Source organism: Lolium perenne, chromosome 6 (genome assembly GCF_019359855.2).
Source record: "Lolium perenne isolate Kyuss_39 chromosome 6, Kyuss_2.0, whole genome shotgun sequence".
Classification (NCBI taxonomy): Eukaryota; Viridiplantae; Streptophyta; class Magnoliopsida; order Poales; family Poaceae; genus Lolium; species Lolium perenne.
In genome coordinates, this window is record NC_067249.2 from 138,345,045 (window position 1) to 138,405,992 (window position 60,948).

General features: G+C 42.3%; 3 protein-coding genes and 2 long non-coding RNA genes across 6 annotated transcripts; 4 read left to right on the plus strand and 1 right to left on the minus strand.

The window, feature by feature from the left end:
• The first annotated feature begins 4,581 nt into the window (after positions 1–4,581).
• On the plus strand, positions 4,582–8,729 carry LOC127326444 (uncharacterized). 2 transcript variants are annotated; one of them, XM_051353297.2, is made up of 9 exons: positions 4,582–4,876; positions 5,190–5,240; positions 6,033–6,200; positions 7,149–7,451; positions 7,542–7,585; positions 7,691–7,753; positions 7,881–8,013; positions 8,089–8,231; positions 8,309–8,729. In XM_051353297.2, the coding sequence occupies exons 3-8, from the start codon at positions 6,071–6,073 to the stop codon at positions 8,187–8,189; spliced, it is 774 nt and encodes a 257-aa protein (XP_051209257.1). In that variant the 5' UTR covers positions 4,582–4,876; positions 5,190–5,240; positions 6,033–6,070; the 3' UTR covers positions 8,190–8,231; positions 8,309–8,729. The 2 variants fall into 2 exon arrangements, with proteins under 2 accessions (XP_051209257.1, XP_051209258.1); XM_051353298.2 differs by having other exon boundaries at positions 4,599–4,876; positions 8,171–8,231.
• A 17,548-nt stretch (positions 8,730–26,277) lies between these two features.
• LOC139832056 (uncharacterized) lies at positions 26,278–28,292 on the minus strand. Its single transcript, XR_011746555.1, has 3 exons — positions 27,661–28,292; positions 27,269–27,575; positions 26,278–26,486 (listed from the first exon to the last, which is right to left on the minus strand). It is a non-coding gene; the product is annotated as an uncharacterized lncRNA (long non-coding RNA).
• Positions 28,293–35,170: 6,878 nt separating this feature from the next.
• LOC127326519 (uncharacterized) lies at positions 35,171–36,024 on the plus strand. Its single transcript, XR_007867951.2, has 3 exons — positions 35,171–35,323; positions 35,480–35,647; positions 35,775–36,024. It is a non-coding gene; the product is annotated as an uncharacterized lncRNA (long non-coding RNA).
• A 7,237-nt stretch (positions 36,025–43,261) lies between these two features.
• Positions 43,262–43,879, plus strand: LOC127326522 (uncharacterized). Its single transcript, XM_051353368.2, has one exon. It carries the CDS (start codon positions 43,262–43,264, stop codon positions 43,877–43,879), a length of 618 nt encoding a protein of 205 aa, XP_051209328.2.
• Positions 43,880–44,635: 756 nt separating this feature from the next.
• On the plus strand, positions 44,636–45,253 carry LOC127326523 (uncharacterized). The gene has a single exon (XM_051353369.1). It carries the CDS (start codon positions 44,636–44,638, stop codon positions 45,251–45,253), a length of 618 nt encoding a protein of 205 aa, XP_051209329.1.
• Positions 45,254–60,948: the final 15,695 nt, after the last annotated feature.

The window sequence follows — 60,948 nt, forward strand, 5'->3', positions numbered from 1 at the left end:
TAAGCAAGATTCAGGATCAGATCCATGAAATACAGATGCAACCTATCCAGGTACGGAATCATGCTCTGGAAGCTAACCTTGTGGCCCAGTATGATCAGAACTTGACCAAATTAACCGAATTCCATAGACAAAGGGCAAAAAAACATTGGGCAACACATGGAGATAGAAACACTTCTTTTTTCCATCATGCTGTGCTTAAACGTAGACGTCGGAACCGTATCTCCTCTGTTAACGATACTCAAGGCAACACTTTACATGATCCAGATGAGATTGCTTCGGAATTTGTTTCTTACTTCCGCAGTATCTTCCGTTCCTCTACCACTAACACTGACAGGCCATTCTTAAGCACTACAATAGCAAGGGAAGCTGGAGATTACACAAACTCGATCCCAGATAAAGAAGAAATTTGGGGAATCCTGAAAGCAATGAGAGGAAATGCATCTCCAGGACCGGATGGATTCAACGTGGCTTTCTACAAGTCGGCTTGGAGTTGGATTGCGGATGATGTTGTGGCGGTAGTCCAAAACTTCTACATGACAGGTGTGCTCCCTCCCCACATCAATGATACAAATATTGCTCTTATTCCTAAAAAGCTTGTTTGTGTTATGCCCGCTGATTTTCGGCCTATTAGTCTTTGCAACGTCATTTACAAAATCATTTCAAAATCTCTTGCAAATAGGCTTAAACAACATCTTCCTGACTACATCCATCCTTCCCAACAAGCTTTTATAGAAGGTCGACGGATTAGCAACAATATCATCATAGCTCAGGAAATTACACATTCTTTTTCTTTGAACTCTTGGAATAACCATGCGTTTATGCTTAAAATTGATCTTGCTAAGGCATTTGATAGACTTGAATGGAATTTCATTTCGGCAGCTCTGGCTCGTAAAGGGCTTCATGCTCACTTTATAAATTTAGTCCATGCTTGCATTTCCTCGCCAACTTTTTCTGTTATTATCAATGGTCAATCTTATGCTCGCTTTACAAGCAGTCGAGGAGTGCGGCAGGGTTGCCCCTTGTCTCCGTATCTGTTTGTGCTTGCAGTCAACGAACTCTCTTTGGCTCTTGAAGAGGCCATGCAGAACAACAACTTGACAGGTATTTCACTTGGACCAGACTGTCCCCCGATCCACTCACTCTTATTTGCCGATGATCTATTAGTTTGTGGCAATGCTAACATCCAGGAAGCTGCAGCCATGTCTCGCGTTATTAGTCAATTCTGTCGTGCTTCTGGTCAAGTGCTAAATTGGAACAAATCTGCTATTCTTTTCAGCAAAAGGGTCAATCACCAGGTTATGCAGGACATTAGGCAAATTTTCCATGTGCCAGATATTGACACAAACACCATTCATCTTGGCCATCCCTTAATTTTGCTTGCGAAGGATAGAGCTGTGGCTTACAACTTCATTTACGGAAAATTTAAATCTAAACTAACTAACTATGTTGCTAATAAGTTGTCTCACGCTGCCCGTTTGGAGCTAATAAAATCTGTTTTCTCTTCTATTCCTGTCTATTACATGTCCAACATCCTTTTTTCAAAGAAGTTTCTTAACAAACTCACGGCTATTATCAGACGATTTTGGTGGACAGGAGTTAAGGAAGAAGACAATGCCAGAAGCCTTTGCCTTAGGGCTTGGGCTGATATATGTACCCCTAAGAAAGAGGGGGGCCTTGGTATCAAAAACTTGCAGGCAACAAACCAAGGACTCATATTATCGGCAGCTTGGAGACTAGCCAAAGATCCTGAAACTCAGCTTGCTCTCATTCTCAAATCAAAGTATCATCCAGACACTTCAATTTGGAGGGCCAAATCCAATGTGCCCAAGTCTGCATTCTGGTCAGCAATTCTAAAGGTAAAGCATCTCTTGATATCTGCTTCTTTTTACCAGCTTTTAGAATGCAATATTTCTGTTTGGAGCTCACCCTGGTTTTATGGTTGGGAAACAATTTATGACAACCTGATAATTCATCCCCAACCTTTTGCTTACCCAGCTGTAGTTAAAGATTTATGGATGCCTAATCAAAAAACTTGGAATGTTCCCCTTATAAATGCTCTGTTTACTCCTCAAACTGCAAACTCGATTATACAAACCCCTATAATTGATGCGTCCGGGCCAGATTTACTGTGTTGGAAGTTAACCCCTACAGGAGAATTCTCTTGCAAAAGTGCTTACAGACATTGCTTCAGCAACTTGTTGTTGCTGCAGAATCGAGAGGCCAAAAGAAGTTCATCTTCAGGTTAAAGCACTTCTCATGCAGGTCTGGAAAGACAAAAGCCTTGCTCCTCGAGTCCAGACCTTTGCTTGGAGACTTCTTCGAAAAGCTCTACCAACTGGGAAAAGAGCAGGTAGGTTCTCTACTCACATTGAAAAAGATTGCTCTAGGTGTGGGCAGGAAGAAGATGACATGCACCTGTTCTTCCTCTGTCCCTTTGCGAAGGCGGTTTGGTTTGCCGCTCCCTGGCACCTTAGGTCAGAAGTGATTGTGAATACTTATCCTTCTATGCATGATACCATTCAGGCAATCCTTTCTTCAGGTCACCCACATGCATCTATTTCAAATATTTACACTTTTCTTTGGTGCATATGGAAAGCTCGGAACGACTTTGTCTTTGGCAGGAAGGTGAACTCTCCCTTGCAGGTGTTTGCGGCAGTGGAAGCGATCTTGAGGTGTGCAACATTGACAGATAAAGACCAAGAACATATGTCAACTTTACCCTCTCTGCAAGCTCCAAGTTCTCATCACCAGGCACTAGCCTCGGGTGCTCCTTCTATTTCTGATCTATCTACGATTGTTGGGCCTAAAATATTCACAGATGCAGCTTGGAAGGCTCCTCATGATCACTTGCAGTGCAAGGTGAATTGGAATCTACATCAAGCTTGGTGAGAACACGCAACAGCATGGCGTCTTTGTTTCAGCGGTCTCCCCGCCAGCAGCTTCACCTCTACAGGCAGAAGCGCTCGCATTGCAACTTGCTGTTGTTGTAGCTTCGATCCTTCAGGTTCAGGAACCAAGTTACTTCACAGATTGTGCTACTCTGGCCAAAGCTGTGACTGCAAACAACATTCTCGCTGCACCAGGACATTGGCAAATCAGGCCTCAGCTTGCGTCAATATTTGCTTCAGATTCCTTCAGTCCGGCAAGCTTCTTTCAGGTCTCTAGAAGTCTGAATTTCATTGCTCACCACTTCGCTAGGCTAGCCACGAGAATTACTACTAGTCAGCCTTTACTTCTTAGATGCTGCTGTAGCTCTCATGTTCCTGGGACATGTCCAGTACGTGAGAAGTTCATTAATCATAGCGTGTCTCCCTTCACGCTACGTTCTGTAATATGCCACTGATGATTGATCGTTGTGAATACACTATCTGAATTTCCAAAAAAAAAAAAAAAAAAAAAAAAAAGGTAGAAGTATAGAGTTCTAAAGCACGGTAGCAACAAGGTAAAACTATTTATGCTCTCAAACTAGAGTGCCACAACTCTACGTTTCTATGCACTAAAGCAATTACATCTCTAGTGATTTTTTTTGCTTTTATTTTAAAACACAATGGCGTGTACATCTAAAGGTACCGTAGTACTTTTCGCTTAGAACAGGGTAGATTTAGGAATTATGCATGCATCTGAAATCGTGGTGGATTTCTTTTGCTTTTGTTTTAAAAGACAAAGTGATTGAAATCACTACGCACTCTTGATGATCTAGGTGTTATCGTTTGAACGTGTTTTGGATTTTGAAATAACCTTTATTGATATTTGCAGAAAAGGGAAACATGGAAAAGAGAATTACAAATACAACATTTGAATATAAAAATGAAATTTGAATCTTACAATCAAATTTTAATTCATATTTCACTCAACTACAAATAATAGTTGAATATCCATGCGTTGCTACAGAGAACCAAACCATTTTATTTAAAATTTTAGTGTCAAACATAATACACAAGCATTGTTGAATTGCATAATGCTACAATCACGTATTTCCTCTACCCCTTGTAACTAAATTCATTAATGGCTTGAAAAAAGATATCCATGAGAGCCCCCATGAGAACTATCAGATTGCATAGTCCACAAACAGTTGATGTTGTGTTAGTTTTTGCTGAAAAAGAGGAAGAACTGCTGGAGGAGGTGTGGCCCTTTTGAACTCAGCGCTATAAAAATGGATACAAGCACTCTTACTCCAAGTCTGGATATCCTGGTAAAGGAATTCTATAACCTGCGGTTGCTGATCATGTAAGGCACTTTGAAGAGAAAACAAAACCAAGAAATCAGTGTGATGATCGATACAAAACTCTCGTAGACCAGTGTAGGGCAAGAGGAGAGTATTTCACCTGTGGAAAAAAATAGCAACCTAGAGACAAGTGAATTAAGAATGTGTGTTGAATGTTGTGGAAGAACTACTTCAGGTGCCGCAGGTCAATTCTTCTGGCATATCCTGGTGGCTCTAGTGAAGAAGAAACCCTAATGCGCTGCAAAAAACAGATACTGCTATTGATCGATTCAGGGAGTGTTGGTAATTTTATCACTGAAACAGCAGTAGCTCCAACTAGGGCAAAATGGCTGTTGGAGGTTTGTCTAGCGTCAATCGTGCAGCTCTGGATGTTAAATGGTAAAATGGAGGTAGGTAGTGAATTTCACTCCGTTTAGATGTACGATTTCATCAACCCAAAAATTGAAGAATTGGAATCGTACCGACCGAATTCGACGCGTTTGGACGCCAACCGAATCATCGCTCGGAAACCTCGCCAAATTCCAAGCGGCGCGCGCGGTCTGCTCCATTTTCGCTAGTCCAGGAGCTCCGCGCGGCACGGAGACGAGCAGCTGCGAGGCGGCAGCGGAGAAATCTTGGGCGGACCGTGGCGGCGACGGCGGCGGCGAGCAGGTACTCCATTATCATCTAGCAGACCTCGATCTCTCTTCCCATGGCTCCCCTCTCCTCCCATGCCTGCACCCGTCCCATCTCCTTCCATGGCCGCCCCCTCCAATATCCTTCCATGCCCGACCCTCCCATATCCTTCCATGGCTTCTCCCTTCTCTTCCCTTTAACACCCCATCCATCTTCTCCATTCTCGACCTCTTCACATGGAGCCCCATTCGCTCCTCCTCACAGAGCGCCCTGCACTATCTCCCCATGTTATTTAACCCTAGAACATCAAAAGAATCTTAAAATCTTAATCACTCTCTCCCTTTTGCAGGTCAATTCCAGTTAGTTGTAGCAGAATCCGCAGGAATCAATTCAACAAAAGGTAACAACAGTGCTCAGTGCTCACGTTCTTTTATTTCCTGTGTTAAATTGTTAGTGATTAGGAGCAGATAATATACTCTGTACAGTATGATTACATACATATGCCCCTTAATGATGTGCTACTAGTACTGTGTGATACATGATGTGTTTATTTTACATGTAGCTATTTAATTATTGTATATGCAGATGGTTTAATATGGCATGATTAGCACGATGACATGCTGTCTCTTTACTTTGAATTAATTTTTTTTTGTTTGTTCTGTTTGCAATTGTGTGTACCTGGACAATGTCGAAACGACCATTAGATTTGCTATCTTGCATACTTGAAGAAAACAAAAGGAGAAAGAAGAGACGGATGTTATTTTCAGAACTATACTTTGCAATGATTGTTGTGGTGGTAGATTATGTCAGTAAGGAGACGATACCAAGAGATTATGTCAGTAAGGAGAGGGTACCAAGAAGAGTCTATCAGTAATCTGTATGGAACTTGCTCGACAGCGACATCAGATGCCATTTTCTATCGTCGCTTGCCCAGATTTGGCTCAAATTTGAACTGTAGGCTCATTTTAGCATGCTTGTTGTTTTTTCTGTATTTTGTTCATATTTGTCTGGGCGGTTCAAAATTTCTGGACTTGTTGTTTTTTCTGTATTTTGTTCATATTTGTCTGGGCGGTTCAAAATTTCTGGACATCAACTTGATATGTCATTTTACCATTTCAGAATTGCTCAGATTTGGATAGAATTTGAACAGTAGGCTCATATTAGTATGTTTGTTTTTCTCTTCTTTCCCCAGATTTCTCTTCCCAGGATCTTCCCTTGAAGCACTAGGCGATGCCGCCAAGGAAGCGGGGGAAAAAGGGGGCTACCACCGCCACCAAGCAGCAGCAAACGCCACCGCCCGAGCCGCCTGGCCCTGACGCTCCCGTGCAGGAGAAGCTGCGGTGGCTTGCTGACCAAGAGAGTAAGTGTCTCAGAGCCCTAACTCCCTCCCTGCTCCTTGGCCATCTGTCCTGCCCAACATTTTTGAAATACAATCTAGGTTTGATAGTTTGCAGCTATCAGTCAGACCTGTGAGTTGCAGGATACATCAGTTGCTGCCCTGATGGAATGATGCTTTGCAATGTAAACGGTTAAAAATACTTCAGTTCTTGCGTAGGTTCGTAGGAACAGCTTGTCAAGCTGTGTCTTGTGGGGTTAAGTGGTGTGTATCTGGGCTTGGCGTGACGTGATTGCATGAATCCGTGTGTCAACAGTACATTGTGGACCTGTTTTATCGGTTTCATTGTTATGGTATGAAATCGGGAGCGGGGAGCTCCTTAATCGAAAAGAGAAACTATCTGGGAGATTATATAACTACCTATATTCACCAGCTGGATCGAGTCCCCAATCATGACTGCTTTAGTACAAGTTTTTCTTCTTTGCATAAATCAGATATCAAACTGTAGAAAGCAACTGTTCAAATTATCTGCAGGAATCAGTTAAAAATTGTCTCGAGGAGGCAAGAAACATTTCTTAATGTTGACTTTGGTTTGAAGGATGCAGCATCCACAATTTTACAAAGATGTAACGACACCATTATTGTTGTACTCGCAGTTCGTAGGCTGCAGTCTGGAACCGATCTTGAACTCGAAATTTAATGTTAATGGCAAGGTTCTAGTGCAAATTAAATATGGTACCGAAGGCTAATATTAAAATCTTATTGTCTTGACAGATGGCTTCAATATGTCTTATCTAACGCTGACTAGCATTTAGTAAAGGGTGCAGTAAATTTAAGAACTTAAATTTACTTGTTATCTTGCTCAGTACTCCTAGTTCAATACATTAAGGATGCATTTCATAGAAGCACTGCCCACTTCACTTAATGTAATGATCATGACTTCAATGCTAATCCAGTCTCATCAATAAATAGTTGAACGTCGGAAAGCTGCCATCAGAGCTATTCAAGCAGCAGAGGTTGAGGGTGTACTTTCTGGGATACACTTAGTGCGAACCTACATTTCCAAGGAGCAAGAAGAAACATGTGCCTTGCAATATTTCCAGGAGAACTTGCCCAACGTGTCAGTTGTCCCGAATGAAAAACAGGACGAGCTTGAGTTGAAGTGGAATGAGTGGGATAATCACATATATGGAGACCAGAGGGATGACAAGGTTTCACGAGCTTCGATCACGTCATTGGCAACTGCTGCTGGTTTTCATTTCTCGGGAGATTCAGGTTTGAGTTCCATCTGCTTGTTGATTATTTACTCTTATAGGCACCAAAGCAGCTAGCTTGAATGATTTTGTCACCTTATATAATGTGCAGTGCAGAAGAACTTCATTGAGAGCACCTTTGATTTTAACAACTGTGTAAGTATTTCTTTTTGCGGGTATGTAAGTATTTCTTTGTATAGTGGTACCAGATATTTTTGCTGTACCCTTCACAACTCTTAACCATTCCCTGCTGCTTTGAAGACTTGGAGTGAGCTACCCGAAGGTCAGATGACAGGGGCAGGGGATTCTCTACAGACACCCGGGGTTTGTGCTTTTCCCTCTACACACGAAATGTCGTCTTATTATTTTAAATCTGGATGATCACAATCAATAGTTTGGTCTTGAATCGCCTTATAAGCTTTCCTGTTGGTTGTAACATAACCCTTAACAGGCTACGAGTAGCCGACTCTCTTTTGGCATGACACCGAAAACTGTAAGAGTACCCAAGAATGGCGAGATGCTCTTATCTGTGCATGGGTCACCTCTTGGAGTGTACAAAGAAGAAAATCTGGCAGCCATTACTGGTATTTGCTTGCTCCTAATACAACACCCATCTCTTATGGCTATTCATTTTCTAATATAAAAAAAACATGTTACAGAATCTGGAAATGGAAGTGAAGATAATACAACACCCATCTCTTATGGCTATTCATTTACTAATATAAAAAAAACATGTTACAGAATCTGGAAATGGAAGTGAAGAGCTGCCTCGTGATGCCACTGGCCCTCTGTAATAGCAGTAGTAAGAATGCTTAAAGCTCAAGTCCCTGTCTTCTTTTATGCATCTAGTTGGTGGTTAATCCTTTATTTTCATTGCAGGAGTAAGCTGTGGGAGATACTAATCAGAACTTCAACCACTAATTCAGGGTATTCGTAGAGTCTCAACCCTCATTGCCTGACGAGGTTCGGTGTGTTTAGGTTATCCTTTTGTGTAGTTTGATGAAGCATGTTGTGGGGCGCCAGTTTTAGTCAGCTGAAACCATTTGTCAGGTGCTTTAGCACAGTGTTGTCTGTTGTTAACTTCGCCACCAGGAAGCTGGTGGGATTAGATGAATCTTTGGTGCGGCATTCGTTATTCACCCAGTTATTAAGACTTCTGTAATGAGATGAGATGAGACGTGGTGTACTGTCCATGCTGTAAACGGAACTGTGATGTCCCATTTAGCTATGTGCCATGTTGTGCCGTGTACATCAGGGGGAACTGCAATTTGACAAGATCTCATATCTTTCTGATTTGAAAGTTGCAATTTGCAAAGCATCTTACTCTTGACTTCGTTTCTGAGATCAATACCATGAGAATGATGGTGAATTAGCAGTGTTAAAATGATTTATATCAAATACTATTCTAGAGAAAAAATAATTCTGTTGAACTGCGGTACATTTTTTTTTTTTAATGACAGCTGCGGTACATATTGGTTTGTCAGATCCACCGTTTTCAGTTATTCTCTCCACGGCTCCACCACGCCCCTGTCGCCTAGTTTTTTTTTAAACAAGACCCAACGAACCCAGCTTTATATTGAAAACTAATAGAGTGTCTTACAACTGGAAACTGCGCGGTAGAGACAAACACGACTTCCTCAGCCAATCCCAGCACGATCGCGTCTCCCATTGCTCACTCAGCTCTTGCAGTTTGCCACCAAACCTGTTCATGACATCTTCAGTCACAGCCAGGCGGTTAAGAGCAATCAGCAGCTTCCACTGCAACATGAAAGATAAAGCTTTGTGAAGTGTGTGAATAGGATCATACAACACTTTATTTTGAAAGATACTATCGTTTCGAACGAGCCATAATGCCCAGGCAACGGAAGCAAACCAAAACCATGTAATGGTATGTACAACGAGGGATGCTTAAAAAGGTGCTTAGTAGAATAACCCTTTTTTCTTTAAGCACTGGTGCTTAATTATATAGACAGACGTCTAACTAGACACCCCTCCTTTACAAAAAAAAAAAAGATCTGATTGTACCTAAGAACTCTGACACAGAGATGGACAAGGCACGATTGGCGTCGAAGCCGGCACTAGGGCTGGTGAAGCCGATGCAGATGCGGAAAGCACCGAACGGGATTGGCTGAAGCCCAAACCAAGGTCGCGTATCAAAAGTTTGCCTTAGTATATGATACGACCAATGACGATGGTGTCGTTGGTTTAGCCTGAAGCTTCCAACCGAATGCAAACTCCAGATAGCACCCGCCCCACGGCGGGCACCAACTGACATGGGATTGTCGAAAAGTATGCCACAAAGGGTACCTCACGATGATGATGAGAGAGAGAAGGCATGAGATATGGTGTATGAGATGGTGATTCGCATAGTTTACCCATTTACGAGATCCATATTGGTAGAGGATCTATACTCCTGCTATAAATCACTACAGAGCAACAAGTGTGTAGGGTTACAGTGATGTTATTGTTCGTGTCCTTAGGCTACCAGGGGACCGACTTATATACTATGTTGGACCTAGGTTTTACACGGTGAGCCCTAACCGACTACGTCTTAGAGTCCGTCTATATAGACAGACGTCTAACTAGACACCCCTCCTTTACAAAATGAAACGGAAACGGACGGAAACATGCTTTATCGTTTTTGTTTTCCTCTATCCTATCGAAATCGAAAATGGAATCGAAAACCCCGGAAACGAATATGAAAACGGAAATCATCGGATATGAATACAAAACAGATACGTTACGAATACGGATATTTGCCACAACACAATGCGACATAATATCTTGATTTGTAGACCGAAAGACACACATAAAAATGACAATAAAACTGAAGGAGATATGCCCTAGAGGCAATAATAAAGTGGTTATTATTTATATCTTTATGTTTATGATAAATGTTTATATATCATGCTAGAATTGTATTAACCGAAACATTAGTACATGTGTGATATGTAGACAAACAAGAAGTCCCTAGTATGCCTCTTAAACTAGCTTGTTGATTAATGGATGATTAGTTTCATAATCATGAACATTGGATGTTATTAATAACAAGGTTATGTCATTGTGTGAATGATATAATGGACACACCCAATTAAGCGTAGCATAAGATCTCGTCATTAAGTTATTTGCTATAAGCTTTCGATACATAGTTACCTAGTCCTTATGACCATGAGATCATGTAAATCACTTATACCGGAAAGGTACTTTGATTACACCAAACACCACTGCGTAAATGGGTGGCTATAAAGGTGGGATTAAGTATCCGGAAAGTATGAGTTGAGGCATATGGATCAACAGTGGGATTTGTCCATCCCGATGACGGATAGATATACTCTGGGCCCTCTCGGTGGAATGTCGTCTAATGTCTTGCAAGCATATGAATGAGTTCATAAGAGACCACATACCACGGTACGAGTAAAGAGTACTTGTCAGGAGACGAGGTTGAACAAGGTATAGAGTGATACCGAAGATCAAACCTCGGACAAGTAAAATATCGCGAGACAAAGGGAATTGGTAATATATGTGAATGGTTCATTCGATCACTAAAGTCATCGTTGAATATGTGGGAGCCATTATGGATCTCCAGATCCCGCTATTGGTTATTGGTCGGAGTGAGTACTCAACCATGTCCGCATAGTTCTCGAACCGTAGGGTGACACACTTAAAGTTGGATGTTGAAATGGTAGCACTTGAAATATGGAATGGAGTTCGAATATTTGTTCGGAGTCCCGGATGAGATCCCGGACATCACGAGGAGTTCCGGAATGGTCCGGAGAATAAGATTCATATATAGGATGTCATTTTATGTGAAATAAAATGTCGCGGAAGGTTCTATGGAAGGTTCTAGAAGGTTCTAGAAAAGTCCGGAAGAAACCACCAAGGAAGGTGGAGTCCACAAGGGACTCCACCTCCATGGCCAGCCAGCCCTAGATGGGGTGGAGTCCCAAGTGGACTCCACCATAGGGGCCGGCCACCCCCACATGGGAGGTGGGAATCCCACCTTTGGGTGGGAGTCCTAGTTGGGCTAGGTTTCCCCTCCTATGGAAGGTTTTGGTTTCGGGTCTTATTCGAAGACTTGGACACCAACACTTGGGATCCACCTATATAATGAGGGGCCAAGGGAGGGGGCCGGCCACCCCAAGACCATAAGCTGGCCGCCCCCCATAGAGTGGCCGGCCACCCCCTCCCAAACCCTAGCTTTGCTCCTCCACTCCATATTGCCCGCGTAGCTTAGCGAAGCTCCGCCGGACTTCTACACCGCCACCGACACCACGCCGTCGTGCTGTCGGATTCAAGAGGAGCTACTACTTCCGCTGCCCGCTGGAACGGGGAGGTGGACGTCGTCTTCATCAACAACCGAACGTGTGACCGAGGACGGAGGTGCTGCCCGTTCGTGGCGCCGGAACCGATCGTGATCAAGATCTTCTACGCGCTTTTGCAAGCGGCAAGTGATCGTCTACCGCAGCAACAAGAGCCTCATCTTGTAGGCTTTGGAATCTCTTCAAGGGTGAGACTCGATACCCCCTCGTTGCTACCGTCTTCTAGATTGCATCTTGGCTTGGATTGCGTGTTCGCCGTAGGAAAATTTTTGTTTTCTATGCAACGTTATCCTACAGTGGTATCACAGCCGTGTCTATGCATAGATGGTTGCACGAGTAGAACACAATGGTTTGTGGGCGTTGATGCTCTTGTTATCTTTAGTTTGAGTACTTTGCATCTTTATGGCATAGTGGGATGAAGCGGCTCGGACTAACTTTACATGACCGCGTTCATGAGACTTGTTCCTCGTTCGACATGCAACTTGTATTGCATAAGAGGCTTTATGGTGTCCTGTCTCTCCTACTATAGTTAATATTCAATTTAATCTTCTATTTAAAACTTTATTATAAACTTTGTGGTTCATTTTCTTTGTTATATTAGATATCGCTCTAAACCCTAAACCACGTAAAATATGCAAACCAAATTAGAGACGTCTAACTTGTTTTTGCAGGGTTTGGTGATGTGATATGGCCATAATGTGATGATGAATATGTATGAGATGATCATTATTGTATTGTGGCAACCGGCAGGAGCCTTATGGTTGTCTTTAAATTTCATGTTGAGTAGTATTTCAAAGTAGTTGTAATAGTTGCTACATGGAGGACAATCATGAAGACGGCGCCATTGACCTTGACGCTACGCCGACGATGATGGAGATCATGCCCGAAGATGATGGAGATCATATCCGTGCTTTGGAGATGAAGATCAAAGGCGCAAGAACAAAAGGGCCATATCATATCACATATGAACCGCATGTGATGTTAATCCTTTTTATGCATCTTATTTTGCTTAGATCGCGACGGTAGCATTATAAGATGATCCCTCACTAAAATCTCAAGATAATAAAGTGTTCATCCTTAGTAGCACCGTTGCCAAGTCTTGTCGTTTGAAGCACCTCGTGATGATCGGGTGTGATAGATTCAATAAGTACATATGACGGGTGCAAGACAGTTTTGCACATGCGGATACTAAGGTGGCCTTGACGAGCCTAGCATGTACGGTACATGGTCTCGGAACACGTGATACCGAAAGGTAGAGCATGAATCATATGGTTGATATGATGAACACTTTGAGTGTTCGCCATTGAAATCACACCTTTTCTCGTGATGATCGGGTTTAGGTGCGGTGGATTTGGTTCGTGTGATCACTAAGACAATGCGAGGGATATTGTTTTGAGTGGGAGTTCACTTAGGTTTTTAATTATGTTGAATTAAAATTTGAACTCAATTTGTCATAAACTTAGTCTAAACTATTGCAAATATATGTTGTAGAGATGGCGTCCCCAATCAATTTTAATCAGCTCCTAGAGAAAGAGAAACTTAAGAGCAACGGTAGCAACTTCACCGATCGGTTCCGTCATGTGAGGATCTTCCTCTCGGCGGAAATCGCAATTTGTGCTTGATGCACCGCTAGGTGACCCTCCCGTAAGATGAATCCGATGAAGTAAAAGCTGTTTACGCGACTCGGAAAACTCGGTACTCTCAAGTTCGGTGTGCCATCCCGTGCACTGGAATCCGATCTTCAAAAACGTTTTGAGCACCATGATCCTCATGAGTTGATGAATGAGCTGAAAGCTATATTCGAGACTCATGCGGCGATTGAATGCTATGAAGCATCGAAACATTTCTTCAAAATTCGTATGATGGAAGAAGGCAGCTCCGTTAGTGAGCACATGCTCGCCATGACCGGCATGCGAAGAAACTCGGTGACTTGGGAATAGTGATTCCTAACAGATCGGGATTAATCGTGTCCTTCAATCATCGCCACCAAGTTACAAGAACTTTGTGATGAACTACAATATGCAGAACATGAACAAGGAGTTACCTGAACTTTTTGGCATGCTAAAAGCTGCTGAGATTGAGATCAAGAAAGAGCACCAAGTGTTGATGGTCAACAAGACCACCAGTTTCAAGAAACAGGGCAAGTCTAAGGGAAAATTCAAGAAGGGTGGCAAGAAAGCTGCCACGCCTCCTATGAAACCTAAGAACGGCCCTAAGCCTGATGCTGAGTGCTATTATCGCAAGGAGAAGGGACACCGGAAGCGTAATTGCTCCAAGTATCTGGCTGATCTCAAGAGCGGCCTTGTCAAGAAGAAGAAATAAGGTATATTTGATATACATGTTATAGATGTTCATTTCATCGGTTCTCGTTCTAGTACCTGGTATTTGATACTGGTTCGGTTGCTCATATTTGTAACTCGAAACAGGAACTAAAGAATAAACGACAACCGCTGAAAGATGAAGTGACGATGCGCGTTGGAAACGGATCCAAGGTCAATGTGATCGCAATGGCACACTTCCTCTACATCTACCTTCGGGATTAGTTTTAAGCCTAAATAATTGCTATTATGTACTGCGTTGAGCATGAACATTATATCCTGGATCTTGTTTAATGCAAGACGGTTATTCATTCAAGTCTGAGAATAATGGTTGTTCTATTTTTATGAATAATATCTTTTATGGTCGAGCACCACAAAAGAATGGCTTATTTCTATTAGATCTCGATAGTAGTGATACGCATATACATAACATTGATGCTAAGCGAATTAAACTTAATGATAATTCTACTTATATGTGGCAATCGCTGCCTTGGTCATATTGGAGTGAAACGCATGAAGAAACTCCATACCGATGGATTACTTGAATCACTTGACTTTGAGTCACTTGATAGATGCGAAGCATGTCTAATGGGTAAAATGACAAAGACTCCATTTTCTCAGTATGATGGAGCGAGCTATCGACTTATTGGAAATCATACATACAGATGTATGTGGACCAATGAGCGTAGCATCGCGCGGTGGTTATCGTTATGTTCTAACCTTCACAGATGATCCGAGTAGATATGGGTATATCTATTTCATGAAACATAAATCCGAAACTTTTGAGAAGTTTAAGGAATTTCAAAGTGAAGTAGAAAATCAACGTAACAAGAAGATCAAATTTCTACGATCTGATCGTGGAGGTGAATATCTGAGTTATGAGTTTGGCATGCATTTAAAGAAATGCGGAATACTTTCACAATTGACACCGCCGGGAACACCTCAACGAAACGGTGTGTCCGAACGTCGTAATCGAACTCTCTTAGATATGGTTCGTAGTATGATGTCTCTTACTGATTTGCCGTTATCATTTTGGAGTTATGCATTAGAGACAGCCGCATTCACTTTAAATAGAGCACCATCAAAATCCGTAGAAACGACACCGTATGAATTATGGTTTAATAAGAAACCTAAGCTGTCGTTCTGAAAGTTTGGGGTTGCGAAGCCTATGTAAAGAAGTTACAACCGGACAAGCTAGAACCCAAAGCGGAGAAATGCGTCTTCATAGGATACCCTAAGGAAACTATAGGGTACACTTTCTATCACAGATCCGAAGGCAAAATCTTTGTTGCTAAGAACGGAACCTTTCTTGAGAAAGAATTTCTCACTAAAGAAGTGACTCGAAGAAAAGTAGAACTCGATGAGATTGATGAATCTATACTCGTTGATCGAGTAGCGCGAAGATCGAAAGTTGTACCTGCACCGCCTACACCGGCAACAGAGGAAGCTAATGATAATGATCATGAAACTTCGAACGAGGAAACTACGAACCTCGCAGATCGACAAGGGAACGTGCCACTCCCGATTGGTATGATCCTTGTCTAAATGTCATGATTGTAGATAACAATGATGAGGACCTGCGACGTATGAAGAAGCGATGATGAGCCCAGATTCCAACAAATGGCAAGAAGCCATGAAATCCGAAATGGGATCCATGTATGATAACAAAGTATGGACTTTGGTAGACTTACCGATAGCCGAAAGGCTGTTGAGAATAAATGGATCTTCAAGAGAAAAACAGATGTCGATGGTAATATTATCGTTTATAAAGCTCGAATTCTCGCCAAGGGTTTCCGACCAATTCAAGGAGTTGACTACGATGAGACTTTCTCACCTGGAGCGAAGCTAAAATCTGTGAGGATTTTGTTAGCAATCGCTGCCGTTGTCGCTTATGAGATTTGGCGTATGGATGTCAAAACGGCGTTCCTTAATGGAGACATTGAGGAAGAGTTGTATATGGTACAACCCAAAGGTTTTGTCGATCCTAAAAATGTCGACAAAGTATGCAAACTTCAGCGTTCAATCTATGGACTGAAGCAAGCATCAAGAAGTTGGAACCGACGCTTTGATAAGGTGATCAAAGACTTCGGGTTTATACAAGGTCATGGAGAGGCCTGTATTTACAAGAAAGTGAGTGGAGCTCCGTAGCATTCCCGATATTATAGGTAGATGACCTATTCTTGATCGGGAATGATATAGAACTATTAAGCAGTGTTAAAGGTTATTTGAATAATAGTTTTTCAATGAAAGACCTTGGTGAAGCATCATATATATTAGGCATCAAGATTTATAGAGATAGATCAAGACGCCTAATAGGGCTATCACAGAGTACATATCTGGACAAGATTCTAAAGAAGTTTAGAATGGACGAAAGTAAGAAAGGGTTCTTACCTATGTTACTGTGCAAGGTATTGAGTAAAACTCAAGGACCGGCTACGCAGAAGAAAGAGAAAGGATGAATAACATCCCCTATGCCTCGGCAGTAGGATCTATCATGTATGCCATGCTATGTACTAGACCGGATATAGCACATGCCGTTAGTTTGACTAGCAGATATCAAAGTGATCCAGAATGGAACACTGGACAGCGGTCAAGAATATCCTAAAGTACTTGAAAAGAACTAAGGATATGTTTCTTTGTTATGGAGGTGACCAAGAGCTCGTTGTAAACGGTTACACCGATGCAAGTTGGAACACTGATCCTGATGACTCTAAGTCACAATCTGGGTACGTGTTTATATTGAATGGTGCTGCAGTAAGCTGGGCAAGCTCGAAGCGAGGCACGGTGGCGAAGTCTTCAACAGAATCAGAGTACATAGCGGCTTCAGAGGCTTCATCGAAGCGGTATGGATGAAGAGGTTCATTGTAGAGCTTGGTGTGGTTCCTAGTGCATTGGACCCATTAATCATTTATCGTGATAACATGGGTGCCATCGCCAATGCACACGAGCCAAGGTCACACAAGACGCGGAAGCATATCAACCCGCGTGACCATTCGATTCGCGAGTACATCGCAGAAGGAGAAGTAAAGATTTGCAAAGTACACACGGATCTGAATGTAGCAGATCCGTTGACTAAAGCTCTCCCTAGGGCAAAGCATGACCAACACCAGAATGCCATGGGTGTTAGGTATATTACAATGTAATCTAGATTATTGACTCTAGTGCAAGTGGGAGACTGAAGGAGATATGCCCTAGAGGCAATAATAAAGTGGTTATTATTTATATCTTTATGTTTATGATAAATGTTTATATATCATGCTAGAATTGTATTAACCGAAACATTAGTACATGTGTGATATGTAGACAAACAAGAAGTCCCTAGTATGCCTCTTAAACTAGCTTGTTGATTAATGGATGATTAGTTTCATAATCATGAACATTGGATGTTATTAATAACAAGGTTATGTCATTGTGTGAATGATATAATGGACACACCCAATTAAGCGTAGCATAAGATCTCGTCATTAAGTTATTTGCTATAAGCTTTCGATACATAGTTACCTAGTCCTTATGACCATGAGATCATGTAAATCACTTATACCGGAAAGGTACTTTGATTACACCAAACACCACTGTGTAAATGGGTGGCTATAAAGGTGGGATTAAGTATCCGGAAAGTATGAGTTGAGGCATATGGATCAACAGTGGGATTTGTCCATCCCGATGACGGATAGATATACTCTGGGCCCTCTCGGTGGAATGTCGTCTAATGTCTTGCAAGCATATGAATAAGTTCATAAGAGACCACATACCACGGTACGAGTAAAGAGTACTTGTCAGAGACGAGGTTGAACAAGGTATAGAGTGATACCGAAGATCAAACCCTCGGACAAGTAAAATATCGCGAGACAAAGGGAATTGGTAATATATGTGAATGGTTCATTCGATCACTAAAGTCATCGTTGAATATGTGGGAGCCATTATGGATCTCCAGATCCCGCTATTGGTTATTGGTCGGAGTGAGTACTCAACCATGTCCGCATAGTTCTCGAACCGTAGGGTGACACACTTAAAGTTGGATGTTGAAATGGTAGCACTTGAAATATGGAATGGAGTTCGAATATTTGTTCGGAGTCCGTGTGAGATCCCGGACATCACGAGGAGTTCCGGAATGGTCCGGAGAATAAGATTCATATATAGGATGTCATTTTATGTGAAATAAAATGTCGCGGAAGGTTCTATGGAAGGTTCTAGAAGGTTCTAGAAAAGTCCGGAAGAAACCACCAAGGAAGGTGGAGTCCACAAGGGACTCCACCTCCATGGCCAGCCAGCCCTAGATGGGGTGGAGTCCCAAGTGGACTCCACCATAGGGGGCCGGCCACCCCCCACATGGGAGGTGGGAATCCCACCTTTGGGTGGGAGTCCTAGTTGGGCTAGGTTTCCCCCTCCTATGGAAGGTTTTGGTTTCGGGTCTTATTCGAAGACTTGGACACCAACACTTGGGATCCACCTATATAATGAGGGGCCAAGGGAGGGGGCCGGCCACCCCAAGACCATAAGCTGGCCGCCCCCCATAGAGTGGCCGGCCACCCCCTCCCAAACCCTAGCTTTGCTCCTCCACTCCATATTGCCCGCGTAGCTTAGCGAAGCTCCGCCGGACTTCTACACCGCCACCGACACCACGCCGTCGTGCTGTCGGATTCAAGAGGAGCTACTACTTCCGCTGCCCGCTGGAACGGGGAGGTGGACGTCGTCTTCATCAACAACCGAACGTGTGACCGAGTACGGAGGTGCTGCCCGTTCGTGGCGCCGGAACCGATCGTGATCAAGATCTTCTACGCGCTTTTGCAAGCGGCAAGTGATCGTCTACCGCAGCAACAAGAGCCTCATCTTGTAGGCTTTGGAATCTCTTCAAGGGTGAGACTCGATACCCCCTCGTTGCTACCGTCTTCTAGATTGCATCTTGGCTTGGATTGCGTGTTCGCCGTAGGAAAATTTTTGTTTTCTATGCAACGTTATCCTACAAAAACAAGATATATCACTTAACTTCGACAAACGGTAATTCAACATAAAGTAACACACATAGTTTAACAGTTGCATGTACACACAATTATACAAAGTGATTAGGGTTAGAGTAATTAGTGCACTTGATATGTGCCCAAGCCCTGTTTCATGTGTAAGTGTAGACCTACTAAATACACGGGCCTCTATAGGTTATATTTCCGGAAACTTTCCGTATTTATTTTTCCGGAATTTCCTCTGCCATTTCCCTTTCCATCGGAAAAGGCTCCCTCGTTTTCTTTTATGTTTCCTTTTATGATTTTGCCGTTTCCATTTCTTTTCCTCCAAATGCTGTTTCCTTTTCCGTATTTGGCCCTTCATTTCCTTTTTCTTCGGAAATGGATGGAAAGTTTCCCTTTCATTTTCAACCCTAACATGTGGTATGTGTCTCCAAGTCTCTGTCTTGGACTCCTAGCTGGATTCGTCTTGGGCCGTGCCTACCAGGTTGGGTCTTCGTCTTAATTCTTGGTAGATGGGCACCCGGTGGGCCTCATGGCTCTACCACTCGTGGGCCACCTGGTCCACTAGTATATGTCCAACCCATTCTGTATATCCAAAACAACGAGAGGGATGAATGCATAGATATCATAAAAAAAATCTCAATAGAAGATATGTGCTTTGATCATAGGATTTCCTCCAGAACATTAGTTAGCATTAATCCTATTGGTTGCATCCACATAGCGACTAGATTGAGTCCAAGTGGTCTCAATTAAAATCTATAAACCTTTACAACATAACCATTAATTTCCAAATCAAAGAATATCTGATTTTGGACAAGATATCAATATAGATAATACATGGGACATGCAGAAGTAGTCATGACCAAAGGAGTGGCAAGTGTGTTTTGGGTTAAACAATGGTCCAGAAGGTGGAGAAGGGAGATGTGAAGAACCAATCTGATCTTTGGAGAAGGTGGACACTTTGCATATTACTCCATGTATTATTCTATTTTCTAGATGGATCTCGGCTGAACCCAAATTGATGATAGCCTCATTGGAAGTAACATCTCATTTGCGCGGCCCCAAAGGTCGTTTCCACTCCGGGGGGAATCTAATTAGGTTGAAATATATACACCTACTAATAAAGGAAGTAACGTTTCTTCCCTAATTTTTCGTCCGTTTTTTAATTATCCATGTTTTTCTGTGAAATTTACAAGCATTGACACCGCTTAATTAATCAGTAACATTGACTTTGGTTCCGTTGTCCGCTGTGTCTCGGCCTGCGCCAACGAAGTGGGCCTATACAAACAATATGGGCCTAGGGCGAGCGAGTTTTATGCGTCTCCGAGCGATGAAACCGTGTCAGTCGTCCTCTTTCCCGTCCCGCAAGTGGGTACTCTTCTGTCCCGCATCGGTCCGGTTCTGGTGCAGATCGAGACCTCAATGAGCTCTCCTCGACAGCCTGTACATTGGGGAAGGCACGGACGATCAAACAAGAAACAGAGCGATATTCTCATCCTGCCACGATGTAGATCTTTGTCAAGACCCTGACGTGGATCGCATCTCATGCGTATTTTCGAAATCGATACCGACGCCGATGAACTCCAGCGCCGCTGCCGCTCCAGCATCGCCACATGTCCTAACATGTGTGCGGCATCTCTAGAGAGACAGAGGACGAGGGGAGGGCCGAGCTATGAGAGCAGCGCGGGCGACATTTGCATCAGGTAGCCAGCCAGCGACAAGATCTGGATGGGCTTCTCCTAGCGGCGTGGGCGGGGCAGGTCCGGGTCGGGGCGGGTCGGGCTTCTCCCCAGGGGTGCTGCCGTGTTGGTCCGCCGCGGACGGCGGGGCGCGCACGGGAGTGTGGCGGGGGCGCGCAAGGAATTTATTTGCAGTCCACGCAGACGTGCAGGAATCCTGCCGGCGGGGATTCTGGCGTCGGCAGCAGTCGGAAGCTGGGCAGAACACGGCAGTAGGCATCAACTTGACGGTGTGGAACCAATGGTGAAGCTTCTGCATCCGATGGACAACAAGGGTGGCCGTCACATTGACAGAACGGGGCGGATCAGCGGCGCCCATGCGCATTGCGTGCTGCTGTCGTATCCTGGCTGGTCGCAACTCCCAACTAAACTCTGTTCCAAGATGGACTAGGAAACTCTGCTCCATAGAACTCTGCAACTCTTTCCTATATAGCGCCTCAGCTCGACATTGCCAGGCCCGAAGATCTGCTACATCTTGACATTGCTCCCGTAGCTGAAGCTGAAGCAACAGAAGCAGCTCAACAGCATGCACGTGATTCAGGTATAGTAAATTCTCAATTGAAATTGACGCAATGCTATGTACGATGACAGGATATTTCTATTTTTGGGATGAGATTGCTAAATTCATGTGGCTTGTTATTTCCTATTCCTATTCCTATTCCAGGTAGTTTCTGCAGGTTCTACATAGGTTGCTTCAAGCCTATATAAGAAAGCAAGAATAACTATAGGAAAGAATTGCAGAATTGCAATACGGTAGGTTCAGTTGGTATAGGTTTTCAGTTAGGATCACCACAGTTAACTCCGGTGCATTGATGCATCTATTTAGGTTGACGACTAACTTCACTTATATATTTTAGTACAATTAATAGTTTTACAACGATTTTCTCCCTCTTTTCATGCCAAAGTTTTTCAATATCTCGCTATTTGTTTGCCCACAGGCACAAAACTGAATCTGCAGTGTTTCTGAAGCAAGGGAGTAGAAGGAGCAGGACAGGAGATGGTAGGCCGTAGGAAAACCAGTTCATTTGTTTCTATGTACGGGGAGGTAAATTTTCAATAGCTATTGGGTGGTGTTTTCTGCCAGTGAAACAATCTATTAAAATCATAAGAGAAACAGTGCTACGGGCAACTTGCAATCTAATCTTGTTAGGTATGCTTATGTTGATCATGAATAGGAGAAACGTGAGCACCATCAATAATTGTGACAAAGACAAGAAGCGTCAAACACAGATGGTTTCTGAAACGTTTGAGTAATTGTTCTCTTCCGGTGCAACACACGTTTTTTTTGCTAGTTTCTACTAATATCCAATCTTCATCATCATGGATTCAAATTTCATGGAGCCATGATATGAATCCAACTTCTTGACGTATTAACAAGGATCATAGATGTTAGAGATCTACCTTAGTGGATTGATGTTCAACTGATAAGATTTTTTGCATATGAGTGGCACACTAGGTCCTTGCACATGCTCTTTTTTTTAGACCAAAAAGTCCTCGCTCCTCTACTGATTTTGTGTTACCTTTTCGAGATTATTCCACGTTGAGCTATCTAAGTTGACTATCTATAGAATATATATATATATATATACATATATATATATACACCAGCACTATTCTGCAACCGGTTGCAGAATAATATTCTGAGCACCGACTTGTACTTCCCTGGACACAAGGTTGTACTTCCCGGATAACAGGGTTCAACTTTCTGTCGAACTTACCTGAACTTCCCATTTTCTTCAGAGCTACTGATTCTACTTCGTGTTTCCCAACCATTTGTCGGAACTATGAAAATGATATACCGTTGGATAGATAATGAAAAACCGCAACTTTTTCACGTTCACACTTTTCACAGATTTTGCACGGTTTAAATTTAATTTTTAAAATACGAAAACGCTTCTATATGGCCAGAAAACGAACTTTTAGTTCGGTTTTTGAATCGCTTATCGAAACTGTGCAAATGATATACCGTTGGAAAGATAATGAAATTGCGCAACTTTTTCATGTTTTATGTTTTTTCAAAATCCTCACAGTTTTTGAACAGTTTTGAAAATACCGAAATTCGGACGTACTCAAAAAACGAGCGGACAGTAATTTGGATGATTTGTTTCAACCGTATATCGGAATGATGCAAATGATATGGCGTTGGAAAGCTATGGACTAGGCGCAACTTTCTTATTCCAATTGTTTTCTCTAATTCCTTACAGTTTAATAGAATAACACGAATTACTGTCCGCCTATTTTATGTGACGGGCACCAAATGATTTTCCCCGCGATTTCCATGCGGTATATTTAAACAATGCAAATGATATACTGTTGTAAAGGTCTCAAAATGACGCATCTTTTTCGTATCTACCATTTTTGCTAACTCCAAACGATTTGAAAGTAATTTTAGAAGTTTTGAAATCATGTTTCCCGTATATTTTGTGGGATAACAATTTGAATTTAATAGATTAGATCCATTTATTTGTTGTAAAATGTTGTAGGTAATGAAATTAGACATATACTCTTCCACATAAAGCTTTTGGTGACAATGATTGAAGTGGTTAGTGATCAAATCGATGAGATTTGAACAATAGATTTCCGCCCCGTAAAAACAGAGCATTGAACTTCCTTCGACACGAACTTGCACTTCTAGGGAAATGCGGTTGTACTTCTCGGCGCTGTTTCAAGAAAGTGTTCAGTAAAATGACTATAAGTTTCTCATACGGTGTTCGTTTGAGGTCCATGACCACACAAAATGCTCAGCACAACCACGCGCATCTGAACTTCCCACGACATGTCTTTGTACTGCTTGGCCTTCGTGGTTGTACTTCCTGGAAATGTTTTGATACTAGTGTGTTTTACAAAAACTAGCATGTGTGCTTCAAAATGATAATGTTAGATTGTACCTATATTCTACTTTAAGAGATTATGCACTTCCCGGATCTTAATATTTGAACTTCACAATGTTGCTATGTGAACTTATGTGGGGGTATTTTCTTCATGTAATTACCGCTTGTACTTACTGTTGTCTTCATCTGTACTTCTCAGAATCACTGCTCGTACTTCCTTGGAGATGACGGGATTATTTTGTTTTTTCTACATTTGGACTTTGTCGGGTTTCTTATACTTCCTATATTAAGTGGGTGTATTGCTCGTGTTGAATGGTTGTACTTCTCATTGTCAAGTATATGAACTTCTTTACGGGTGATGGGATTATTATTGTTTTTTCCTATGTGAACTTAGGTGGGAGTATTTTTCTTTGAACACTTTTAATTCATGTAATTACCGCTTGTACTTCCTGTTCTGGATGAGAGTGGCTGCAGGCTTCCGCAGGCCCGCAAAGCCGCGCCGCGGAAAAAAGGCCTTGTGGCGTTGTGGAAAACCTGCTATCTCAAAGCGGGCTTTGTGGCCCAGTCCTGCCTTGCCCTCTTGGCCCACCCCCGCACCGCATATTCCCCACTGCAGCTGTCAGATCGCGAGCGCCGCCGCCGCCGCTCGCCGACCTGCTGCTCAGCCGGAGCGGCTCACCGACGGCCGGCTCTCGGCAGCCCTCCCCTCCTCTCTCTGCCGGTATGACCCAAGCGCCTGCCCGCCCCTGCCACCTCCTCTCCATCCCCGTCCCCGGCACTGCGCCATCTCGATTTGGACGCTCGCCCCCGCCGCGCGCACCAGACCTGGCCGGCCAACGTCGTGCGCTCCTCCTTTCCGCCGGCCACCGTCGTCGCGCTGATGTCCCGTTGACGCGCTCGAACTCGCACCCCTTCTGTCACCAGCCCGCCGATGCCGCCGCCCGCCACCAGAACGCGCGCTTCCTGCCGCTCGTTCCCGACGGCGCCGACGCGGTCTCCGCTACGGCGCAGCGTTCGCGCCACCAGCCTCGCGCTGCGGGGCCGCATGGTGTAGGCCGCTCTGGTGAATCGTGGTAGAAGAGGCGTGTCTTCGCGGCAGAGAGGAGCGCCATGGGCATGGACCCGAGCTCGCGCGCGCGGACGCAGGAACCTGTCAAACTTGCGTCTGTCCGCGTACACGCGTCCGCAGGCACCTGCTTATCCTGCATTTTGCACTTGCGGCTAACGCGGATAAAGCAGGCTCTTCCGTGGACGCGTCCACTTACATCCAGACTTCCTATTGTCTCCGCCTGTACTTCTCGGAATCACTTCACGTACTTCCTCGCCGATGATGGGATTATTTTGTTTTTTCTACATTTGAACTTTGTCGAGTTTCTTGTACTTTTCTATATTAAGTGGGTGTACTGCTCGTGCGAAATCCCTTGAGGTGGTCGGTGATCCCTTGATTTGTTGTGAAATGTAGTAGGTAATTAAATTAAACTCATACTCTATCATATAAATCTTTTGGTGCCAACGATTGAGGTGGTCGGTGATCAAAACGATGAGATTTGCACAATAGATTTTCACCCACCAAAAACTAGAGCATTGATCTGCCTGGTGACATGAGCTTGCACTGCTCATGCAGTGAGCTTAAACTGTCCGACGCGGTTTTTCGAAATGTTAAAGTGCCTACTTGCAAGGTTGACCTGCGCGCCTGTCAAAGTTGAAATGTCCGCTCTATGAAGGTTGAACTGCATGCTTTATCAATCTATCATGCTCTATCAATCTATCAAGGATACCGACAGAATAATTTTTATTGATGAGTTTATTTATTTTTATGCACTGCAAGGCGGACTGTGATGTTTGTTTGTACTTCCCGTAGTCACTACTTGTACTTATCGGAATCGCGGCTCGCATTTTCCACGAGATAATTTTTATGAAGAATACCAATAGGACAATACTGAAAACAATGTAACAACCGCCCCGCCACCGTGCTCAAACTTTTTCGGAAGTGGAAAACATCAATTTTAGGAATTACAGTAAGGGCCAATAAAAAAGAAATAATAACAAAATTATCCGCAAGAATAAAAATTTGGGAAATACTACAAAATAATCAATTAACAAAATGCTACAAAATAATAATACAATTAACAAAATGCTACAAAATAATCAACCGGAAAGTACAAGCTGGTGGCATCGGGCAGTACACAAGAGTAACAATGGGAAATACGATACAAACTTCTCTAGTAGTCACTATGTGATACTTAAAAAACATACGGTAAACGATGAACGAGTACAACTTTTTTCCTCTCGACAGAATAACCTTTTAGTTCACAGCAGTACATATAATAAAATTTCTGAACTAGATTTTGCATAGCTGCAGCCGCAGTTCAATGTAACAACATAGAAAAAATAATTATGCAAGATCGAGGAGACAGTGAACTGCACCAGAGCGTCATTGTTATCTAAAAAGGAAGCAATACACTCTGCAAAACTTCCAGATTCACTTCCAGATTCAGAAAATTTTACAATTCCAAAATCATAAACTTGCACTTCCTACTACTATACGATTGGACTTATGCGCTAGCATCTATTAGCCTGCACATATGCATAGAGATACAGAGAGAATATGTATGAGAGAATTAGAAACGCACACGTACATAGATGCTTTAGCTAGCACGCGCAAGCTGCAGTAGAGAATAAAGAGAGCAGAACAGCTGCTGCACTAACAAGTTCAGAGAGAGAATCAACACAAATTTCAGACCAGAAAGTCAATTGTAGCTCTCATAAAAAAGATCAGTTGCGGCCCCTCCAAACATGACATAGCATCGGTCTGCACTTGTGCTATCACAGGAAAGCCCAAATTGATGCTTATTCTAAGTTCAAGTGGATGTCATTCAGAAGTTCAACCTAAAATGAACAAGAAATGTACACTGCAACAGGAACTAAATCAAAATCGCAGAAGAGGAAGTGCGTCGGCCCGATGCTGATGGCAACAAGGATAAGCTCCGGTAGTAGGGACGCGCGTGGTCTGGGCGCGGGGGTCCGCCATCGACGGGGAAGGAGCTTGGCTCGCTTGGCAGGGAGCGGCGGATGGCGTCGGTCAGAGCACTCGCCGGGGGACGGGAGGCGGCGGTTGAGGTTCCAAGCAGCGTTGCGGGGACGGACGGGGATGGGAGGCCGAGGCTGCCGGCGGGATTCTGCGCACGACGAATGGAGGTCCGGGCGGCTCGGGTGGGACTGGCGGCAGGGGATCCGGGCCAGCACATGTGTTACCGGCGCGGGGGCTTCTGGTCGCCGGCGCGGGGGTTGGGTTGGGGCAGCACATGTGTTACCTGAGAACAATCCTTGTTTGGGAGTACATCAGACCTAAGATAAAAACTACACAGCTCCCGAATAAGGACAGTAGAGAAGTGTCAATACATTTCAGGAACATCTCACATCTAATACAAGTGCATAGGGTGAATGAATTAATTTACGGACTCCACGACATATTTCTAGCATTTGACATAACAGACAAATGTCATTACATTCTCATATATTAGAAAGAGTTGTAAACATTAATCTCAAGTCAGCATGATCTTCCATCTACATACTGATAAATGATAGGAGAGTATATTAAATGTTTGCAAGAGGTGGCTCTGTTAAGTGGCCATCATAGGACATAAGACAACCTTACAATACATTATTACCATATTATAGTCAGGCAAAAATAGGTGCAATATCTTGGAAGTTAAAATCATCAAGTTCCTATCAGAGAAGATGACAATTCAATCATATTAAGTGCAAAAGTACTGAGGCAAAATACATGTTCTTACCATTAATTGCTTCCCACTGTTCCGTTCCCCTTCCGCCGCTAGGTTGTCCGGGCGCCAATGCCTAGAGGTCCCCCGCCGCCGCATGGTATGTCACAAAACATTTGTATTTCCAATCGGCTGACCATTATTTCGAGCTTTTTATTCTATAAAAGCATTTTTTGCACTTTTGGTTATATAATTACTGCAGCAAAAAAATAGATTTTCTAAGATCTCCAATTTTTTAGGTGGATTTGCTGGAAACAATACAATTTTTTTCTTGAACTTACCATGTCATTGCCTTGTACTTTCGCGAATCGAAGACTGTGCTTCGCTGAACTGAAAAATCTTACCTCCAGGGCGCCAGCGGCAGCTGGGTAGGAGGGAGAGCGGCACCTCAGTGGAATGGGGGACGGCAGACCGTGGCCGCGCTCGAGGACAGGGGCCCTACGACGCGTGGGGATGGGGGCGTGGAAGCGCGGGGGAGGTGGCCAGCGGCGCGTGGGGGAGGTCTCCGGCCGGCGGCGTGGGGATTTGGCCGGCGGCGCGAGGTGGAGGTGGACGGCGGCGCGGGGTGGAGGTCTTCGGCGGCGCGCGGGGAGAAGTCCCGCGGCGCGCAAGGAGGTGGCCGGCGACGCGATCGCGGAGCACCCAGCAGATGGCGTCGGCCGGCATCGGGCGGGCAGGGGAACAGAGCGCGGCGGCCGCAGCGGTGGGCAGAGCAGCGAAGCCCTCGACGCAGCGGCACGATAGCCCTCGAGTCGGCGGCACGGCGGTCCTCGACGCGGTGGCGCGCGGGCCGTCAGTGGCGGAGCGGTGGGCATCCAGGCGGTGGCGCGGGGCGTCCAGGCAGGCGGCGGGGTTGGCTGGCGGTGGCGGGGGTGGACAGCGGCCGGGGGTGGCGCAGCGGCGGGGCCAGCTGGCGGCGCCGGGGGATGGCCGGCGGAGGCGGGGTTGCTGGCGTAGGACGGTGGGGGCTCGGGGGATTTCCAGATCGAAGTGGGGTGCGTGGGCTTTTTTTCCCTCTTTTCATCGGGTCTGTGTCCTATATAGGGCAGGTGGTGCTCAGAATATTATTCTGAGCACCGGTTGCAAAATAGTGCTACCCTATATATATATATATATATATATATATATATATATATATATATGATAAATACTTCCTACTCCTGGGTGTAACTCACCCACGTCTCATATACTACCATACGGAAGTATATAACATACTTTATTGGTTTGAGTATGTTCGTACACTATATCTAAGATACTCCATACCAACTTTGGTGAAAAAAATTAAATACACCCATAGTTTGCACTATATATACAAAGTACATGCATATTTATACGTAAATAAATAGTGTACGTAAATAAATGTACATACTACCTACAAAGTAGTATATATACTACCAAAATATTCTTATATACTTCATACTACATGTATATACTCTTCGATATGGTAGATACTACCTAGATTATGTGAAACACACGTGGGAGTAACTACACCCGGGTGTAGCATGAATATGTCCTATATATATATATATGATAAATACTTCCTACTCCTGGGTGTAACTACACCCACGTCTCATATACTACCATATGGAAGTATATACCATACTTTATCGGTTTGAGTATGTTCACACACTATATCTAAGATACTCCAAACCTAATTTGGTGAAAATAATGCATGTGAACACGTAGTTTGCACTATATATCCGAAATACATACATTATATATATATATAGGATAAATACTTCCTACTCCTGGGTGTAACTACACCCACGTCTCATATACTACCATATGGAAGTATATACCATACTTTATCGGTTTGAGTATGTTCACACACTATATCTAAGATACTCCAAACCAAATTTGGTGAAAATAATGCATGTGAACACGTAGTTTGCACTATATATCCGAAATACATACATTTATATACGTAAACAATGAGTGTACGTAAAAAATTGTACATACTTCCTATAAAGTAGTATATATACTACCAAAATAATATTATATACTCCATACTACATGTACATATTCTCCGGTATGATAGATACTCTCTATATCATGAGAAACACGCGTGGGTGTAACTACACCCGGGTGTAGTATGAATATGTCCTATATATATATATATATATATATATATATGTGTGTGTGTGTGTGTGTGTGTGTGTGTGTGTGTGTGTGTGTGTGTGTGTGTATAGGTCTGCTATTCTCGAACCGGTTCGAGAATAACTATTCTCGAACCCTTTCTGAACTTCCTAACTTATCGCATGCGGACTTCCCGTGAGTCTTCATATTTTCGCGTCCCACGTCCCGCTCCCGCGCGCGTGTGAACTTCCTACGAGACAGCGAACCGTTACGTGTCCCACCTCCCGCTCGCTACCCACCTCCTCCGTGCTCGCTCCCCACCCCTCCCTGCTCGCTCCCGAGCTCTTCCATGGCGATTTCCTCCCTGCTCGCTCCCGAGCTCCTCCCTGGCGTTTTCCTCCCTGCTCGCTCCCGAGCTCCTCCCTGGCGATTTCCTCCCTTGCTCGCTCCCGAGCTCCTCGCTTTTGCTCGATGCGTTTCTTAGAACTTCGGCGACGGTGGCGGCTCATCTCCGTGCTCGTGTCCGACGCTCCATCGACGAATTTTTTCTCCACTGGTGCATCGCAGATCGTCGATGTCTGCGGCACAGTTTCTTCTATGCTATCCGGACACTGCTCTTATCTTTTTTATCTTGATCTGCAGATTTGTTTTTTCCGATGGCCGTCGCACAGCTTCTGCGTTCTTCTACGTGAAATCCTCGAGGTTGATGGCTCCGCCGTTATATTCTCGCGCATTGTTTGTCTTCGGTAATGGTATTGGGTCTCTCTCCCCTGTAGGATTTTTGTTTTGATAGGTTTGCTTGATCCTTATCCACGAATTTTGTTTTCACAGATCTATGTTCTTTGCTTAGTTTGGTATTTGCCTATGCTTGTGTAGTTATGTTTTCCTCAGTTGATGCAGTGATGACGCGGTGGTGTTCATGCTTACACTTTGATGTAGTAACAGAATCCAGATAATGCTTGTTATCTGTGGGTTTTTTCGTAGCTTAGAAGTCTCTGCTCTGTTTTTCATTACCAGCAGTGCATGTTTTTTGGTGTTATAACAAATGAACTTCTTTAATTTTATGATGTGAACTACCGGAATGCATGAACTTTGTCAATTGCATGTTTGATTTTCATCTTCCAGATAAGTTGTGGCCTCTATTTCACATGTAAATCCACATTGAGCATGTATGTATCTCTCTGTTTGTAAGTTGTGAACTTCCCTTTAATGTACTATCCAATTTTGTTGTATTATTGTTTTTCCATTCATACGCATGTTTTTATCTTTTTTTATCTGAAAATGAACTGCTGTTACTTTATTACGTGAACTACTGTCAGTTTACTTCTGGTATTCTTTTTCTTTAACTCCATGTATAAATTAACCAGTGTTAATTTTTTTTTATTCTTGTACCATTAAAGGGGGGGTTGGGGGGGGGGACCCCCCCATACTAGGAAATGAATAAAAGGTTTTTTAATAAATGTTTAAAATAGAGTATAATACCTTTTTTAAGATTAGTGAACTCCTTGTGTTTACAGAAGTGCACTTCGTAATTGTGGTGTGGAACTCCTACCCGCTATATTAGGAAATCAATTAATGTTTTTAAAACATACTCAAATACCTTTTTTCAAGATGAGTGAACCCCTGACGTGTTTTTCAAGTGAACTTCGTAATGGTTGTGGGGACAGTGCGGGTGTGACCCTCCCATCCTATATTTTTTCTTTTTTTAGACAAAGTGAATCGCAGTCGCAGTTAAATGTGAACTTCCTGTTGTTTCTATCTGACTGACAAAGGTAACGTTTTAGTGTTTTTTTTTTATTGTTGCCTCCTTTTTTTTTAATATAAATTTGGTGCAGTTATTTCCCAACTCCTCTTTTTACTCCTCTTGTATGCGCCTTCGCCTTCGCACTCCCCACTTCCCCCACTCGCAGGCGGACATCCCGAAACTGCTACATCCTCTCTGCAATGGCGGCGGCGCTCTAGGTAACTGCTGCCTCCCGCATCGTTTGCTATCCCCCGTCCCCTGTTGTTATTCCTTCGTTCTACTCGAAATCCACCATTTCCCCTTTGGTCTAAACCCTAGGTTCGCTGCAGTTTGCTCGTCCTCGCCGTCTTCGGTGTTTGCCGGTGATATTTCCCCGTTCGGCCGGCGGTTGGAACTCCGGCGCTACTCTGATTCTTCTTCGCGGTGGTTCTAGTTCGTCCCAGACGGGCTGGTCGGCTTCAATTTTTGGTTTGGGAGTCCGTTCCTCTTTTTTATTTCTCTGTGAGTGACGGATAAGGATGCTTCGACTGGTGGTGGAGGTTTGTTTTTCGGATTTGTATTTTTACTACCCATAAATTCATGCTTATTCTTGCGTTGTCAAAAATGAAATATCCATTATTTTGTTCTGTCCTATGACTGGCCCATTTATTTTTGTTCTAGGGTTTGCTTTTCTGTAGGCTTTTTTTCTGTGTTATAATTCCCCGTGGTCACCATTTAGGGTTCTATCTATTTATCTGTGTTTCTGTATAGCACATGTTATGAACTACTTGTCATTTAATTGAACTCACTGTATTAATTATGTTCATTCTTCATATGTATAATTTTTATTTTCATGTACAGGCTGTTTTTTTATAAAGTGAATCATGAAATTAACATTTTGCTGCACATAGGAAGTATAAGTCTGAACATGAATTTTTTTCCTATGTTTCTGACATTGAATTTTTTTGTTTTTTGTATTTTTCAGGGAAGTTATTTGATCATGTTGATGATTCTGTTGATGCTGTATTTTCTGGTTTGGGGAATCTATCTTCTAATATGACAGATGATGCTGATGAGTCAGGTTAGGAACATACATATGTGAACCTCACTAACATTTTCTAGTGAACTTCCTTTTCCTGCAATCCATACAAGCTTTCTTGATTACATTTTACTCTTTTTTGTGTTTTTTGTTTGTGTTATGCAGTTGACAAGACTATAAGAGAATCTCTGGATTTGCTGAACCAGGATTTTGCTGCATATTCTGCTGACAGTTTACCGCGTTTCTTAGATCCCCCTGTATTTGACAGGACTCCTGCTGTTGAGAAGGGTAACATGGGCAGCCCTGTTTTTGATTATACTCCTTTGCGGCAAGTTCTTGAATCTGAAACAGTTGAAGCTACACCTGTGATGGAAGAAACCCAATCTCAGTCTGTGGCTGGTACTCAAATAGTTACTCAGGATTATATGGTGGAAGAACAGCTTGCGAAAGAAAAGGAGAGACAAGCTGCTAAATTAGCTCAGTACCAGGAGAGAATTACTACATATTACCGGAAATATCCTGCGAAAGCAAAGTCTGCTAAGGGTACTGCCGTTGTCCATGATGTTGCATGTGATGGCGAGGCTGCTGAACCCACATGTGATGAATGTGGTGCTGAAACTGTTTCTCCTAAAGTTAGGAAAGAAAGGGGTGTTTGCAGGAAGATAAAAGAGAATTCACCTCTGGGGAAAGCTGCTGCTGCTGCTGCTGCTGCCCAGGCCAGAGATCCTTTGCAGCAGACATACGCCCCAGGTGCCACTCAAGAAGATGTTGCTGCTGACAAGGTTATTTATTTTATGTTCTTATTTGTTTATTCTGTTAAATTCCTTTTTTTGTTCACTTTTACATAGGTGTACCATTGTGAACTTCTCTATTTTTTTTAAAAAAAAATCTGCTGCTACTGTGCAGGCTACAAATCCTGTGCGTCGCAGTCCTCGTGTTGCTGCTACTGTGCAGACCACTGTTTCTTCGAAACGAGTTTCATCTGCTGGGAAATCACGTGTGGGCAACCGTAAACGTAAGATTGATGTCGATGAGACATATGTCCCTGATGCCACTGAAGATGGTGTTGCTGCTGGCAAGGTTATTTTTGTCTGTCCATTTTTACATAATTGCACCACTATGAACTTCTTTTTTTTGTTTTTGTTTATTGAATCTGAACTCTTCCCTTTTTATGTAGTGCAATGCTAAGAAGAGTCGTAGAGAAGTTGTTAGTGATGAATCAGATTTTGAAGCTCCTGCCAAGGTTAGTGTGAACTTCTGTGTTCATATTGGTGTGAACTTCCTATTGTCATCAATTATTTTTTTTGGGTTTTTAACTGTTTGGTTTTTTATGCTTTTTTCATTACCAGGGGAAGAAAGTTGGTAGGAAGCCAGGTCCTTCCAAACCTGTTGTGTTGGAAGGTGATTCGAAAAAAGTTTTGAAAAGACCGACAAAGAAAACTATGGCTCGGAAGAGGAAGGCAGTTGAAGATCTTGATGGTGAGAAGACGCGTTTTCAGCAAACTATTCGCTGTTCTCTCGGCGAAGTGCGTTCTGCTGCAGCATTGTTAAAAGAGCATCACAGATTGAAGGTTCAGAAAGCTGGTTTTGGCTGTGTTTTTCATTGGGTCCTCGAGGGTAACATATCACGTGTTCTCATGTGTTATTTGATGAAGAATATTGACACTTCTACCATGAAGTTAGTTTGTGGATCTGGCAGAGTTCTAGAGGTTAATAGAGACACTGTTCATCAGGTGTTTGGTTTTCCTATAGGAGGTGATACTCCCATACTCCCTGCAGAATCTGGACATGATGAGTCATTGGCTCTTTTGAAACAAGAGTTTGGGTTCGAAAGCAATGCTAGTATTGAGCCTAAAGATCTGCGACAATTGTTAACTGATCTTGTTGAAGACCCCGAGAAGGTAGATTTGGCTGTGAAGGTCTTTTTTGCCATTCTTTTTAGCAAGCTCATATGTCCTGGTTCAGCTACCCGTATCGGTAGGGAAGCTGCAATGCTTGTGAATATGGATTATTCTAAGATGGCAAAGATGGATTATTGCCAGCTTGTTGTTGATGAGTTGAAACGAGCTGCTACTAAATATCAAGTCCCTGATATCCCTCAGGCTGGGTTAGAAGGTTGTGCTGTTGTCCCCACTGTTATGTATCTTGACAGCATCTTTCTACCACCACATTCTGTCATGCATACTCGAACTCCTCGCGCAAACTTTCTGCATGAGAAACCTCTGAAGGCTATTTACAAAATAGACATTCAAAAGAATGGTGGACCAGAGTTGATGAAGTACAAGTTTGGCAGAATTGTGGTTAGTTTTTTCAAACTGTAACCCTTTTTTATGTGGCATCTGATCTTCATACTACGTCGCAAGTGAACTTCCTAGGTCTTTTTTTAATGTTTTATGTGGCATATCAGGTTTACTTTTTATATCCAAGTGAACTTACCTAGTTTTGTATATATTTTTTACTTTTATGTACCATCTGAACTTCATATTATCTGCTAAGTGAACTCCTGTATTACAATGCAGTGGAAAGGCCGCAACCAAATTGCTTATTCATATCGGTATCGTGTTGAAGATTTAATTGTTCATCTTAATGAAGGCACCCATTGTAGTGAGCCTGATGTTGGTAATGCCAATGAACATCCTGCTGGAGGTCATTGCGAGATTCCAATTTCGCAAATTGCTAATGTCAACACGAAAGACAAGCACCAGTCTGCTTCAACTAGTGCTAAGATGCCTTCTGCTGGTGTTATTGATCAGATTGGATCACTATTGCAGAAAGTTGAGTATCTCTCTCGTACGATTCCGACTACAGCTGATCGTCTGAAACATTTTCAAGGTCGGCTTGCTGATGGTAATTTCCCCAGTGTTGAAGCACTGGATGAGCAGTCAAAGCGTGAAACATCGCTCCTTGATAGCTTGAGGGGGCTTTGTCTCTAATGCGCACAGGTTTTCTTGATTTTGGTATGAATCAGGACTCTTAGTGCAAGCAGTTTGAGAGCCGTGCAAATGTATCAGGGAATAATAGTGTTGAAAGTAATGTTCAGAAGAATATTTCTTCTTCTGTTGAAGATGTTGATGCAGGACTTGGTCAGTCAGCTGCTGAAGCTGAGGTATAATTAGTCATTCTTGAACTTATGTCCATCCCTTTTTATGTGAACTTCCTTTTTTATATATTGTTTTGTGCTATTACACATATGTGAACTTCTGTGTTTTTTCATGTGAACTTCCTTACCTTTTCTTTTTTGTTATCCTCTTATTTTTTGCAGGAAGATGCTAGGATTGCTGAGGAAAATGCACCTCAGAATTCAGGAGATGGTGATCATGCACCTGTGAATGATGGGTTTGTTCGTCCGCCAACCCCTCAATGTCCTCCAGCTTTTGCTGGTGATCATGTTGAAGATGCAGTTTTTGATAAATCACCTCCTTTAGCTGAGGTATTTTTTTTGTGTTTTGCAATTTATTTTTTTATTTTTTTATAGTTGGGCTTTTGTTTTGTTTTTGTTTGTGTATATGAACTACTCCATCTTCTCCATCTGAACTTCTATTTTTTTTTGTTGGTAGGTAAATGAAAAGTGTGTTGAGAAGGATGGTCTTCCAGATGACAGTGATGACAATTCATCTGTTGATCGTTATTATGTCAAGCATAATTTTGTCCATCCGGCAACCCCTGTAACTCCTCCTTTAGATGACAGTGATGGTAATTCTGGTGGTGCCTGTGACAAAGTTGCTGATCATTATTCTGAGTTAGACTCTGTTGGAAAGGGGAATTTATTTCCGGAGATAGTTTCACATTCTGATGGAGACAAAGATGCTGAACACCATGCTAAAGATTGTGCAGTTACTGGAAAAGGTTTCTCAATTCCTGAAGATCTTGTAACATGTCAGGATGGAAATGATGCGAAGGATGCTGCCCAACTACCTAGCATTGGTGCAGTTGTTTCCGAAACATGTCTTGAAATTTCGATGATGTTGGTGTATTACCAGCTGCTATGGATTGTAAGTCTGTTGTTGCGCATGGTCGTGAGGAAGTAGGTGTTGCTGCTGCACGGGGAGAACTGCCGGGTACTGAAGCCAATATAGAGCGCAGCACTGGTGCTGATGATGATGACAATAATGAGTTTCAGGCTGGAGATAACCATGGACGCGATGCCTCTGATTCGATTGAGCAGTCGAGCTCATTCTTTGAAGAATCAACAGATGACTTGAGCGCTTCTATTGAAGAATCCCCGCAAGACTTAGGCAAGGATATCTGAATGGGGAACATACAGTTCTCCTACCCCACACACCCTCCCCTAATGCTAGCCCGCCTTTTTATTCTTTATGTTTACTCCTCATATATCTCTATCTAAAACCCTTTTCCCTTTTTTTTGGTTCTTTTATGGGGGGAGGGGTGTGGTGGGGTGCTTTTGTATATGTATTTTGTTTTTCGCTGTTTGGCATCATGTTCCATGTAAGACACTTTCTAATGCTATGTAATGCGGCATGAGTTCATGTCGTAGTTTTCATTTTCTGCATGTATATGACTGACCGGGGGGGAGCGATATCGTGTGTGTGTATTTTTTTGATGGTAGCCTTCATTGATGAACTGTGGGTCTTCTGGACATTCCAGTTTCTGCACCACGTTCTTGAATATGTGAACTTCTGGAATATCATCATCTGAACTTCCTTTTTATTCTTACATTTTGTCTGTATTTCCTTATTGTTTGCAGACTCGAGTTTATGTTCGACGCCTCCACTGTCTCTTCAACCTATGATGATTAAAATCAAAGAAGTATATGAAAGCGTTTGCAAGTTGAGGAAAGATCCCATAAGAAGGTTCTATCTGTTTTTTAGGCTTTTTTCTTTTTTTTTGTTTTGTTTTTTATTTTTATTAAATTTTTGTTTTGTCCTCTATTTTTTTTGTTTTTTTTTCTGCAGTAAGAAGACCCTTTTCAGGAATGATCAATGTGATTGCATGGTCGGACAAATTGCTGAAACTTTTAAACCCAACGGTTTTCTTTGTTCTCTAACTGTTTCTGTTGGAACATACTTGCTTGGTCAGAAGTACAAGAATTCTGATAAAATGGTGGTGCCATACAATTGTTCTGTAAGTTATTTCTCCGTTCTTTTTATCATTTTTTAGTTTTTTTTTGTTAATGTAGGTGCTTATTTTTTTCCTCCTTTATGTTTTAACCTTCTTTGTGTTTCATTGTCATGTTTGCAGAGGCAGATATTTGAAAGAAATCTGAGTTCTCGGCTTGTTCGTAATATTTTCAGCGTCGATGCTCCGGAACGTTTGGACCACAAGAAAGTGGTACTAACTGTTGTCTTTTTTCTTCTTTTCTATACATCTGAACTTCACTAATTATGGCATGTGGACTTCCTACCTTTTTTCCCTCCCCTGTTGTACATGTTACTAAAATAACTCAGTAGTAAAGTTAAATGTGATTTCTTATTTGAGGAAATAGTCTACCTTTCATACTTCTAACCTGTCCTTTTTTATTTTTATCATTTTAATGGCAGATTCTTTTTGGTACCTTTGATCCTCCTGATCCATGTGCACCACACGTTCCTGGTCACTTACGTATTTGTTGCTTTGAACCTTGAGAAAGAGCGTTTTGAATTGCTTGATTCGTTACGCGATATAAATGATCCAGATGGTAAGAAGTCACATACATACAATGGCATCTGGAATCAAGAAGTTATGGTCGTTAGCAGGGAATTCAAAGGGTGATCATTTTCATCCAAAATCCATCGACCACTTCAAGCTTCACTATGTTAATTCTCCAAGACAGGCAACTGCGTAAGCGTTTTTTTCCCCTTTCTCTTGTTTTGCTCTTTATTCTGTATACATTGACTACAGGTTTTTTTTTAACTAATACAATTGTTTTCTTTTATTCTTATTCTTTTTTTGTTTTTTTTTGCAGCCATGATTGCGGGTTCTTCATGCTACAGATCCTCCAGTCTTATGATGGGGAAAGCATGTGCTTGTTCAGTCAAAAAGATATTCTAAACATCAGGATGACCATGTTATATAGCTGGTGACGGTGGAGATTTCAATATCGACTGAAAGATGTTTTAGGTGTTGATCCTGGTATGATTTTTACTTTTTCGCAAAATATATCGCTGGCTATGCTCTATAACACATGTTTTTTGGACTGCACTGTTTTTGTTTCTTTTTGTTTTTTGATTCAGAAGTGAACTTCCTGGTTTTGTATACTTTTCATGCAGGTCCATCTCTTGGTATCGAGGAAGATAATTTCTCACTTTTCGAGACTCAGTCATTCACACCAGAAGTTCAGATTATTCCTGAAGAGAATTTTGATAGTCTTGTAAGCAAGTCAAAGAAGATTATCCAGAGGCTACATTCCAATACCAGAAAATCTTCTAGGAATAAGGTTCCTGACACTGCAGAGAAGGGGAAGGCTGATGTAGTTTTGCTCGACGACGATGATGATTCTGATGACTTTGTCACTCAGCTTGGTAAGAAGCTTACTGCGAAGCCCATTACAAAGGATGTTCGGCGCTGTTCTCCGACTAGCAGTGATGATTTTGAAACTCAGAAGCCCAGGCAGTCTAGTGCTAAAAATCTTGTTCTTTCGAATAAAAGGCCTACTAAATTGTCCAATAAGTTCAGGGAAGAAGTCCCAAACTTTGTACCATATGTGTTTCCTCATTTATCCAAGGCCAAGCAGATGATGGAGTTAATTCTAAGCAAGGAGTACATCAAAGCTCATGGAAGGTATGTTTTTCGTTTACTACTTAGTTAGTTTTTTTGTGGCATATGAACTTCATATACTGTGCTAAGTGAACTTCCCTAGGTCTTTTATTTTTTTTGTGTTTAGGAGAGTTTCATTTTTTTATATGCTAAGTGAACTTCCCTGGTCTTATATATATATATATATTTTCTTTTTTAATGTGTGTGCAGTGTCCCCCTTGTGAAGTTCTGCAATGCTTTTGATGATCCTGTTTTAATTGATGCCAAGTACTTGTATAAACTGTTTGGCCGCTGTGAAATATTGGAATCCGACATGATGGATCGTATCATCAATTACTGGAAGGATGATCCAGGGATGAAATATATTTTTGAATCTGGCTCCCGTGTTTTGATGTCACCTCATACTATCCCTGTAGGTTTTTTCAAACATTGAAAATTTATTTTTCAGATATACCTTTGTATGCATATACTTACTTTGTATAGTTTTCTATTTTTGGTTGTGTTTTTCCTTTGTGTGTTTGTGCAGTACTTGCTTGATTTTGCGCCATTCAAGTTAAGGGACAGCAATGGTAATCCATTACCGAGACAACCTTTTGATGTGGAGTCTGCTGCTAAAATGTTCAAGCGTTATGTTCGGCCTAATGAAAATTTGCTGAAAGCAAAGTTGGTATGCTTTTTAATCTGAACCTCTTTTATATATTTGCTTTAGTGAAATTGCTATTTTTTTTTTGTTTTTCACGTGCGTACTTCCTTTTTGTTAATTTGGGTTGTTGCTGAACAGATCATCATCCCTCATTTCATGCATGATCATCACTCTGTTTATGTTATGAACAAGTACACTGGTACGTTGGACATCCTTGACACTAGGAGGTATCTTTGATCCTGGCACATACTTCAAGGAGTCGGCATCACGAGGATCGTGTTGAGATCGTATGTGATTTTCTTTTCATCATTTCTTTATTTACTTTTTTCACTGCTATCATTTTTACTTTTTTTATGTGAACTCATTTGTTAATATAATGTGAACTTCCCAGCTTTTTTCTTTTATGTGTACTACTGCAACCATTCAAACTTTTTTGTCTGTACTGATATGTTTTTACAATATGAACTTCCTAGCTATTTTTTATATTTTTTTAAACTGCTGAAACCATCTGACCGTGTGTGTTAATTTGATATGTTAGTACAATGTGAAGTTCCTAGTTTTTTATATGTTTTTTAAACTGCTGAAACTATCCATATTAGTGTGTGAACTGATATGTCATTACTATGTGAACTTCCCAGTTTTTTATTCCTTTTTTGTTTTTAAACTGCTGAAAGCATTCACTTTTTTTTTGTTTTTGCAGATTAATAGGATGGTGGCCTTGATAAAACAGGTGTATGGTGTTGCAGAATTTAACAAACATAATGGTAATATACAGTGGGATGTTGTTGCTGATAGGTGTTCATATCCAAAGACTCCGGCACAAGGGGTTAATGAGTGTGGTTTCTATGCTCTAAGAATTTGTGCTACGTACGGTGGTGATAAGATTGCTGATAATATAAAAAACCAGGATGTAAGTGTAGTGCTGTGTTTTTCCCGCTGTATAGCTCTTTGTCTTTTTTTTACTGTTTTTCTTATGTTTTTTTTTGTATTCCTGATTGTCTACCAGCGGCGCGTTGAGGATTGGAAAGCTGAGTACATGTATCAGCTCCTATTTCATCCCAAGAATGAAATTCTGGTGGAGGAGTGGCCTAGTATGTTGAAAGATCTGATGCTGCTTATTGGTCTAGGTTCGCAGACAACCCAGCAATCATTGGGATCTGCATGATGATGATCTGATTCAATTTTTTCGCAATTAGTAGTTGATAGGAAATTCAACATTTCTATATTGTTGTGCTAGTGAACTAAACTTCTCATTATGTGTTTGAATTCAGGATACAGAATTATTTAGTGAGGATATGTTGTTTCTTTTTCAAAACAGCGAAATGTACAAAATTTGTGCTGTATTTTTTGTTACTAGTGAACTTCTCTGTCATCACAGTGTGAACTTTTTTTTTGTCAGTTATGTGTGTAAAAGTATTCCCATATCCATTCGTTTTTCTCAATGCAAACTGTACTATTTTTTATTCCTGTATAGTCAGAAATGATTTTTCATGTATGAACTTTCGTGAATATAAACTTGCTAATGTTTTTTCATTCATAAGCGAACTTCGTACTCACTCTATGTGAACTTCTTCATAAGTAAGCATTCTTATTACATCAACAATACTGAAACAACCATAATTATTCTCGGTGGTGCTGATACAAAACATAAGGTTCAATAAAGTAAACTGGTACATAATTTTATTTTCATAGTAAGTTTTTCAGACTCAGTTGCTAAGACGTGTCACGAAGCACCCGAGTTCTCTTGTTCCGTCGTAGAAGCAGAACATGCAGATATCTCCATCTTTTATTTCTGCACCCATGACTACATCTGGCCAATTTGTTGTCATCACTGCATTTCCAGTTGCAACCTTGTTTATCCTTACCCGTGTACCAACCCAGGCATTTGTGTTGGAGGTTATTGGAATTGTTGTTGGCACCGTTAGATAATTCTTTAGGTGTTCTTCGGTGTATTCCTTATCGAAAGTCTGCATGAAAACACATGAAAGTGAATATCATAGCCATGTTCGGTGTATTACGTAAGTGAACTTCACCGTTTCTTTTATACGGACTTCAGGAAACATTTAAATATCGGAAGACTGTAATAAAGTTAGTAATACATGTTGGTTCAGCCAAAACATCATATGTAATACAGGTAGTGTACGAAAATAAGTTTTGTAAGTTGGCGTTTTGGTATTACCATTTTGCCTCTCGTGAGGTTGTTCGTTGTCTTCCCCATCTTGCATACATAATATGGGATTGTTGGCTTGTAGTCAAGTACTTGCTTTTTGAGATGATCCAGATTTTCCTTGGTCATTTCAACTTTATTTCCGAAGTGACAGTGCTTGTCAAAGATTTCAAATCCATGAATAGTTGGACCTGCATAAAAAATAAGCACATTTTTAGTTCCATAAAGTATTTTTGAAAGCATTTCTATCTTTTTTTACCTCTTTTACAGGTCTCTTCATCGCTTTCGCTGTCGCTGAGGATGACGTACGATGGACCAGCAGCCATTCCTGTCACAAGATTCCAGCATAAAACTTTTTTTGTACTAACAGGACCTCTGCACTTTTTTGAACTGAACTTCCACTTCTAGTTTGCATGTTTTTATGTTATTCTGTTGTCTACATTTTAAACTCCAACTTCTTTTATTATATATTTTTTAAGTTTCCCAATCACAGTATACTAATGCCGGCTGGATACATGTTTGTAGATTTTAAAACCCTCCAACTTATTTATTTTTTGTATATTGTTTTCCATTTCTTTTCACAAGTGAGCTTCTCGGGAGTTCTTATCTGAACTCCTCTTCTTGTTCATTAGTGTCTATTCCCCCCCACCCTCTGCCTAACATGTTTTTATTTGATTTTTTTGATAGATCTATCGTATGCAAACCATTTTTTAAGTAATCTGTAAGGTATTTATTTTGTTAAGTTGTTAGATCTTGTTTTTTATACTAGTCTAGATTCCAAACCACGGCCATGAAGGATGAAAGAGAGGAAGATCCACGGCGATTCAATGAGTAGATGGGATGGGGATGGGTTAGACGCACCTTCTTTTGTTAGGTAATCCCTTCGCTTTTACGATCTTTGGATTACTTTTCTGTAGATCTTGCTAGACTTCTCTTCTTCTTCTTTTCTCTGTTCTTGTTCTCCCTTTGCTCTTCCTTCGACTCCTTCTCCGTGGGATGTTTCTTCCGGCGGAACACCAGGCAGTGGTTGAGCTTGTTTTGCGCCGAGTGGTGGTTTTTAGTGGGTTGGGCGTGGTTTGGTGGGTGGGGGGTGGTTGGTTGGTGTGGAACAGCTTTTTATTTTTTCAGTGTTTTTACTCTGTGCGAACGTCTGCACAGTTATCACGTGAACTTCTTTGTAGTCTTTTTATGCTTTTGTTTTGTGCTTGCACGTGAACTCACAACTGGCCCCGGATAAGATCCTTTTTTGTTTGTTATCCCGCAGGATTTTTTTTTTTTGTGGTTATCTCTCGGCTGTTTCTGTTTTGTTTGATTGGATATGTATTGGTTTGTTCCCTGAATTTGTGGATCACGACGTCTGTTGTTACATTTCTGGAACTATAAATACATGTCTTTTTTCCTCTGTGTTTCGGTGCATATCAATCAACGATTCTTCTTCCTTTCTTTTTTCTTTTTCTGTGTGTTTTCTCTGTTTCACCGATTGCATGGCAAACCCTCCCTTTTCCCACGAGTACACATTCCCCTGCCATGGCACAACCACTATGAAGGTTTTGTACACAAATGCAGCAGCTAGTGTTGAGGAGTGGATCACCAATGCTGAAGCTTCCCTAGATTCTTCTGCTAGGAAGATTGTTGGTCTTGATGTTGAGTATGATAAACTCAGTGGAACCTATTTCAATCCGAAGAAAGCTGCTGTGATCCAGCTATGTGTTGGCACTGATGTTCTTGTGTACCACATATGCCATGCTGATGAGAGGAGTGAAAAGTTGTATGATTTCTTTCATGGCTATAGGTACACTTTTGCTGGGTTTTGCGTCGCAGAAGACCGCACCATTCTGTCACTTTCAAAGTACTATGTTCATAATGTGAAGGATATCCAGGCAATATGGAGAGATCCGGACAACAGGAAGAGAACTCAAGGTCTGAAGGATGTTGCTGGAGCTATTATAGATCCAATCTATTTTGAGATGAAGGATGGTTTTGGAAGGGCAGAGCACAGGATGTGGGCTGATCCGCCGCCTCTACCGCCTAAGCATTTGGAATATGCTGCACGAGATGCATATGCCACGTATGAGGTTTTTCGGAGGCTGGATGTGTTTGAGAGGGGCTTCTTCTCCTTATTCAAACATCCCGAGAAGAAGCGTGGCAAGGATTGGTGAAGATTTTAGTTTTGTAGGGACATTTTATTTTTATTTTTTCTATGATCAGATTGTAATCGTTTACTTTACCTACATTTTTCTTTAGGTTTTATGTTTAAGAGAACTCCTTAGTTGGTTAGATCTGAACTTCGCAGTCATAAATTTCTTTTTTACTTTGTGTTTCCCTTCCCTTTTATTCATTTTATAATACAATGAAGATGTCCCTATTTACTTTTTTTGCAATCCTATATGTTGTCTGTTCATTTTTTTAACAATTCAGTACCTTTCACGTATGAATAGTATGTGAGAACTTCGCAGTTTGTTGATATCTCGAACTCCCTTTTTCTTGCATGTGTGTTCTGTTTAATTTTTATACGAACTTTTTTCACACCGTCATACATAGTTAACTTCGCGGATAATCATTTGTGAACTTCCTCTTGTTTTTTTTAATCAACATTTTACGTGAACAAGCGCCTAGCGGTTGAATTACCCGGATAAGGTCCTTTTTGTTTTGTTATCCCGCAGAATTTTTGTTTTCTTGTTATCTCTATCGGCTGTTCTATTTATTTGTTTTGGATATATACTGTTTGTTTCCTGAATTCGTGGATCACGACGTGTTTGTTACATCTCAATCTATAAATACTGGTCTTTTCTTTTCTGGCCCGGTGCACGTGAATTACCAATTGCTTCTTCTTTCTTTTCTTCTGTCCACCGATTTGCATGGCAAACACTCCTTTTTCCCACGAGTACACATTCCCCTGCCATGGCACAACCACTATGAAGGTTTTGTACACGAATTCAGCAGCTAGTGTTGAGGAGTGGATCACCAATGCTGAAGCTTCCCTCGATTCTTCTTCTAGGAAGATTGTTGGTCTTGATGTTGAGTATGACAAACTCAGTGGTACCTATTTCAATCCGAAGAAAGCTGCTGTGATCCAGCTATGTGTTGGCACCGATGTTCTTGTGTACCACATATGCCATGCTGATGAGAGGAGTGAAAGTTTGGTTGAGTTTCTTCATGGCTTTAGGTACATTTTTGCTAGTTTTTGCACCACAGAAGACTGCAAAGTTCTCTCACGTTCAAATCTCTATGTTCATAATCTGAAGGATATCCAGGAAATATGGAGAGATCCGGACAAAAAGAAGAAACTTCAAGGCCTGAAGGATGTTGCTGGAGCTATTATAGATCCAATCTATTTTGAGATGAAGGATGGTTTTGGAAGGGCAGAGCACAGGATGTGGGCTAATCCGCCGCCTCTACCGCCTAAGCATTTGGAATATGTTGCACGGGATGCATATGCAACGTACGAGGTTTATCGAAGGCTGGATTTGTTTGAGAGGGGCTTCTTCTCCTTATTCAAACATTCCGAGAAGAAGCGTGGCAGGGATTGGTGAAGATTTTAGTTTTGTAGGGACATTTTTCTTTTTATTTTCTATGATCAGATTGTAATCGTTTATTTTTACCTACATTTTTCTTTTTTAGGTTTTATGTTTAAGAAAACTCCTTAGTTGGCTAGATCTGAACTTCGCAGTCATATGTTTTTTTTTACTTTGTGTTTCCCTTCCCTTTTATTCATTTTATAATACAATGAAGATGTCCCTATTTACTTTTTTTTTGCAATCCTATATGTTGTCTGTTCATTTTTTTTAACAATTCAGTACCTTTCACGTCTGAATAGTATGTGAGAACTTCGCAGCTGTTGATATCTGAACTCCCTTTTTCTTGCATGTGTGTTCCTGTTTAATTTTTATACGAACTTTTTTTTCACACCGTCATACATAGTGAACTTCGCGGATAATTGGCTATGAGCTTCCTACTGTTTTTTTTAATCAACATTTTACGTGAACAACTGTCTAGCAGTTGAATTACGATATATTTATTCTCACAACATCATGTGTAGAGGTTTAAAATAAATGATATTTATGAAAATTCCTGTTCTTTACAATTTGGATCGCTGGCAGTAGCACGAACAAATAGTGAACTTCAGCAGTATATTTATTCTACACAATGTAACCAACTACATATTTGTTTCAGTATGAACTATTCTATTTTTTTTCCTTTTTTTGTGTCTACCTCTTTCTGGTACTCCTTCTTATAGCTGCTGGTGTAGTTTGTGTTTTCTCCTTGTTCTTCTCCTTGCTTCTATCTTCCATTGTGTTGCTTTCATTTTCTGTTGACTGCAGGTGTAATAGCTGTTCCTCAAGCTGCCTTCTTGCGCAAGTTCTAGAGTTGTGTCCCCTTATCTTATTGCATGTACCACAAGCTTTCACCCCTTTTGGTTTCATTGTCGCACCATCACTTCTTTGTCGTTCAACAATCTGTTGTTGTAGTATCTTTTCCCTGTTGGGGCATGTTGATGCGTAGTGTCCTAGCCTTAGGTTGCACACGCTGCATTTCCTTTGTCCTCCCGTTTTATTTAAGTTTTGCAGTTTGCTCTCCACATCTGGTGTTTTCTGTGTATCTTCTTGCTCAGTGATATCTTCATCCTCATCTTCTTGCTCATATTCTTCATCATCCGTCTCATCTTCGAAGCATTCACCCTCATCTGTGTCCAGTTTTTCCTCTTCATCATTCTCTGGAATGTGCTGGCGAGCAAGCAAGTTTCTTATGCGCACCTTGATATTTGCTGAAGATGCTGTAGGCCCATACACCTTCTTATGTGTTTCCAAGAGTTTTTTAGCCAGCTGCCTTGCCTTGCAGGTTCTGGAATTGTGGCCATTAATTTTATTGCATGTTCCGCATATTCTTGTACCTTTCGGTCTCCCGTATTCATCTAGTTATGGTTCCGGACGGGCAGGTGCGAGGGTTTGCATTTTCCATTCCTCCTTGCAGCATCTATAGTCTTGCTTCCTTTTGTTATTGCAAGTAGTGGAGGCTGTATATCTGCATATGGATCATTGTCCTCAGTCTGAGGAATGTCGTTGTGCTCGCCAGTTTCTCGTGTTGTGTTTTCTTGGTTCGATGACTGCTCATTGTTCTCCATCTCTGCATCCTCATTATTCTCCATCTCTGCATCCTCATTATTCTCCGGCTCTGCATCCTCATTGTCCAGGTTTGTATTGGCATCTCTGAAGGCAGATAATGCTATTTGGAATTTTGCTTCCGAAGTGCATCCTTTGTTTATAATTTTAACTGCTTCACTGTAAAGGATTGTTCGTCTGTATTCAATTGAAGTCCCATCATCTGTTGTTGTCCTGTAGTCTCTGCGGTTGAAATCAGGGTTTGTCACTGCATCTTTGGTGTATCTCTGGAGTATATACTTGCTTGGTATCTCATCCAGGCGTAGGTGCTCAAAGACAGCTATGACATGGTGGCAGAACAACCCTGTGTGTGCATAAAGTTAACATTAGCTCGGTTAATTTTTTATTTTTTCGTGTCAACAATTACTTTTTTATATGCATCTGTAGTGTAATACAACCAAAAGCAATTGCTGAAAGAGGCTTTTTTTTACCTGTATGTTCCCACAGTTTACATTTGCATTCATAGCGGCCTTCAACTTCATCTGCTAGCACTCTGAACTCATGTCTTGACCAAGCGAATTCTTTACTCTGATTGTAGTGATGCACAAGGTAAATGTTGGGATTATCCTGGGAAGTCTTAATGCGGAAAGCTGTCTTTGTGATATTGCCGCTCCCGGAAAACCGAGTACACTGCCCGTGTGTACTTATCCATCACCGTGCCTCGAAGCCATACACAGTGATCTGTTTTCCTTGTGCCCTGCAATTTTGATTTTTGTCGGTGGAAAAGTCATTTGCTTTTGAACATGAAACATAAGATAACTTTTACATAGATATATGAACCCCAGAACTAAACAGATGTGAACTTCCATAACATGTGCATACTTTTTTTTTCGAAAACAGATGACACTTTTTGTGTACAGAAGAACCCCTGACCAAACAGTTGTGAACTTCCATAACATCTGCATAGTCTTTTTCCTTTTTTTATGTTCTCATCCTATGTGTTTCCAAATTATTGAAGCATATTTTTTTTCATTAATATAAAAAAGGAAATCGAGCACTCACCGTTGATGCATTTGCCTCTGCATTCTCTGCTTCATGCCTTGCACAGTATGCGGTTGTTAACTTGCTTAGCAAAAATGTGGAGGTTGTCTCGTTCAGTGACAAAACCCCTTTTCAAAGCACAAAGTTCATGCTCTCGCTTCTTTGTGTTGAAGTCATGCGTACAGAAAACTTCCTTCCAGAAGCTGATATCCACAATTTCCTTTCAGCCCATAAGTTAATCATGACATTTATATCATGCAGATTGTACTCTTCAATCAAAGCCTTCCACGCATCTTCAAACTCGGATGGCATTAGGGATGGTTCAAAATTGCAGTCAGCTTATCCTTCAAGTCAGGGAATAGTTTATAAAGCTTCTTCAGCGGGTCCTTATGCTTGTTCATTATGTGCCATCTACAGAACTTATGTAGAGTCCGTTTGAAAATTTTAGGTATTGCTTTTGTCATTGCTGGGCATTGATCTGAACAATTATTAGGAAAAAACACATCAGGTATAATGCAAGCAAACTTCACAAAAACAAAACAAAGGTGAACTTCAGCAAATTAAATATCTTTTATTTTTTCGTGTTGCAGGTGTAAACATCCTGAACTTCGTGTGTTTTTGTTATGAACTACAACTGAAGGTACAAACAGGAGTATAGATTCTGATTTTCTGCAAACCTGTAAGTATGCAGATTGGTTGTTTACCGCCCATGCATTCAAGGAATCTGCTGAATACCCATTTGAAGGACTCCTCTGACTCGTTTCCCATCAACGCAACACCAAAGATTGTTGACTGCAAGTGGTTGTTTACGCCGACAAATACTGCAAGGGGCAAGTGGTGCTTGTTCGACTTGTAAGTAGTATCGAAAGTTATGCAATCTCCAAAATCTGCATATGCTGCCCTCGAGCTAGCATTAGACCGAGAAAACATTTTCCGATCTGTTTTCGTCATCAACCTTGTAGTCATAGAAGAAATTTTCATTCTCCTTCTTCATGTCTTCAAAGAATTTGAACATATTCTGCACCTCATTCATGGACTCCTTCCTCTTGTTTTCTGCTTTCCTGCAAAAAGAAATTTGTTGTTATTTTTCTTTTTTTCTTTTGCTTTTTTCTTTCCCCTGTTTTTCATGTAAGTTTTCATTTTATATATAAAGGAGGGCGTGTGGGGGAGTACTTACATGTTTAGTATGTCTCTGTTGTGGCAGCCAATCTTATCACGGCCACCATGCAGCCTTGTAAGCAGGCCCATTATGTTTACATGTTTTATATTGCTGAACTGAAGGTCTTTTACCAACCCCTTCAATGTTGGATCCACCTTTTTGTGAGAACGCATGAAAACTAGCATTGATGGGCTTAACAGCAGGGTATGGTTGTCTTTGAAGTGTAATGTCCTTGACAATGCAGGTACCATCACTCCTCTCTTTCAATCTCATAAAGGCCTTGCACCCAGTTCTTTTGGTCATCTTGTCACGCTGTCGGTCTTCCTCGTTGACACTTTGGCGGTGTGCACCTTCTCGTACACATCTCAAGTAATGCCTGCTCTTGTTGTGCTGTCCTTTCCTTATCCCAAACCCTGTGTGCTTTGCATATGTATTGTAAAATACATATGCGTCTTTGAATGTGCTAAATTCTTGACCAATGGATGGTATCAGGTCCGGATCAAGATCTGCAGCCTGCAAATTGCCACGGTTTTGTTATTGCATTATTTTTTTTGTTTTTACATATGTTATTTGTATGTTAACTTCAGGAAATAGGTCAAGTGAACTTCCTAAAATTTAATAAAAAATAAGAACATGGACTTCTTAAAGTCATCTGAACTTTTTTTCACAGAAAAACTGTTGCACATGAATATCGAGAACATATCAACTATACATTTCATATAATAAACCGAGCATGTGAACTTCCTAAAAATCAGCTGAACTTTTATCATGGATATAGGGTTCACGAACTTTCCAAATCATATCAACTGTTTTTTCTAAAGATATAGCATGTGAACTTCCATGCAAATTGTCTAAAAAAATGAGTGTAAGAGTGAAATTTTTATCAGCAAAATATAAATTGAACTTACGTGTGTGTATGCTCGCAGCTCTGCAGGGGTGGCTCTATCATCTGGTACTATGGGGCATGGCGGTGTGACTTTTGGTACATGGCAGAGTGGATCTCGAGGCGGCATATGACTTGATTGAGTGCCTCGACGATCTTGGTGTATGTTGTCACTTTGACCATCCCCATAACTGCGTTCTTTGTTCGTAAGCATCACCGCTAGAAGACGACTTTTGCCCACCGTCCCTGTTCACATCGTTGCTTCCAAATTTGTGGTTGTTGTAGATGTACTTGTAGATTGCCGTTTCGTGGTCGACGGAACGTTGCATTACTAGCAAATATCTCCTCGGTGCACTTTATTGGAGAACGGGGTTTTTCGGTGGACCTGACCAACACATAATATCCTCATCATCATCTCGTTGATGTTGTGGTATCCCGCTTCCTTTTCTTTGTTATCCATGTCATCTTGTTTTTGGATTTTACGATTGAAATTCCTTTCAACGGCAGCAGCATTTGTCTTTCTCTTGGGATTGCGGAACACTGGCTGGATAAATGAAACTCGGCTCATCACAAAGATATGGGAGTCATTGGAGGCTTTTTAGGGCACGACCACTGATTATCTCGTCGTCCTTTGCACTGTTCCAGATTCTTTGCCCGGCAGTAGCAGAACCTGGTAAGTTTTTTAACATGTGAACTTCTTGAACATTGGGACTAGAACTTTTATACATAAAACTTTGTCTGATGTCTTCAAAAAACTAAAACAAGTGAAGTTAACCTCCACACATTTTTAATATGAACTTCCTGCATACATGCTAACCTGAATACTTTTTTTTTTCATTTTGCTATTTTAATTTATTTATAACTGAAGTGAACTCCATGAAACTGGTTTTAAGAACTTCCTAGTAAAAGACATATAAAAAAGAGGAAACAAAGTGATGAATTGTTTTCTTCTTTCCTACAATAGACTCTGCATGTGAACTTCAGTGGAGGTGAACTTCCAATAGGTAAATCCAGTGGAGGTGAACTTCCAATATCAGTAAGTGAATCATGTGAACTTCCTGTTTTTTTTGTTACCTCATCCTCTGCTGGCCTCTTTCTGGAGCTTGGCTGGCTTGTGGAGCTTGGCTGGCTTGAATTTGGGGGATGCTCTGCCGATCTGCGTCGAATTGGAGCCATTACTGCCTGTAAGTAGGCTGGATCTCGCCGTTCTCCGCCGCTGGCTCCTTTCCGTCAGCTACCGCCGCCGTTCGCCTCCGTCGCGGGCTCCCTCGCGTCGGCTCCCGCCGCCGCTCGCTCGCCCGCGCCGACCAGGTAGGGTTGCTTGATTGTCTTCGCGTCCGCGCGGGCTTCCTCGCGTCGGCTCCCGCCGCCGCTTGCTACCTCGCGCCGACCAGGTACATGTCCGTCGCGGGCTCCCTCGCGTCGGCTCCCGCCGCCGCTCGCCCGCGCCAACGATGTAGGAAGTCGAGGTGCGGAGCTGGATGATCTCCGCTCGAGGCGGGGCGGGGGCGCGATGTTTTTATGAGACGGAGGCGGGGAGTTCGGTTCCTACACGAATCGTTATCGGTGGGGGAGTTGGGGAGTTCGGTTCGGACGGGGAGAGGTGGCCGAGCGGGATTAGGGGGGGTTCTAGAATAGCTATTCTAGAACCACTCTTAAGGGGGGTTCGAGAATAGTTGGGCTCTATATATGTATATATATATATATATATATCGACGCGGATTTTCTACCAAGGGTGATAGCTATGCATAGGTTAGCAGCCGTTGGATAGTGGGGCTCCAACTCTCTCCAGGTGCAGATCAAAAAAAGAGCTTGTCATCTCATGTAACACCGTTATGGATATTGGTGTGTGAGTTGTCGTTTGAAAAAAATAACCGTGACCTATGCTTGGTTGTCGTTTTGGTATCAAAGTTTGACCGTGAATATGGTTCTCGTTTTGGTAGAAGAAAATTTGAAAAAAATACAACCGTGACCGATGCTTGGTTGTTGTTTTGGTATCAAAGTTTGACCGTGAATATGGTCCTTGTTTTGGTAGAATAAAGTTTGAAAAAAGAACAACCGTGACCGATGCTTGGTTGTCGTTTTGGTATCAAAGTTTTGTTGTCGTTTTGGTATCAAAGTTTGGTTGTCGTTTTGGTATCAAAATTTGGTTGTCGTTTTGGTATCAAAGTTCGACCGTAAAATGGTTGTCATTTTGGCATAATAGGAAGTTCAAAAAATAAAAATAAAAATAAAAACAGTGACCTATGTTTAGTTGTGGTTTTGGTTTCAGATTTTGGACGTGATAAAGTTGTCAATTTTTAAATGGTCGTTTTGGTATCAAAATGGACTGGAATGTGCATCCATGTACCCGTGCGGCATAGCCGTGACCAATATACATTTTCAAACGATTGATGCACATGTGTGGTTCAGTTGAGAAAATTTCGGATCATGAAATTATTTGAGTTGTAGTATATTTTCAAACGATTGCGATGCACATGCACTGAACATTAATATCAGATCCCATGTTCATAAAATAAAAGGTAAAAATTCATCCACGGAACATCAAGTACAACCTCAAAGCTTATGCCCATCTAAGATCACAAAAAATAGCCAGCAACAGGTGGATCCAGTCATCCAGACAGAGAACATTCTTTTGGATCTCTAATACAACATGAACCCCAGCAGGAACACTCTTTTGAAATATCAGAAAGAAAAAATAAGATGAGAAGAAAATTTTGCAACATGTGGATCTAGACCACGATCTGGAAAAGGATATAAAGCAAATCCAGTTCAGAAAAATAAACGCGCTCCTTCTTGCCGTCGCTGCTGGCCCAGACGCTGATGTTCATCACGTAGGCTGCCCGCTCGAGTTCCCCATGAACTCGATGTCAATCTCATCGTGGGTACTGCTCTCCCCGGACATCAGCTGAGCACATCCAGCGACATTGATTTAGCCAAAAAGAAAAGAAAAAATAAGCACAAGATGCATATCCTCTGCACAGATGAAATGGATGGGCCTACGTAGAAGGAGGTGACGGTGCCAGCGGAGCCACCGTCGATGAGCTTCATCCGAACGCTGAACTCGCGGTGTAGTTTGACACGGCGGTCGTGTCGTTGATCTGCGGGAGCATAGGCGTGAAGGTTGGCAGGCGATTCTTGTCGGAGGTAGGGGAGGCGAGGTCGTGCTCCTCGTACTCGAGGACGCCGGCTACGGTGGAGTTGTCGAAGGTGCCCGGGCGCGTGGTGGCGTAGGGCCGGGCCAGCATGTAGTACCTTGCACCGGGAAATGATGATTTAGCGGTGAGGAACACGTTGCTGGTATGTCCCGGCGCGATGAAGAGGCTGTCGACGGCGAAGGGTTTGACGTAGAGCGCGTCGACATCGACGACGGTGAGCGTGTGGTTGGCGACGACGAAGAAGAGCTCGTCGTTGAGCACGGCGTTGATGAGCCGGAGCATGTACATCTTCCCGGGCTTGACCCTCAGTGTGAACGCCCTCCTTCTTCCCGGCGCAGCCGCCGTAGAGCGGGCCGGGGAGGCCACTGCCGTTGAACATGTGTGTGTATAGGAGGCCGAACTATTTGCCTCTTAAAATTCAAAACCTTGACCGAATGGGAAACAACGGATATTTTTTCTTTTCTAGTTGAACGCTGAGTAATAGAAATCTACCATACCATGGCAAGCTTGTTGTTTTGCCACAGACCGTACCGTTGCTTCGTGGTAAATTTGGTTCGGAATGTGTATCATTTTTGGTTGTCATTTGGAACAAAAATGCAGTAGATATCTTCCATGGTTAGGTGTGTAGGTGCTTTCCTTCCCACGCACTGTCTTGGATGTATTTATTTTATTAGGCTTCTTTACAAATTGGTTGTTGTTTTGGTATCAAACAAAAAGGGAAGTAGAATTGATGTCGGCAGCCTATGCCATCTATGGCATGGTCTCACTAAAAAAAATTTTGCAACCATGAAACGATGTGGATGGAAGTGATTTCAATATAACAGAGCAGCATGCCGTGCATCTATAATGGACTAACACCGTGTGCTCTCTTTGTGCTCCCTATAGATGATATTTTCTCCTATTAGTATCTAGTGTGACTCATAGAAAATGAATGAGAAGGGATTTCTCTCTCCTTGTTTCTAATAGTGGACCCGTGTTGTGCAGGAATTTCGAAACCGGCTGCTGTTTTGGTGTGCATTGTGACAAAAGGATTCGGTTTGGATTCAAAATAGACCTATATGTATCGTGGTGTGCAGAGCTCTGGGCCACGTACTGCAGGGATTTCAAACTAAAGCGTACCAATCCTGCATTCCTGCGTCGTATCTCTGTGCTAGCAGGCCTGCGTGCGTTTTCCCGTTTCGGCAATTTATTGTTCAAATCGTTCTGCGTATTCAATTGTTGTTAATGTGGCCGACTTGGCTTGGCCCGGACGCCCGGTACCGCAATGGACATTCAGGCTAAGTCTTGAATTCAGTCACCCGCTGCCGTCCGGTACTCGCGCGGCGCTCCGCCTTCAACCCAGCACGGCGGCCAGCCTGCCTCCTCACGCGGCGCCCCGCGCGTGGGTCCCGCCTTGACTCCAGCGTGCCGAACATCCTCCTCCTCTCCTGCCACGGGATCGACCGGCCCCCTCCCTTGCGTCGCGGCCGCCGGCGACCTCCCCATCCTCCCTCACGTGGCGTCCCGCGTCCACTCCAACATGCCGGACACCATCCTCCTCTCCTGCCGCGGGATCGACTGGGCCCCCCTGCCCTGCGTCGCGGCCATCGGCAACCTTTCCCTCCTCCTTCTGCTAGACGACCGACGGCGCCCTCCGCCCTGCAGTACAGAGCACGCGCCCGAGAGGAGGTCACTTCCATCCACCGCGTCTGGCCAGCGTGCAGCCACCAGAGCCGTTCTGAATTCCCCGTGCTCGCCGGCGTGGACTCCACAAGTGTTGGCGTTGACTTCTTCAGTTCTGTGAGCCGGCTGCTAGACTTTCAACATGCGCCTCCCGCTAGTTCTGCCCGCTGTGAACTTGTTTATTGTAGCTTTGCAGATTAAGTGCTTGCTAAAATGCCACATGGAGGGAGCAGTACATATGCAAAAGTAATTTGGAGTTCGTTGCTTGCTATCAAGGAAGCAAGCACATGGAAAGTTGTTTACAATTCACGTCAGTGACTTGTCATGGGACTGAAAATGGTCTATGTTTAAGGAATTCAGGTGATATGTCATGGACTAGGTACTAGTTGTCGAAGCTGATAATGTTATTGCTACCCTACTGTTAGCTGTAGAATGATGTTGCTTAGAATTTGATATATCAACAAGACGTTGGGTTCATGCCTGTGTATGAGATTTCCAGGATTTAGTCTTCTCTTGATGTGTAAATGTTGTATTTCTAGAAAACTCAGTCAATACAGATGGATTTTATGCAGAGAGCCATAGACTTTTTTTTTCTCAGTCACTGCAAATTTCAGAGATGAATTGTTGGTGGCCATGTACTGGTTAATTTCTCATAATTACTCCCTTATCCTTTTTAATGAAAGCAACCAGATAGATGGAATCGGTAATTGCATTTCCACCTTATCTTTTTTGATGAAAGAATTGCATTTTCTTGGCTGCAGCATTAATTAGAATCATTTCTGTTAGCCCAGCCAGCTGAACTTAGGCCAACAATTTATATATTTCCTTAGTTAGAATCATATGGATCAACAATTAAACAAATATGTTACAATGTTTCAATTAGCACACGGGGCGCAATGACCATCTTCTAAATAGGAAGAAAAAAATATTCTAACATAACTATCAGCATGACCGATCACTACGTCGGTAAAAACCATAAAAGGATCCAACTTATATATATGCCGCACCTCGCTAAAACAGCAATCGATACCTAGGGTTCTCGGTACCCTCGATCACATCAGTGATTGATTTGATCTACAACACCTACCATCGAGGTAAGTCATACCTTCATAAAAGGGGTTTTCGGTACCTCGACTATAATAAAATCGGTACATCGGTAAAAACCATAAATAAGCACCCAACTTATGTATATGCCGCACCTCGCTAAAACAACAATCGGTACCTAGGGTTCTCGGTACCCTCGATCACATCAGTGATTGATTTGATCTACAAAACCTACCATCGAGGTAAGTCATACCTTCATAAAAGGGGTTTTCGGTACATCGACTATAATAAAATTGGTACATCGGTAAAAACCATAAATAAGCACCCAACTTGTGTATATGTCGCACCTCGCTAAAACAAAAATTGGTACCTAGGGTTTTCGGTACCTCGATCACATCGGCGATTGATTTGACCTACATCACCTACCATCGAGGTAAGTCGTACCTTCATAAAAGGGGTTTTAGGTACCTCGACTATAATGAAATCGGTACATTGGTAAAAACCATAGAGAAGTACCCAACTTATGTATATGTCGCACCTCGCTAAAAAAACAATTGGTACCTAGATTTTTCGGTACCATCGACCACATCAGCGATTGATTTGACCTACATCGCCTACCATCAACAAGGTAAGTCGTACCTTCATAAAAGGGGTTTCGGTACCTCGACCATAATGAAATCCGTATATCGGTAAAAACCATAGAGAAGCACCCAACTTGTGTATATGTCGCACCTCGCTAAAACAAAAATCGGTACCCTCGATCACATCGGCGATTGATTTGACCTACATCACCTACCATCGAGGTAAGTCGTACCTTCATAAAAGGGGTTTTCGGTACCTCGACTATAATGAAATCGGTACATTGGTAAAAACCATAGAGAAGTACCCAACTTATGTATATGTCGCACCTCGCTAAAAAAACATTTGGTACCTAGATTTTTTGGTACCATCGACCACATCAGCGATTGATTTGACCTACATCGCCTACCATCGACAAGGTAAGTCGTACCTTCATAAAAGGGGTTTCGGTACCTCGACTATAATGAAATCCGTATATCGGTAAAAACCATAGAGAAGCACCCAACTTGTGTATATGTCGCACCTCGCTAAAACAAAAATCGGTACCTGGGGTTTTCGGTACCCTCGATCACATCGGCGATTGATTTGATCTACAACACCTACCATCGACAAGGTAAGTTGTACCTTCATAAAAGGGGTTTTGGTACCTCCACTATAATGAAATCCCTACATCTGTAAAAACAATAAAAAAGCACTCAACTTATGTATATGTCGCCCCTCGCTGAAACAACAATCGGTACCTAGGTTTTCGGTACCCTCGACCACATCAGCGATTGATTTGATCTACAACACCTACCATCGAGGTAAGTTGTACCTTCATAAAATGGGGTTTTCGATACCTCTATTATAATGAAATTGGTACATCGGTAAAAACCATAAAGAGCACCCAGCTTATGTATATGTCGCACCTCGCTAAAACAATAATCAGTACCTAGGGTTTTTGGTAAATTGGGGTTTGATGTCGCAAGACATGGGTGTCAACACCCGGATTTTTAAGTCCGGATGCCTATTATGTCATACATCGCAATCCCAGGAATATTGTTGTTGCGAGGCATAATAGTTAAATATCACAGTCATCATTCATTACAAACCATAAGGTCTTACAATTGGAATCACATCATCCATATTACACGAATAGTTGATCTATTGATCAACGAACAAACACAAGTTCATAGCGGAAGCGTAAGATACAAGGACTCTCTAGTCCACAGGCCAACGCTTGATGTTGGAAGACTCCTAGTTGTCGTAGGCGTCCTGCTGGTCTTCACCTTGATAGTTCTGCTCGTCTTCATACTCTGGCCATTTGAATAGCCAGGGACAAAGCCGTGAGTACGTTGAATACTCGCAAACTAATACTATTGTAAGTGCTATTAAGTTCTAGTAAGGGTGCTAAGCTCTAGTTTAATTTGCATAAAGCCAATTTTAGTTCATAAGCAGTTTAGTAAAAGACTCAACCTTTGCTAACTAACTCAAGTGGAAACATTAGTGTCATTCCCACAACTCTGTTGTGATTCAAGTCAAGTCACCATTCACCATTCAACCTTTTCAAGAAATTTTGATACCGGAAACTGTATGGCCTTTCCAACCGTCCGTAACCGTGGACACGGCTATTCGAATAGGTTTACACTCTGCAGAGGTTGCACACTTGTGCCACAACATTTGATTACATCCGTCGGGGATAACCCCGAATCATCGTAACTCAAGATCGTGGATCATCAACCTTAACCTTTCACTTATATATCCTAGTATAGGCACCTCTCCCCATGAGCTTGGCCTCCCAGTGAAGACAAACCGTCAGCCTGGGAACTGCACAGGGCTTGGCCGTACAATTCACCTCAATACACATCATTTCTCAACAACGGAGGCAGCCTCGGCATAACCCCTATGATGCTTGTTCAGAGGGAACCCATACTAAGACACACAAACTTCCAGCTAAGCCCTACCCATAATCAGGTATTGTGGGGGTACTTGTAATTCGGAAAGTATCGCATCCAAACCAATATCAGTTTTAAATCAAAAATCACCATCTTCTCTTAGTCATATCACCTTTCAAAAATCATTCAAAAACAACTTCACTTCACCAAGTTCCCATCTAGAGTAGTCAAGTTTTATTTGTTAGCAATAGCACTAATCATGAGGGGTGCTAACTTAGCATTGCTTGTTCTAGATTTAAGCTTGGTGCTCATATGCTACTCTAAACCAAGTGAATCATGAATCAAAAAGTACTTTGAAAATAAAGCAGTAAAACTTGTATAGTAAAACTTGGGATAGGACCACTAAGCATAAGGTAAAAGAGGGTGATGCATTGCTCTTGAGAGCTTTGCACTTTGCAAGTGTATTAGCTTGCCTTGGTGGTGGTACTGATCAAATTGGTCTTCTTCTCCTTGGAAGTAGGCCTCCTCCTCCTCTTGATACTCTTCCGTACTAGCGTCTAAAATACGAATACGAAGTACAATCACCACACAAGCTTAAGTAACTAGGCTATGCACACCTCATGAGTCACACAATCTAAGCTAACATCTCAACATGCTTATTATATAAGTTGGCTTTGGTGTATTCTTAAGAAAAATAATTTCCTCTCATTTCCAATATTACTTAGTGTTTCTATTCAATTCTTGAGAGAAATAATTTCCTCTCATTGAATCTTGTTAAGATTTAATCTCCTCAAATAATATTATATGACCTAGGTTGACCAAGGTCAACCTCTTTATAAGTATTACTTGGGAAAATAATTTAAATGAGGTGGTGCACCTCATGCATTTTAATAACACATAGTAATGATTTAATATCATCAACTAATTCAATATGAGATTTAACTAACCATGGTATCTACCTCATGTTGAATTTGTTGAGACAAGATTTAAATGAGAGGGAAGCTCTCATACATTTTAGTAAATTATCTTGCCCAATTTAAATGATCTAGAACTAGCCATAGGGCCAATCTTTAAACTAGGCCATGATCATGTAAAACAACTATGTCATATTTTTATATATTCTGGTAGATAATGTGACATGTGATTTTTGAGAGGTGGAAATATCTTAGAATCACTTTTCTATAATTTTTAATAATTATTTGAAGTGGAAAAAGGCCCTGCCTTGTTATTTTTGTCACATTTATTATACAACAGAACTAGAGTTGAGGCCAGTGTAGTTTTGTAGATAATTTAACAAGGTTACCAAATATATAAAATTTGTCAAATTTGGTTTGGTAGATTTTCCCCTATTTAATTTTGAAAACAGCATCTGAGAATAATTAACCAATTTCGAAAATTCAAATTTGAATGGTGGGCTTAGGCGGGAAACGCTAACGGGCTAAGCAGAGGAGGAAGGAAATGGGCCGGCCCAGTACTGCGTCTGGCGCAGCGGGCCGCCTGACAGCGTGGGGGCCACGCGTCAGTGTGTTTAACACAGCGAAACGGTACGAGGAAAGGGAACCGTAGGATTAGGGGCAGATCGGACGAACGACGTTCATCGTCGTCTCCGGCGAGAAGGGAGGGCACAGGCGGCACAGGTAGGGGGTCGACAGCTCACCTGCGGCGCGGCGAGGGTCGGCGAAGTGTGGAGAAGACGTTGTCGAGGAAGGGGAAGCAGATGGTAGCAGTGGCGCGTGCTGAGGAGGCGTCAATCGGCGGCAAGCTTCTCAGCACCTCCGTGGCTTCGACGTTGCAATTGGACAGCGTCGGCGACTAATCGAGCAAGGGAAGTGAGTGAGGCGAGTGAGAAGAGGGAGAGGAGGCTGGCGGTGTGAAGAATTCGAAGCAGGAGGGTCTCTTTTTATAGGAACTGGAGGTGGCCGCGGGGCAGCGATGAGCTCATCGTTGATGACGAAGCTACAGAGGAGCTCGGCCACTGGCGATGACGCAGCGGGGTTGGCGAGTCTCTGGCGGTGACGCAGCGCTTGACGGCGTTGAAAACGAGGGAGAAACGAGCTCGTACGCATGACGGGAGCGGCCAGTACCCGCGGCGGACGTCGGCGAGATGGGCGTTGGCTACGGCGTTCCCGCGGTCCAATGGCGATGTCCTGGCGGTGCGTGGTGACGTTGCGAAGCGTTTGGCGCAGAGAGAAGAGGGAGGGGTCAACGGAGGTGCTCGGGCGACGACGTGGCCAGACGCGTCTGCGACGCTCGCCGTGCGCGCTCTGGCGTGCATGGTGCACGTCTGGGTGTGTCTGGGCGTCACGTTCCTGGCCGCTACCGTGCACGATTCGATCGGGGCTGGTGTCCATTCGACGCAGGGGAGTGTGGAGCACCGGCTAGACATGGTTGGGCGCGTTGGAGAGGGCCAGGGGTAGAGATGGCATGATGAGCTCATGCCATGCCACGGCATGGCATGGTTTGCATCTGTTCATGATGCAATGGTGTACCATTTCTTGTCTGAGGTGCTTGGCAGGATAGAGGGAGGTCAATGGAGTACAAATGATGACCTAATGGTGAAGAGGAATGCCAAAATCTGCTGGACAAAGCAATGTATTGGGTTGGCAGATTAGTGCTCACCAAGTGTTTGATTAAATGGCCGCAAGAACTAAACTTTCAAATTTTGAAATGATTTTTGGTGGAGTGTAAAGATATAATAAGAGAAGTAGAATGGAGGTGGTGGTGGTCAA

Coding starts and splice junctions, on each gene's coding strand:
- LOC127326444 (XM_051353297.2), top strand. CDS start 6,071: ATGCCGCCAAGGAAGCGGGGGAAAAAGGGGGCTACCACCGCCACCAAG. Junction 7,754..7,880: donor ATTCTCTACAGACACCCGGG/GTTTGTGCTTTT, acceptor AACCCTTAACAG/GCTACGAGTAGCCGACTCTC. Junction 8,014..8,088: donor AAATCTGGCAGCCATTACTG/GTATTTGCTTGC, acceptor AACATGTTACAG/AATCTGGAAATGGAAGTGAA.
- LOC127326523 (XM_051353369.1), top strand. CDS start 44,636: ATGAAGGTTTTGTACACGAATTCAGCAGCTAGTGTTGAGGAGTGGATC.
- LOC127326522 (XM_051353368.2), top strand. CDS start 43,262: ATGAAGGTTTTGTACACAAATGCAGCAGCTAGTGTTGAGGAGTGGATC.